This window comes from Myotis myotis, unplaced genomic scaffold (genome assembly GCF_014108235.1).
Source record: "Myotis myotis isolate mMyoMyo1 unplaced genomic scaffold, mMyoMyo1.p scaffold_m19_p_1, whole genome shotgun sequence".
NCBI classification, from domain to species: Eukaryota; Metazoa; Chordata; class Mammalia; order Chiroptera; family Vespertilionidae; genus Myotis; species Myotis myotis.
The window spans coordinates 202,435,985-202,496,636 of record NW_023416313.1 but is presented as its reverse complement, the minus strand read 5'-3'; the positions used below and the strand labels follow the sequence as shown (position 1 = coordinate 202,496,636).

The following is a 60,652-nucleotide window of genomic DNA, read 5'->3' as shown; positions in this document are numbered from 1 at the left end:
AAGTAATAAAATGAAAAGTGAATATCTGTTAAAGATGAAAATACAAGCATTCAAATGCAAATAAATATTTCAATAATTTAACGTTTTTAAAAATCTACCCATTTATCAATAATTATAAGCTCACTTTGGTCTAAAGTATGAAAATAACAGTTCCTGCGTTTGAAATACATATACAGTGGGGCTTTGACTTACGAGTTTAATTTGTTCTGTGACGGAGCTCATTAACTCAAATTACTCTGTCAACTCAAAGCAAAAAATCGGCTGAGAGACAGCTAGTATGTCGGAAAAACTCGTTAGGACACTCGTAAGTCAAGGCCCCACTGTATCTGAATTCCGTTTTCTTGTCATCTAGACTGTTTCTTTGCCTATTTAGGATTCCTTCTCATATCCTTTATATCCAGTAGTACTCACAAATCAATTTCACCATTTATTGCTAAGCAAAAGCTATCTCTCAACTCTATACTATTAATAGAATGCTAAAATATGACCAGGAAAAATTTTGACATAAAACCTTTCAGCAGTTTCTGCATAGATGTGAAAACATTTATAGAACTCATTAGAAAGAACCGGGTAAATAAGCCTCATATACACATTAGTATACCTACCTGGCTTACACTTACTTGCATTAAAAAAAACTTATACTCCATATGAAAGAAGAAAAAAATAAGTTTAGTATGCTTTGACTTTCAGAGTTTCCTCACTTGAGGGTGTGCCTGATGAGTACCTGAAACAGCACTCTCCACTACGTAATCATTAGCCTCTACTATTACATAGTTTATCAGAAAGCACTATGACAAGATTCAAATTAACAACATAAAGTTCTCTGAGGAGGAAATGTTCTGGGACTGGCTAGGAATAAAGCCTATTAGAATTGTTCTCAGCCAACATTTTTGCAAGAGATTACTTTACATTCATGAACATACAGAATAGGTATGTTGATTTGCCTCAAAAATGTTTTCCTTTTTAAAAATCTACTTAAAAAGCCCTTGCTGGTTTGGCTCACTGTATAGAGCGTCAACCTGCATACTGAAGGGTCCCAGGTTCAATTCCAGCCAAGGGCACAGGTCCGGGTTGTGGGCTCCATCCCCAGTAGCATACAGGAGGCAGTTAATCAATGATTCTCTCATCACTGACGTTTCTCTCTTTTCCTCTCCCTTCCTCTAAAATTAATAACAATATCTTAAAATGTACTTAAAAAGAAAATAAAGCTGCATTTATGTAGTGTTAGGATAAAATACTGGTACTGAGTAGATACCTTAAACTGCTAATGAAAGTGTAGTCCTTGGATGATTTAGCATTCACATCATCGACTTCAGGCCCCACCCTACTACTAAGTCAGAGTCTGCACTTTAACAAGATTCCTCCAAGAGATAGTTTGATCTTATAAAAAGTCAGCCCTGGCTAGTGTGGCTCATTTGGTTGAATAATGTCCTGTACACCAAAAGGTTGCAAGTTCGATTCTGGTCAGGACACAAGCCCAGGTTGCAGGTTTGGTCCCTGGTCAGGGTGTGTACCAGAGGCAACCAATTGATGTGTCTCCCTCTCTCCTCCCTTCCTCTCTCTAAAAGAAAAACAATAAAAGTACATTTTAAAAAAACTTAAAATAACGTTTCCTCCTATAAATAGACATACATGTTTTAAATTATTTTATCTATATGGTCAAATGAGGAAAAAGCATGTTGGTTTTTTAACTGCCTTTTTAAAAAATACTTTTTATTGATTTTAGAGAGGGAGAGGGAGAGATAGAAACATCAACGATGAGAGAGAATCATTGATCAGCTGCCTCCTGCACGCCCCCTACTGGGGATCTAACCCACAACCCAGGCATGTGCCCTTGGCTGGAATCGTACCTGGGACCACTCAGTCCCCAGGCTGACACTCTTATCCACTGAGCCAAACCGGCCAGGGCTTAACTGCCATTTTTATACCTGGAATGGGCAATATGAATCAAGCAAGGTTTCCAAACTGAAATTCAATTATGGGCAAATGGTAAAGACCCAGAAAGCTCAAGCAATTTAGTAGAAATTTTATGTGTATTCTCCCAAACACTTGAATACCCCAGCAGTTTATACATGTCCAATTCTTTACATGTAAATCTGAAAAACTTAAAGTTCAAGCTCGGTGGCAAAACCTGACTCAACTGACAGTAAGCTATTAATGTAATGATCTTTAACCTAGTGACTGTGATCATTCCTGCTCTGCTGCAGAAATGTTAATGTATGAACTTGGATTCTGAGGCAAATCTCTCTGGAGTTGTTATGCAGTACATGGTATGTGTCCCCAAGGGTTTCAGATATGGGCCTTTTAAGATAAATATAGTGAAAGAGCAAGAGCAAAAGAAATTAATACCAATGTTGACTAAATAAAACAGCCAATATGATGCCTTAGAAGTGGTAATATGGCAAGAGAAAATAGGCATAATGAAGCTCAAACAAGATGTTAGGCTTAGGGTCAATCTGAGAAAAAGCTAGTAAATGAATTTGTAAATTTCATGTTTCTGAAATTTTCCTTGAGAAACCAGAATTTAAAGTATTATAACACTAAAAGGGGATATCTCCATAGATATTTAGATTAATCCAAAATAAGGTAAATGGTCTCTTTGACCTTTAGTTACTAGTAATACTCAAAGAAATCAATTCAGCCCATAATTTCAAGTTTCTAATATGCACCGCACAATTACATGTCACTTACTTAATAAGACTGAAAGAATGAGTCCCCGAGATCAAATATATACATTTTTAATATCTGAAATATTTACATAAGGGAACCATGTCATGGTTCAATGTTAAGAACAGTGTTTTCAAATGTCCTCTTAAGATGTAAAAAAAAAATCTAGTAACTCAAGCTCAGTTAGGCTTTATCTTCCTATTCCCAATCTTCATCTTTAAATAAATACTTAGACATGAAATAGCTGCACCTACTTTGTATTTAGAACTGTTTAAAACTTGTTGTATTTTCGATTAATTTTGCTCCCTGGTGAAGTTCTGATGTACAATAAAGAAAGCCCCATGTGTGTCTCCAACACCATCAATGTATTTTTAAACTTTGATGAGCAGAGGTAAACAAGGTGTGTGCTTACACACAGACAAGCTATAAAGCCTTTACAAAACAAAAAATTAGTGGTAACTGCCTTAAATGATGTACTTTATCCTTAAAAATAAGATGTAAACTTTTACAAAATGCCATGCTGAAATTCTATTGTATTTTGTCAAACTTTCCTAGTCTGTAAAATTGCCTAATTTTATCTTTTGTTTTTAAAAAGTATTTTTCATTTATGCTTTTTATTTTTTTTAAGCAAAGGGGCACACCAAAATTAAACTAAGGACCAATCAGTGCAATCTAAGGATCTGCCTCATTTCTGAACAATGAGATTGGGGGGAGAGAGGGGAACCACTGATTCACACTTCCATAAAAGAAGGGCTGAAGCAGCCAGCTATCAACAGGAAAACCCCATTCTGTTCAACAGACTGTTTCTTGCCGTAAGAGAGTAACATGCTCTGGGAGACTATTAACCTAATTATCCCAGACATTTGGATTGGCACAATACCATGTTTCCTTTACAATTATATTTTTCAATTAGAAAATGTTCAAGGGAGCCCTCCAAAGCAAATTAGGGAAAATACTTTTATATATACATTCACACAAACACATTCATACAGAGATACAGTAGGAATGGATGGTCTCCTAATTTTCACACTCTAATTTTAAATTTCATGCCTTCATGAAAGCCTGCCAATTCTGATCAAGGGGGTATGGGTAATAGATGTGGGCTGGTATTCTTTCTATTAAAATTGTTCATGTTGGTTCCTGTACAGTACAGTTCAATATTAAGTGCAATTCTGCAAAAGAATCGGGGAGTCATTTTAATATTTACAAGGAACAAATCAGCAGAACAAGATTATATCAGATAGGCTGTGTACAGTAGCTGTGGCTTATAAAACATACCAGTAATTTGTACCTGGTGAGTATAAAGAGAACCAAGGTAGGATTCGGATGTCTTTACAACCAAGGGAGTACACAGGGCATCAACAAATTGGAGGACAAAAAAAAAAAAAATTCACATTTTCTACATTTAAAAAAAATTACAGATCTCACAAATGTCTTTGAAGACAAAAAAATTTTTCAAAGTCCTTTGAAGGATGGGAAAGACGATAGCTGAAATGGAACTCTCAATGTACAGAGTTTTACTTCACAAGACCAATTTTCTTGGCTTCTGTTTCATATATCAATAATCTCCACATTTTGACTATAAAAACTTCTGCTTCTTCATCAAGTACCTAGGAGAAAAAAATAAAGAGCAACATATGTAAGATAAGCAATCAGCAACTCCCAACAATAGCGACTGCTATAAAAAGGGCTTTTACCCACTGACAAGCATTTACTTTCAATAAAATGACAAAGGAAATCTGTCTAGTGTGAGAAATGTAAATTACAAAAATGCATTCAGCAAACTTCCATGGCTTACTAAATACTGACACCACAGTATTTTCTTGGTGCAACTTTTATTCTAACTTTTATCTTTACAAATAGTATATTTAGGCATGTTTTGAAAAACTATATCCTAAGGGAAGCAAATGTTTTTTTTATAACAAATACAGTAATTTAGGCAGAACTAGTTGTACAACTACTTAATAACTTTAATACAGAGTATCACATTTACCACCCCCCCAAAACAACCTTAGCATCTTAATATTTATGGAGCCCTTATGTATGTGACATTGAATTAAATATTAAATGAGAATATATGTAAGGTATTTAATACAGTGTCTGAGATACAATAAACAGGAAGTGAAAATTGTCATCATTACAAAGGAACACAAGACTAGTGAATAAATTAAAGGTCATATCCCCTTGACAAATAAACAAATCAAATTATCTTCTTATCTACATGAGTTAGGTGCACCATGTCCTCCTCAGTACCCCTGCCCTCATCCCACACATGTAGTCAGTCAGTCAGTCAGTCAGTCCTCCACACCAGAGCTGTAGTGAGGTAAAATGGAATATCATGCTTCCTGCTACAGGAGGCAGCTGTGACTAAGCTTCAGGGTGTCACTGCCATGGTTTGTAGAATAATGTTACTAGTTTAGATTAGGAATTAAGCAAAACGGACCTCTAGTCAGACTACTTGGATTCCAATCCCACTTCTACCTTTTACTAAAGAACCTCTGTTCTCTCATCTGTGAAACGAAGAAAACAGTAGCTACATCACACTGATTCATAATTTAAAATTCTATTATGTACAAAGTGCTTTGAAGAATGCCTAATATCTAAAGTGATCAGTAACTGCTTAAGAGTAGCCAGAAATTTTGATGTTTGAAAAATTTCCCTAAATTTACTAATGATGACAAACTTTTATTCAAACTTTTATGAGCCAGACTTGACCAGCAGTTCAAGAAAACTATGCTACAACCCTAATTATTATGGAAATCGTACCTTGGAAATACAGGAATCATACTTTGGAAATACAGATAGAGGCACAAAATGCAACCAAAGTTCATTAATTTATGTAAAACGAAGAAAGGCAGTTTGAAAAAGTCCTATTTTTAATAAGAAAAAAATACTACTTGAGCTAAAAATTGAATCTCATTTATACAAGAAATAGAAGGAACCATGAGGTTTCAAAAAACTGGTTGGCAACACTAGTTGATTGGTTTCCTTCCTCCCACTGTGATCAACAATGAACCAGAAAATAATCAAACCATATAAATGATTAACTATCAAAGAGTCTAACTCGACCTAGTCAGTTTGGTTCAGTGGATAGTGTCGGCCTGTGGACTTGAGGGTCCTGGGTTCAATTCAGATCAAGGGCATGTACCATGCTTGCAGCTCAATCCCCGGCCCCACTTGGGCATGTGTGGGAGACAACTAATCCAAGTGTCTCTCTCACATCAATGTGTGTCTCTCTTGTCTCTCCCCCTCCCTTTCTACTACCTCTAAAAATAAATGGAAAAATATCCTCAGCTGAGAATTACCACACACACCCCCACCAAAAAAAGAGTCTAACATCATACTTCAAATATTAAAATGAATTAACACTGACACATGGCATTTTCACTGACAAGTGGTTACAACTCTACCAAGAACAAAAACTAGAACACTGCCCGACTGGTGTGGCTCAGTGGTTGAGTATCAACCTATAAACCAGGAGGTCACAGCTCAATTCCTGGTCAGGGCACATGCCCAGATTGCTGACTCAATCCCCAGTGTGGGGAACACAGGAGGCAACTAATCAACGACTCTTACTCATCATTGAGGTTTCTAAACTCTCTCTTCCTCTCTGAAATCAATAAAAATATATTTAAAACAAACAAACAAAAACCCAACAAACCAATAAAAATATATTTAAAAAAAAACATCCCTCGCCCTAACAGGTTTGGCTCAGTATATAGAGCATCGGCCTGTGGACTGAGGGGTCCCGGGTTCAATTCCGGTCAAGGGCATGTACCTTGGTTGCAGGCACATCCCCAGTAAGGGGTGTGCAGGAGGCAGCTGATCGATGTTTCTCTCTCACTGATATTTCTAACTCTCTATCCCTCTCTCTTCCACTCTTTAAAAAATCAATAAAATATATTAAAAAAGAAAAATCCCTCTGCCCTGGCCAGGTGACTGAGTAGGTTGGAGCATCATCCTGTATACCTAAACATTACGGGTTCGATTCCTGGACAGGGCACACTTAGGTTGTGGGTTTAATACTGAGTTAAGGCGTACATGGAAGGCATATGTGGAAGTCATCCAATCGTCGTTTCTCTCTCACATAAATGTTTCTCACCCCCTTAAAAAAAAAATCAATAAAAACGTGTCCTCGTGCCCTAACCAGTTTGGCTCAGTGGATAGAGCGTCAGCCTGCGGTCTGAAAGGTCCCAGGTTTGATTCCGGTCAAGGGCATGTACCTTGGTTGCAGGCACATCCCCAGTAGAGGGTGTGCAAGAGGCAGCTGATGGATGTTTCTCTCTCATCGATGTTTCTAAGTCTCTATGCCTCTCCCTTCTTCTGTGTAAAAAAAATCAATAAAATGTATTTTTTTTAAAAAAGTGTCCTCAGGTAAGGATTTAAGGGGGGGAAAAATTACATCACTCTGCCCCAGAAAATCTGTCCCATTGCCATATTAGGCACCCTGCCATCATCTGAACTGATTCACTACTTGTATTCATATATATATACATATATATATATATATTTTTTAATTGATTTCAGAAAAAGAAAGGGAGAGGGATAGAAACACCAATGATGAAAATATTGGGGATCAAGCCAGCAACCACAGCATATGACCCAACCAAGAATTGAACCGTGACCTCCTGGTTCATGGGTCAATGCTCAACCACTGGACAGGCCACTACTTGTATTCTTAAACATTCTTAAACATTCTACTCTCTGTAACTTTCCAGTTGTTTTATTTCAATACACTTCCCACCAGTCCAGATTCAAACTACCAGCTCTATTCCAATAGTTTTTCCTTTTCCTCCTAGCTTGGGGTTCATAAACCATTCAATCACTCTCTATTACCTTTACCATCAATATAGTTCCTCCTCCTTTTTCTCACAAAACCACAATATTAGATAAATGCAATCACTGACTCTACTGTAATATCCAAATTAAATGCAATTGGGAATTTGGTATTTACTTCCAACATTACCTGTCCAAATGACAACACATCCATACAATCTTCAAGTCTCAATTTAGATGGTTAATTCCTGTGATGCTTTCCCTACCTATTCTCAACACCATCAGATGCTCTATCTCAGGGGTGGGCAAACTTTTTGACTCGAGGGCCACAATGGGTTCTTAAACTGGACCGGAGGGCCGGAACAAAAGCATGGATGGAGTGTTTGTGTGAACTAATATAAATTCAAAGTAAACATCATTACATAAAAGGGTACGGTCGTTTTTTTTTTAGTTTTATTCATTTCAAACGGGCCATAGTTTGCCCACGGCTGCTCTATCTCCTCTGCCCCTTTTTACATATCCCCATCATAGCAAGTATATTACATTATTGGTATACCTGTCTTCCTGATAGTTCAAAGGCAAATATCCCACCTTATTATGCTTCTAACACATTGCTCTACCAAGTAAGCACTCAATAAATGTACTCTAAAGGTATTAATAGGTGCAGAACTTACATGTATACCCACAAACATGAAAAGTGGAAGAGGGGAGAGACTGGTAAAAAAAGAAAACCAACCCAACTTTCATGTTGTCTAATCATATATTGTTGTGGGTGCCTTAATCTTTTAATAAATTCAAATTTTAACTTAGGCTTATAAAGAAATTCTGGACCAACAAAGTTAAAAAAAATCAATCAAATACAGAAGTTAATTTGTTCACATAGATTTTTTAAAAATATATTTATTGATTTCAGAGAGGAAGGGAAAGGAAGAGAAAGAAACATCAATGATGAGAAAGAATCATTGATCGGCTGCCTCCTGCACTTCCCCTATTGGGGATCAAGCCCACAACCCAGGCATGTGCCCATGACCAGAATCGAACCCAGGACTCTTCAGTCCACAGGCCCATGCTCTATCCACTGAGCCAAACCGGCTAGGGCTGTTCACATAGATATTAATTAAAATATTAATAACAGCCTTAGCCATGTAGCTCAGTTGGTTAGCGTATCATCTCAATACACCAAAGGCTATAGGTTCGATCAGGGCACATACAAGAATCAATCAATGAATGCATATATAAGTGGAACAAGTCAATGTCTCTCTCTCTCTCTCTCTCTCTCTCTCTCTCTCTCTCTCTCTCTCTCAAATGAATAAATTAAAAAATGTATTAAGAAGCCCAGCCGGTGTGGCTTGGTGGTTGAGTGTTGGCCCATGAACCAAGAGATCACAGTTTGATTCCAGGTTAGGGCACATGCCTGGGCTTCAGGCTACATCCCCAGTAGGTGGCATACAGGAGGCAGCCCATCAATGTTTCTCTCTCAGGGATGTTTCTACCTCTGTCTCCACTTCTCTCTCTAAAATCAATGAAAGTGTATTTTAAAACATAAATACATAAAAAAATAAATGTATTAATAACACTGAATTTCTAACTTACCATGGCAACATCATCTAAAATGCTCTGAGGTGAACTATGAGCCATAACCTAAAAGAAATAAAAAATTATAATTTTGAAAAATAAATGAAAACCTATCACCAACCAAAAAAGCAAGAGAGTCAAGTAATTTTAAGATACTTTCAAACTAGTATGGGAATTTCTTGTGGATGAAGAATCTTTCTATAAATTTCTTAATTCCCCAAATCCCACTCTCTGGAATGGAAATTTGACACCATAACTTGGGCCCTTAATCTCTATAGTATCTGTCTTCTAATTCAAATCCAGTCTTACAAGTTTTAATGCTACAATAATTATAACTGTAAAGGGCAACCTAAATCTGCTACACCTAATGTTAAAATAGGGAGAAAAATAGCATTTTCTTAAATGTAATTAGTTATTAGTTATTCCTTTATAGAAATATGGTACTTCTACTGTGATGTCTTAGGGGATATTTGTAACTTACATTTTTCTAAGGTTATTGGGGGGTTTCAAGAAGATTGGGGGAGTTTAAAGAGGATATCCACCACATAGTAATCAATCAATAAATTCTAGAGGCCCAGTGCATGAAATTCATGGACAGGTGGGGATCCTAGGCCTTGCCAGGGATCAGGATCCATCGGGGCCAGGCCAACCGATTGGGGTCTGCCAGCCAGGGATAAAAACAGGGGGGGAGAGACTGTGGGAGTTTGGACATTGGCTCCAGGAGGGAGCCAGTCCTCGGCCTCCCTGGGAAAGGGGCCGCCCACGAGGCAACGGTCACCGGGCTGGGCACAGAAAGAACATACACTGGATGCCGCCATCCCGGTTCCCCGCCTCCCCTCTCCTCCTTCCCTCACTGCAATGGCCTGGTGGGGGAGGGGGGGGCCACGATGTGAGAGGTTAGCAGCTGGCCCCAAAGAGGGAGCCAACTCTTGGCCCCCCTGGGAAAGGGGCCATGTCCACCACCACCCACACCCAGTTCCCTGTCCCAGCCCAGGGTTCAAAGGCCTCAGCGGGGTCAGGAGGCAACAGTCACCGGGCCAGGCGCAAAAGGAACAAATGCCAGACACCAATCCCCGCCATCAGCACCCCCCCTCCTCCTCTTTCCCTCGCCACCATGCTGCCACCAGGGCCTGCCAGCCGAGATTGGCTGTGGGCACCTCCTGCATTAAGAGTCTGCCCCCTGGTGGTCAGTGCGCAACACAGTGACCAGCCGTTCGTCATAATGGTCACTTACACTTTTATATATATAGATTATGCTCTGACGAAAACTATTTTGCTCCTCCTCCAAAAGATGGATGACTGACAAAGAAACTGATAAGACAAGCTATAAACTATCTCCACAACACCTCAACTGTACTTCAATACCATTCTAACCATTAAGACAAGAAAGGGGTGGGGCAAGGCATTCTCAGGGGGCAGGGAGAGAGCAAAATTGGCAGCAGCCAGCAATTCCATCCTCTTTGACCCTTTGAAATGAAAGCATGCAGCCTAGGGGTCTGAAATAGGGTGGAGGGATTCATTTAATGAGCCATGAATCTCTTAACTGAAACTAAACTATCATGGACTTAACCCTATAAGATATTATATTTTCGAAAATGTCCAACATTTTAAAGTATGAAACAAATGTTGTGGACGAAGAGAGGAAAAAGACTAACCTTAGAACAAACAAAATCAACTAATGTAGCTTCTTCTTCACCTATGTATTCTATAATTTTCTTATTAATCCAAGGTCTAATTCGTCGTTCCATCAATATCTGAAAAATAAAGTACAGTTACTAAAGTAAAGAAAAATTTTATTACACTTAAAAAGAAGTCTACAAACTTGTGCTTTTTTCATAACATTACAATATAATCTTTCACACTAGGAGAGATATATGTCAAGATATATTTACTTCTAATTTATGAAGACTTCAAGTACCACCACTAATTTCCCCAATAATCTACTAAATTCTCAGCAATGTCAAGATTCCAGCTACAATTATCATCATTACTTGTCATTAATGGCATCAACTGAATTTGTATGCTATATTCAAACCACTTACGATAAAATGGTGAAATACAATTTACTACTCACAGAGTCCACAATAGACCAATCCAGGGGATAAGCAAAAAGCTCAGGTTTGGCTGTAGGGATTTTCTCAATGAGACTCTTAATGTGTTTGCGCTTTTCTTCAGTGTTTACGGTGCCTTTGGCAGCATTTTTATCATCTTCACCATAATCCAAGGGAACCAGTTTCCTTTTTCGGGGTACATCATCACTGTCTTCATCCTCAAATTTGTTAAAGACACTATCTACAGGGAGTTTCTTTCTCTTCACAGAATTAGGTTGACCAGGACTATTGGAAGCACCTATAGTAAAAACACTCTATTAGCATATGACTTTATTTTGAAATGTTACATTTTATAACCCACCATCCCCTCAAAAACAGTGCAAAATATAATTTCACAAGTCTCAGAGAAAGATCCCAACTGTAAAAAATAACTCACTACTCACAAGTGCTAGAAAATTTAACTTTTCATTTCTTCTCAGAACTCGAGGCAGCTGCAGATATAGGAGCACTAGTAGAACTATGAAAACAATAGTGAGCTAGAAAGGCATTTTTGAATTTTTTCTATCTACCTACCAAGCAGCACATACTTATTTTTCCTTAAGGCAAAATTCAGGAGTTTGCAGAGGGAAAAATAAAGACAAAGGAAATAAATGCTAACATACCCAGTTTAAGACTCAGTCCTATTTTTGGCCTATGCTCCTCAGGTTGTTGTTGATCTGGCGAATTTTCATGAGGAATAATAATACCACAGGGAGACTCATCCCCAGGAGTGTTGGGGGTTGCATTGCCACTGGCAGAGGAAACAGATGGGGCAGAACTGATGGGCCTCAGAGTTGGTTTAAGACAGGGCTTCTGCTCTGGCTCTTCTTCCTCTTCAACGGGTTCCTCTCGTTTTTCTTCTTTTTCTTGCTTTTCTTCTTCCTCTTCCTCTGATTCTGGTTCTTGCTTTATTTGTGGTTGTCTGCGCCTCTCAGCCTCTTGTTCCATCTAAAAGAAAAAAATAATCTATCTCAGACCACAACTATACTCAATTCAACTGGCTTTTTGTTTTGTATCTATACTGAAAAAAGCATAATATGCTAATTTGACTGGATGTCCTTCCAGACAAAGCCACAGTGGGGAGGGATGAAGCAGAGGTGGCAGAGACACCCCCCCAACCCCCCCAGCCCCGGCCATGGCAGCAGTGGGGGGCCAGGGCCAAGGCCCTTGCATGAATTTCGTGCATCAGGCCTCTAGTTATCTTTATAAAAATCTCTTTTATTTTCATTAGGAATAGTGAAAAACATTGCTCACTTCTATAATCAGAAAGCTAAGTAAATCTGTAAAGTAGATGAGATACTTCGAAAATTTAAAAAAAGATTTTACAAATATTATCATTCTTCAGTGGTGATATATAAAACTTCAGATTAACAAAGGTAAATACATAATGAATAGCTGGCTAATTCAAAATAAAAAGTATGTTTTTATAATTTCATTAAGGACATTATAACCAGAGTCCTGGCTGGGTGACTCAATTGGCTGGAGTGTCATCCCATACACCAAAAAGATTGCCAGTTCAATTCCTGGTCAGGGGCACATAACTAGGTTGCGGGTTGAATCCCCATTCAGGGTGGACGCAGGAGGCACCCAATTGATGTTTCTTTCTCTCTCTCTCTCTCTCTAAAAAAACAAAAACAAAAACAAAAAAAATCAATAAAAATGTGTCCTTGGGTAAAGATTAAAAAAAGAAAGATAAACTATAGCCAGAAGTTTTAGGTTTTTTTTTTTTTATAAATGTATTTTATTGATTTTTTACAGAGGAAGGGAGAGGGAGGAGAGATAGAAACATCAATGATGGGGGGAAAAGAAAGGGGAGGGGAGGGGAGGGGAGGGGAGGGGAGGGGAGGGGAGGGGAGGGGAGGGGAGGGGAGGGGAAGGGAGGGGAGGGGAGGGGAGGGGAGGGGAGGGGAGGAACATCAATGATGAGAGAGAACCACTGACTGGCTGCCTCCTGCACAACCTCTATTGGGGATTGAGCCCACAACCCAGGCATGGGCCCTGACCGGGAATCCAACCATGACCTCCTGGCACTCAATCTAGAGCCACATCAGCCGGGTCACAATTATTTCTTCTTTCTAGTTAATGACTAAGGGTAGTAGCCACTTATGAATTCACAAACAAAAGAAACAGAGCAATGGAAAGAATTTAGGACTCTTAAGGCCTATAACAATATGAACATTCCCTCTGAAATTATGAAAGATAATAAAAAATAATCATGAGAGCCCTGGCCGGCTTGGCTTGGTGGATAGAGCCTCAGCCTGGGGACTGAAGGGTCCCGGGTTTGATTCCGGCCAGGGGCACATGCCTGGGTTGCGGGCTCGATCCCCAGTGGGGAGCGTGCAGGAGGCAGCCTATCGGTGATTCTCTCTCATCATTGATGTTTCTATCTCTCTCTCCTCCCTTCCTCTCTGAAATCAATAAAGAAATACATAAAAAATAAAAATAAAAAATAATCATGAGAGCATTACAAACTTTTGGATGAACAGATCAATATTTTAAGCATGAAACAAAAATAGAAAATAAAAATGTATCTAAGAAAACATTAAAATTCAAATTCATTGGTGGACACAGAATTAAAAAATAAAATCATCACAACCTAAATGTTACAAGATTAACAATATGCCACAATAGTGAAAGTATAAAAAAAGGCATAAGGGCTATAAATTGGTAAAATTCTGGGTGGAAGATTACACCTGATTTAAAAGCACCAGAAAACAGCATGTAAATGATAATCCCACTTATAACACTTATGTCTGAGTGGAGTATATGTGACCTGTGTGGTAACATTTAAAAAGTACTCATTTATAATGATTATAAATGGCTAATAGAAATCAGGTGGTCTTTAATCTCATTATTGTGTTCTATGTTGTCTAAGCTTTCTATTTACTCATATAAGCACTTTATCAACAGAAAAAAAGAACACTATTTCATTTTGAAAAATAAAAGGGACATGTAAGACATAGTTTCCGTTAATAAATAACATGCAACAGATTTTAAAAACTTTGTATGACACACTCTATTCCTAATAAGCATGGGGTATGCCATGTCTTATGACAGTCTTTTCCTTTTAAATGACAAACTGTTAATAAAAAAAAAAATTTTTATTTTGGAAACAAAATATTTAGGGTGATAGTGACAGAAGAAACTTAAACCACAAAAGCACACTGTAAAAAGAGGTTTCTAGCTAAGTGTCATTAAAAGACACTCATTTAACATAATATTTCATAGAAATAAATGAATAAAACATCTTAAAGATTTTTAGAATGAATATTTGTGCAATAATAGAAAGAAAAAGTAGTAATAACCTCCCCAAAATAACAAGACTCATGGTGCCTAAAAGTACATTCCCTTATAAACTAAACCACATCATAGTCGGCTTAAGATGACATGCTACCAATTGTCACCCCAACAAATTTAATAAAATAAAAATTTTTTTAAAAAGGCCCAGCCAGCATAGCTTAGTGGTTGAGCATCAACCTATGAATGAGGAGATCATGGTTCAATTCCCAGACAGAGCACATGCCTGGGTTGCAGGCTCAATCCCCAGTGTGGGGAATGCAAGAGGCAGCCAATCAATGATTCTCTCTCATCACTGATATATCTGCCTCCCTCTCCTTCCTCTCTGAAATCAATAAAAACATATTTTTTTTAAAAAGATGACTTCATGATCTTAAAATATTGTTATGTGATAGTAACTCACCCTCTGAAGCTCTGCATCTGGATCCGGATGCCCTTCTGCCAGAAGTCGCTGCCTGATTTCCTCTAGCTCTTCCTTCTCTCTTTTCCTATCCCGTTCATCTGCTTCCATTTCCTTTTCCCTGTCACGCAATCTTTTCTGAAGAGCACTTCCTCTGCAAAAGAAATCATAACAGGTCTTATTTAATACTCAGACCATCAATTATTGCACATGATGTCTCCAAAAGCACTTTCTTTCAATACTAAAACTGCATTCTAAAAGACTAAAGACACTTAATGTTCTGTATCTGCAGACATTGTGATCTCTACGTGTTACTATTTAATAAGTGAGCACTGTCTTGTCACTTATAACCATGCCTCATTGTTGTCAATCTAAATAAGTATCTAAATCAAGCAGAAAAGTAGCTTTCAGAGAACAAGAAAGTTCTCATTTTGTGCCTATTCCACAGGGAAACCCCAACATATAACCTATGTTTGCTTGGATGCTAAGCTGTGAAAAATTAACACAAGAAGTAATAATAACAGATCTGTATCTTCAATTAAATGATTTCCCTGCGGAAAAAAGTACTAGTCGTAGTGCAGAATCAATAGAAAGCAGAGGTTCTCTCCATATAGCACTTTATTATAACTCAGAATGTTGAAATTATACACTGCTATTTTATGATTCAAAAATTTCACTTTTATGCATTTTCCAAAAAATCAAATTCTTGAAATTCTATTTAATTTGCTAATTCTGATGTTTTAGCGCCTGAATATTAAGCTTACCTACATATTAAATGCCTTTACTACATGCCTGGATCATGTGAGGCACATGAGAGATTTTTCAAAAATAAAAATATTGACCCCTATCTTCAGGGAAATTATAGTCTGGAGTACACGGAGCCAAACAAAACCAATTTTACCACCATGCCATAAGTACTAGAATGAAAGTAGTTCAGACACGCTGTGGAAAACAAAGAGAAGAGGGAAGGCAAAGGATTCACCAACTCTCACTTCACAATAATATATTAATTGGTTGGGAGAGGAGGATGGAAGGGTAGTTCAGATTACTGTGTGGCATTATTTAAATCCTTGAAGAAAATAATTTCTAGACCACTCCAGACAGTCATAAAGATCAATTATAACTTGCTATAAAAATTGAACCTCTTGCCGAGACCGGTTTGGCTCAGTGGATAGAGCGTCGGCCTGCGGACTGAAAGGTCCCGGGTTCGATTCCGGTCGGGGGCATGTACCTGGGTTGCGAGCATATCCCCAGTGGGGGATGTGCAGGAGGCAGCTGGTCGATGTTTCTCTCTATCGATGTTTCTAACTCTCTATCTCTCTCCCTTCCTCTCTGTAAAAAATCAATAAAATATATTAAAAAAAAAAAAATGAACCTCTTTAAAATACATGAAGAAAAATTTGTAATACTATATTATCCTCCTCCCCGCCCCCCGCCAAAGACACATAGAAATGTCAATCCTTTGCCAACAGTGCTTTCTCCCACTGCCCAAACACCCCCTCCAGAATAGCGTATCAGCTATGGGTGTGCTTACAAGAGGGAATATAAAGATTTTGTTCTTTATTCCGCTGAGTGAACTTGCACTCCCTGGTAGACAAGGGGAAAATATACCTAATGAAATGCTAAAGTATGAGTTCATAAAACAAGGCTTCTTTACCTGTAATATTTGGGATCATCTCTATCATCATCATAATCTTCTAAGAATTCTTTTAGTCGTTTAGCTTCTTTTGCCTAGAAAGGATAGAGTGTGCAAAATTAACATAAAAGTCATTTAAGTTACACCCTCCCCCTTTCTTGGGAACAGATTTTCTTATCCATACCATTTGAACTTTGTAATTCTCATATACTTCATATGTTAAATGTAAATAACAGTATATATCTTTTGTCTTTTACTCATAAGACAAGTCAGAATTAGGACTTATCTATAAAATAAAAACCACAGATAGTATGCTATAATAAATTTGTTCCCTGAATATAATCTTCAAAGTACAGTAATTAACTTCTAATTAATGAAACCTAAGCATATCAGTAAACAAAACTGAAAGTTATCTTACTGAATTTGTTAACTGAACAAAAATATTTTACACATTTTCATTTGTAAATGATACTATAAGTAGTTTTTGTGAAATGCAGGATTAAAAATTTAAATCATGTTCATGCATCAATTCAAAGGTAATGCCTATCTCACTTTGAGTACACAAACGTCTTATTCCTACTTTTGGAATTTCAAATATACAACAAATATTATATTTAATAGCAGTTAAACCTAACAATTACATATGTATACATATATAATCTACATTATTTTATCAACTACAAAGCAGCATAACGGTAGGTTTCTGACTGCAGTAAAATTTTAACCACTTCATCCAGTTCAAATGTTACCTCTCTATAAAGACTTCCCCAATCTAATCATTTATCCATGACCAGCTCCTCCCCCAGTCTCTCTCTGTACTCCAAAAATACTGTGAGCACACCTTTACCATCTTAAACACTCTCACACATGCTATAGTAAGTACCTTATCTCCCTGACAATATTACCCACTTATTTAAAAATTAGAAGCATTGTTTATTCTTGTATGCCCAGTACTTTAGCACAAGGCTGGGATATAATGTACACTCAAAATTTGTCAAATGAATAAAAGTACATTATCAAGTAGCAATGACAATACAAATATCTAAATAAAACACAGGAGGGCCCACAAGGTAAATACTAAAACAAGCATAAGTTATCACTCCATAAGAGCGCAGAAACTTCCACTTTTTACATCCGATATTTCTGTTACTGGAACATTTTTATAATAAGCAAATAACTGCTAAGTTTCCAAATAAAAAATTAATAGGAAATGTTTTTCTAGAAAGATAGGTTTCAGATTTGCTTATAGGAAGCAAAAGTCACTTTAAACCTATTCCACAATTATTTCTTCAAATAATTATGTCTTTTACTATATTATTCTCTTCCTACTTTCTAACCTAGGGATAAAAAAGAAATTCTAGAACGGGAGCTACAATCCAGGGAAATACGAAGTATTTTAAATAATTCTATGACATTAGTGGATGTACTATTTAGAACACCCATACTATCTAGCTAGTTGCTGCATGCACCCTTTTGGTTACTTACAAAAATTCCCTCTATGTCTCATGTTCAAAACTATTTGAAGAAGATTCCTAACTTCAGTGAAGTTTTTGGAAGAATAATCTCCAAACTGGAGATAAAGAAACTTTCATGAAATTCTGGCAAAGACAGAACACATGGAACATACTACTGAAGCAAATACTATGATAAAATATATTTTTGACATTTTACTTAGTAACAACCTAAACCAATTGTTCACTGTTACAGTTCATCAAACAAAGCAAATGTGAAAAAAAAGACGTATTTTTTATGATTACGTATTATATAGTCAAAAGAATAAATAGTAACCGAAGGAAAACCTATAATCCATAAATGTTATATAAAGACAATTTTGACTTATAAAACCAGAAGTCTTCTCAGGACACTCTCATCCATCCCAATGTACCAACCAATACAGAATATCAAAGCTTCTTCTTCAAATTCAAAAATGTTGCAGATTCTTAATCAGAGAACGTTCTATAAATTCTCATTTTATGTATTACTCTATGACAGATTTACTTTGAAAGAATGCCAAAAGATAATTTGCTATAGATAACAAAAATGTGAAAAATAGAAGGGAAAAAAGATTTTGGTGTACTGAAAGTGTCTCAAGGTTATTTGAAATATATAAAAATAATAATATGCTGGGAACTTGTACAATTTAATTATAAAGTTATTTCTAGTTAACAGAAAAGATTTGACCTCATTTATACCTGAAAATCACTTATTTTTAACCTAGATTATTACCATTTCTCTTCTCCTTTCCTCTTCTCTTTCAGCCTCTTTCTCATACTCCCGGGTTTTCTTCCGTTCTCTGATTTCCCAATTCTTAAGGCGCTAAAAACGAAATTGTCAGAGCTTTAAAAATATACACAGGGCTCTAAAATTTTTGCATAAGCTACTAAGTACCCAACTTTACCAATATAAGCATTTCCTCAATTTACCTCTTGATAAGCAGCTTCTTTCTCCCGGAGTTTTCTTTCAAGTTTTCTTCGTTCATACGCATCTTCTTCATCCTCTTCTCGATCCCTCTTCTTGTCCTTTTCTCTTTCTCGCTCCCGTTCCCTTTCACGCTCTCTTTCTCGTTCACGCTCTCTTTCTCGTTCACGTTCTCTCTCTCTCTCTCTTTCCCGCTCCCGCTCCCTTTCACGATCTCTGCTCTTTTCTCTGCATAAAAAAAAAGATTTTTAAAATTGTCATTCTTTTTGTTTTCCTTTAAAAACCAAGGTAGAGAACAACATAGATTATGAAATAGACAAGCCAGAATTGAGCATTTCATTTCTTCAAAACTGTACACTCCTCTATATTCATCAGAGGTACAGAATATAATTCTAGCCCCAAATTCTGAATTCAGTGTTAATGGATATTGGTATCTCAGAAAATAAACCAAGAAACCCTGGAAATAACAAATACAAAGGGCTTCCCTAGCTGATTTGGCTCAGTGGATAGACTGTCAGTCTGCAGGCTGAGGGTTCTGGGTTCAATTCTGGTCAAGAGCACATGCCCGGGTTGTAGCCTCAATCTCTAATAGGTGGCATGCCGGAGGCAGGAGATCAATGATTCTCTCTTATCATTGATGTTTCTCTCTCCTTCTCCCTTCCTCTCTGAAATCAATAAAAATATATTTTTTAAAAAAGAAAAGAAAAATACAAAAGGCTAATGAACATATTAAAAAATAGTTTATTTCACTAGTGGTCAAGGAATGAAGGTGATAAAGGGTGCGGAGAAAAGAGCATTTTGTCATGTTACACGGATAAATTACAACTATAGGAGCAATGAAAAGTTCTCAAATATTTAATTTGAAACAATAAAACCAAATTGCAGTATATGATACAATGCCATGAATCTAAATACAAATATATAGTATATATGAAACAATATACTGTTTTGTAGTATAAGTATAAAGACCCTATTTTATATATGTAAAATTCTCAATAATAGTCAAAAGGATACTGGTTATTCCAGGGGAGATGGAAAAGAAGAATTTTAATGCCCACTAAAGATTAAGAGCACTAAACTTCCAGTTCCAGTAACTGATTAACTGACTTAAAGGGAACCTCCCTTCAGCTACAATCAGATGGAAAATCTGCAAGTCAAAAATGTGTATTTGAAAACTAGCTTGAAAAAAAAAAAAAGGTGTGCTTTTCTCTCTTCTCTCCTTCTACTCTCCCTTTTCCTCTTCCTTCCTTTGCTCATTTTTGCTCCCTCATTCCTAAAGAATTTGAGATCAATCAACTGAAATCAATATAATTAAGAAAAATTTCTAAATAAAACAGAAAGATGAGATTACTAGGACTTATAAGAGAGTAAATCTAGAGTTTGGGAGGTGAGTTATGGGCATGCAGTGGGCTAGAGGACCAAATCGACACCATTGGCTAAAACTAGAACTGACTTCCCAGTATAATGGACCTCAATGAAACGGTGACTAGAAGAAAAAGGCCACCGGCCCAAAAAGACAACAGAATTCTGTCTGCCCAGGGCATTGGATAGACAGTTGATATGTTCTGGGTCTGTAAAAACTGGCTTAAGACAGAAAGTAATCCTAAAATTAAAATTGTTATTTTCACCAATGTTTTACATATGTTATACAGCAAGCCAGGCATGCTCTGTGGCTAAAGAAGTCCTCATCACATAAATGTTAAGTCGTCCTACAGAGTGCTAACCTGCAGTTCAATTAAAGCTATCACGAAAACAATAACTTCTATAAAGCCTTACCTTGATCGACTCCGATCCTTATTCCGATCTGAACTCCTTTCCCGATCGCGGTCACGATCTCTCTCTCGATCACGATCCCGATCTCTCTCCTTTGTCCGGTCACGATCCCTATCCCGTTCTCGTTCCCGCTCCCGTTCCTTCTCCTTTTCTCGTTCACGTTCTCTTTCCCTTTCTCGTTCTCGTTCTCGCCTTTCTCGTTCCCTTTCACGCTCCCTCTCTCTTTCTCTCCGTTCTTTCTCAATTTCCTGTCTTTCTTTTTCTTTTTTGCCTTTCTCTTCTTCCAGTTTCTAGAAACCAATAAAAGTACTTTTAGAGTTAATCTGTAGTTCCAGTATTCAGATTTTTCCCAGTACAATGCCCAATATTAACAACAACAATAAAAAAAAAACCACTGGTACTTTGCTATTAAATATTTGTGGTTTTAGTTGACAAATTAAATTGAAGCAATCACAGGACTAGATAGATTTCGTGCAAAACCATATACTCTACACAGACCAGGAATCTCCAATCTTGGATGCTGGGAGATTGTGTCAAGTGTGGCTAGCCACTCAATGATTATATAACTAAAATGATCATGAAGAATGTGTTGGTTCATAGAGTTCTAAAAAGACAATCAGTTAGCAAAAATGTGATTCTTCCCATTATAAATTTCTGTAAATCAGTGGGATTATGGATACTAATTTCAAACCACGACTTCCCACTACCTAAAGGTTGTGATTTAGGGTTTTAAAAAGGAGGTGGAGAAGAAGAGTCAGGTCACTGTAACGCAACTAAATAGTATGTCTTCTAGTATGCCCACCCTCCAAAAGGCAAGGTAAATTCAACCAAGATCTGCCTCACTATCTGTGGAAACATTTACTCCCACCATTACAAGATGGACAGCCCACCAAATTCAAGTTTGAAAAATCACTCACTTCAAGCAAAAATTTTAACTTAACTGTAAAAGCAACATATTTGTGCCCATTATGCCTATAAGACAATAAAAATATATCAACAGTGATAAATCCATCCTGGGAAGGAATGATTGTGTATTAACTTACAGATGCTGTGTTAGGACATGGATCGCCAACACTGGATTAACCTTGCCTACAAGCTATGTTTCTGGGAGGAAGAGCAAGTACATGGTTCACAAATAAACCAAATTAACAAAGTCAGACCAAGTTTGTACCCTCACAAGATTACCAGTGCACCACACGGTTTCTATACAAACTCAGAAGAAGAAGAAATACCCCAAACAGGAAAAACAAAACAAAAACAACACATTTATCTCTTTGGTTCCATGTTTAGAGTCACTGAAATGAAATTTAAACTGTAACAATAAAATGTTCATTTTTTCTTTTCTCAGTCATGTAAAGCATTTAAAACAACTTTAAAAAGCGATCTTACCTTTTATACTCTTTTTCTCTTGCTCATGGATCAGAGAACTGATAGGATTATGAAAGAAAAGCTAATGCATGAAAAATCAATATATTCAGATGCTGTGCCAGTCTGTACCAAAGTAGAATGCAGGCAAGCTAATACTGAATACATTGAGATTACAAAGGAAAGAGAAAAAGAAATGGTAGAAAGAGGACAGAAACTAAAGGCTATTTAAAGGGGCAATTCTAATTTTTCAAACAGTTCTAATGAATTACAAAAATTTAAATTGTAAAATGAGGCTAGACTACATAACACTTACCTCAGTGTCATACACTTATAAAGAAATTTGTTTATTTCTGAGATAAATACTTACAGACTTTAGCTGTTCCAATAATTTCTTTTGTAGAATTCCTCAAATTTTTTACTCTTGTTTATTCACTGCACTACTTATTTCTTAGGTGTATAGTTTCACTTATATAAGTAATAATTTGTTTCAGAACTCATTCAAAGTTTTTGTTCTAAGTAAATGAAAAAGTGAGTGAATCTGGTCCATACTAAATGCATTTCTAAAAGATTATATATGTGGTAAATAGATACAAACACATATATGTATTTTAAGACAAAGACTGAAAAAAGAGGAAATGGAGACTAAAATGGTATGAGTAATGAAATAATGAAAAAGAATAGAAAGAAATCATAAATCTTACCTTATTCTCTCTTCAGACTCGTCCGTGCTGTAAATGGACGCCCCCTGCCACGTTGATACCCTGACAGTCTGTGGTTATTTAGTAAACTCATACCAAAACATGCAAAGGTTCACTGAGCTCATTTTTTGTTACTCAATTTTTAAACATTTCCTTTAACCATCCACCCAATAACAAGAACAGTTTTTCATTTTGACCTTTTTATTAAAGCACATTTTGGAAATTCAAAACATTCCCCCGCCCACCCTACAGTGAAATAAGTCTAAGGAAGTCAAATGCCTGACAGCTTCTCAAACTCTGAAGCAAATATCTTGAAATAATTTTTTAAAAACACGATTCTGTCATACTTTACCAATGACATGACCGGGTTTAACAAATAACAAAAAGGGGGTAAACCACACACACAACTGTATACTGTTTTCAAGGGTACTCAGACTCTGAGTTTGAAAATAAACATAACCAAAAGTATTCCTCTAAAATGATTTCCCACAGGCTATCCCTTTAACTAAAAATTAAGCTGAGGGAACTGCATTTGTACTTTTATTCATATTTAATTCCTGAAAAAGCACTGTGTATGTGAACTAGGGTTGGGCATGGATAATAAGTGTTCAGCAGCATTAATTCAATGGCATTAATTGTCAACTTGGAATTTTAAAAGCAGTAAGAAAAAATAAGATTAAATAAAAGAAAAAATAAATTCAACTTTTCACTGAGTTAAAAGTCACTCAGTCTTATGTGGAAGAACCAGTAATACCTTACTATCTTTAACATCAAAATATATTTCATGCAGTGTTTGCATTTTACTGTCCAAAAGCATCAACTTCAACATCAGCGAACATTCACAGATGCACTGTCATTGAGAGAAGCTTTCAATAGGCAAAACTCGTGAGATTTACTACACACAAATACCCATTTCCAAGCCAGTTACCCCTTTGCATATTTTTCTGAGGGGGCATCCATAAATATAATAAAAAACAGAAGCTCATACTTACATCCTATTCCTTGTTACTTTCCAAGCTGAGTGTTTCATCTTGCATTAGTCACCATATGATCTCTATCATAATGGTGGGGGTCAATGAATAGATTAGCTTTATGGGCATTTACAGTTCTTCCATGCATCTAAAATTTGGTAAGTCTGGTAATCACTGACCTACTTTTTAAAATCTCCCCCTCTCAAATTATATCTACACAAATATAAATATTAATTTTTAACCTCAGCTCTAAAGAAAAGGTTTTCCTAAGATTAAGTTAAATAAATGCCCCCAGAAATACACTACAGTGTATGTTATCCTGTCCCCTTGAATCTAGTTTAAATCTGACCTTGATGTTTATGTTGAAACCTAAAAATAAAATTAGCTTTTATTCATATTAAAGTGAGATGACTGCAGAGTAGTCAGTAACTAAAAAAAAAAAAAAAATTTAAATATAATATGTCAAGGTCCACTTTAATATGATATTGGTCTTGTTTGTTTCTATCTAAATATCAATTAAACCTATAAAAAGCATTTAAATTTATATCCTAATGTAAGGTTGATTTTTTTTGTCTGTTCGCTTTGGATTCTGTAAAAAGTCTAGATTGATATCAAGTGAAAAAAACAAGAATACTACCTTGTGTGTATCTCTGAATTTGCTGATCTCTCGGGATATCAGGTCTCTTTTGTCTTCTTCCATTTCTATAGCATTTATATCTTCCTAAAAGACAGGGGACAGGAGGGAATGCATAAAGATCAATCTAATAAAAAGCAAAGGTTAGATATTCTGTACAAGTCTTACAAAAGATAAAATAAATAAAAAGAACTTATATAGTAACAAATGTAATGATTTAAGTTAGTGAAAATTCTGGTAGGCAAGAATTACAAATCTGACAATCAGCAGTGAACATATTTATTGTCAAAGCCTTCAATGTAAACAAACCTTAGTGATGAGTGGATACGGGATCAGAGGTGCCACTGGAAATCTGCGGAAAATCTGCAAAACAATCCACAAAGATTTTTTTTTAAAAAACACAAGAGTTCACATTAACCTGCAAAACAATGCTATTTTATACTATAAGCAATGCTTCTGGGACATTTTCTTGATTTCAAATTACTTGATAATAAAAATATTTCACTCACTCTCAGTCTATAACCTCTCCCATCACCTACTCTCCCTCCAACTTCCCTAAGCAACAGAATAAGGAGGGTCTCATACTAGTGGGCTTTTTTCTTGACCCAGATATAGGAAACAATCATACCAATAAAATGTATCCATAATTCCTGCCGTAGAGCAGGATTTCTTTGATCCACTGTTCCCAATCCATATCCAACATATATGTCTAGTTACTTTCTCCTTTCCCATTAACCTCAATTACCCTGTACCTGACTAACTCTACCAATTATCATTCCCAACTATCGGCATTTCACCAGACAGGTATTTATGACCATGTGAGGAAGAATGAGACAAGTAATAAAAATGTATTTGGCCACAAACAAAATTGAAGCTGGCCTAATAAGGAAATGAAATCCTAAATGATATGAACCTTGATATTAAATTATATGTTCCATGTTACTTTTTCACGTATATGCAATCCATGCATATAAAATAATTCTGATATTTTTAAAGAACACTCCCCATAATTTCTCTTAGTTTATTCGAAAGAAATTAGTATAAGAAAGCCAAACATTTTCTTTCAACCTGGACTCCCTAACGTTCAGTTAGCTTGGTCAGACAGAGTGGTTATAATATTAATACACTGCAGAAGAGTGTGTTATCTTGTGCTGTTCTTTCACAGTCTTCCAGCTAGAATTTGAACAGCATTACTGTCCATGGAGGGGAATGAGACGTGGTTATAAGGAGACACAGCTAAAAATTAAAGAATGGGTAAAAATCTTCAGTGAAGGATACCGGTATCCTGCTTGGAGCAGAGACTGAACGATAATTAGGTAAAACAAGGCCAGTCCTTCATAGCCAAAAACATTTTACTATAACCCTTAATATAAATACCTACAATTTATCACTGAAGGTGGTTTTTGTCTTACTGAATTTGAATCCACAGCTAAGTACAAGCTTCAATGCCAGTATATTTTAAACACAGTAAACAGAAATGTTTTGGTAAAAATATTAGGAGTTAATTGGTAGAACAGGTCAAATTAGGCTTAACAGTACAATTATTGTAAATGCTAGTCATTCTTCTATTTTCCCCTCAAAAGTTAAAATGTACTGAAAGCACATGAGTGACACCATAAAAAGTAAATTGTAGAAATGACTGTTGTCAGAATTTAATAACACATACGTCCTCCTTCTTTTCCTTCTTCTTCTTCCTGGGGTGAGAGTCAGATTCTTGTGAAGGGGCATTGAGCTCACTGGAGTATTCACGTATTAAAATTTCAATGGCCCCTTTGATCATCTGATCTCTTCTCTTAGTTTCTTCATCTAAGGCTTCTTCGTCATCATTAGTGACAGTTTCTGGCCTAGCAGTCTTAAAACAGAAAACAAGGCAAATTCAGGAGGGGGGTTGGGGAGAATTAACCGAGAAAAATGAAAAACATTCTAAGAGCACACAAAACAAACATGTTTTCTTCAAAAAAATCTATGTAGTTTGCCTGGGCGGTGTGGCTCAGTGATTGAGCAACGACCCATAAACCAGGATGTTGCCAGTATGATTCCTGGTCAGGGCACATGCCCAGGTTGTACGTTTGATCCCCAGTAGGGGGCATGCAGGAGGCAGCCAATGGATAATTCTTTCTCATCATTGATGTTTCCCTCTCTCCCTCTCTGCAATCAATACAAATATTTTTTAATTAAAAAATCACACATCTCTGAGGTTCTCTTAAATGCAGACCTGATTTTGCTCTTAGCTTTATAAAATAAACTTTCATCATTTCTTTCCCTTTCTACCCTTGGTAGCTAATATTTTGACCCCTACCCAGCTATAGGAAGATTAAATCATAGGACTAACATACTGCACAAAACATCTGCCAAGCTTTCTCCCAATTTTTCAGACTGTCTTGCTTAATACTTGCACAAACTAAGAATATTTCCTAACTCAACAGTTGAAAATGTAATTATGTGAAAAAAGCAAAACATAATTTTATGTACACTATGCTAGCCACTATTTAAAATCAAAAAGCACATACAGGTGAAAGGAACAAAAAGCACTAAGACAGTTTTGTACAATTAAATGCAAGCATCACACAGGTCAGAGGTGAAACAATGGCTTCTTTTCCCCCCACCCCTGCTCTCTAAAATGTCTATAATGTGGGAATGCCACTTATAAAAATCATATACTGCCCAGCTGGTGTGGCTCAGCAGTTGAGCATCGACCTAGGAACCAAGAGGTCAATTCCCAGCCAGAGCACATGCCCAGGTTGCAGGCTCGATCCCCAGTGTGGGGTGTGCCAGAGGTAGCCCATCGATGATGTTCTTCTCTCATCGATGTTTCTCTCTCCACAGTCCTTTCCTTTCCTCTCTCTAAAAATTAATTTAAAAATATTTTTAAGAAAAAATCACATACATACTAAGAAAAAAATCAACTGTAAATACTGCACAAGTCTTTATTCCCATGACTTGCAAACGTAACATTTAAAAAAAACAACACAAAACTCATGTTGTAATGCTTCTCACAGATAAGCAACTATTTGTAAAACTTTATTATTTTTTAAAAGAAGTCTAGATTGTTACGTGTTGATGTGAAAACAATTACTGGCTTCACAAGAATAGGTCCAGAGACAAATGGGGGAGGAGGGGTGGTGTTAGAGAGCAACCCAAAGACTTGTATGAATGCATATTAGCTTATCTAATCAACACAGGCACTGAGGCGGTGGGGGCTTGCCTAGGGTGGGAATGGTTGGGGCGGGGGGGGGTCAATTGGGGAAAAAGAAGACAAATGTAAAACTTTAGACAATTAAAAAAAAATTATTGGCTTCTACTGTGGTACTATTATTATTATCGTTTCTAGGTTTTATTTCAAATCTCCCAGTTAAGGAATTAATCCAGTTCAAAACACAAAATTTAGAGACTGACCTCAAAACATTGGATAATTTTCCATTTCTCTCAATTCCTCTCTTCTTAAAGCTTAAAATGGTAAAGAAGTGTGAAAAAACGCAACAAAATAAGCTCTTTTCAGAAAAATGTAAGAGCTTCAGTAATAAAGCTACTGGCTGTAAAGCTGGGAAACAGCCCTGCTAGGCCTCTCTGGCTCCGACTTCTAGAATCCGAAAGAACAACTTGTTTGGGCAAACGCAGAGCTCTTTCTTTGGAGGAAATGTGGGTTTGGCCAGACTGACAGGCAAAGATGTGAAGATGTTCCTACCTACAGCATCGATCAATTAAAGTGTAACGTAAGTGTCTCCTTCCAGAGATTATCTGTACTTTCAACACTTGTCAGAATTCATTCTTGAACATGAACAACCACTAACTGTGACATTCAAGCAGATAGTTCTACCTCTATTGCTGAATAGCCAAAAAGCAACAGGACATGGATGAACATGGCTACTTCAAATGAACTAATTTTTACTAAAAGTGAAAGAATTGCTTATACAAATTCTGAAAAATCTAAATGAAAGCTTTCAATCAAGCCATTAGACAAGACACATAAATCCTGTTAAAATTATGGTCAGAAAAATCTCTTTCTAGATGAGCTTGTGGTGTTTTGTGATTTCTTTTAGTCAAAGAGAACTACCCAACTAACTGTGTTTTTCCCCTTTCTGCCTGGGAGCCAGAAAAAAAACCTGAATAAAGTAACACACAAGTTTCTCAAAGTCTTATTCTCCTATCATCCACCTTAAGCCACTATTTTCTAAATTTCTCCAAGAAATCAATAAAGGAGTAAAAACAAGTAACCTCTCATATTTTATCTTGGAAAATCATGACAAATCTGCAATCTACTCCACAGTATAGTTATACCTGCCTAAGTTACTTTAAAAAAATTTTTTCTGCCGAAACCGGTTTGGCTCAGTGGATAGAGCATCGGCCTGCGGACTGAAAGGTCCCAGGTTCGATTCCGGTCAAGGGCATGTACCTGGGTTGCGGGCATATCCCCAGGAGGAGATGTGCAGGAGGCAGCTGATCGATGTTTCTCTCTCATCGATGTTTCTAACTCTCTATCCCTCTCCCTTCCTCTCTGTAGAAAATCAATAAAATATATTTAAAAAAAAAATTTTCTGACAATTGCTTAACATTTTTTAAATCCCCATTGTTGAGGAAAACTTACATTCTAGAAAAATAATGTACTTTGTCATATGACTTCAAACACCTGGGCACCATGCCAAGTATACATAGGAGTCATGCCTATTAATTTTTTAAAATTTCAATTTATCTGAAAAAATTGTTTTTATTGGAGGTGGCTTTATTTCCATTCTTGAAGAAAGATATACCCAAATTAAAATTGTGTTTGCTCTGGCTAATGGTGATTTACAAGTTAAATGAGTCACAAAAAATCGTGCATTTCCTTATTCACTAAATGCTTATTCCGTTTTTGCTATGGGCAAGACATTATACTAGGTTCTGGGGAGGTACAAGATAAAGGGACACACTCTGTGAAGTTACTGCCCTTTCTATCTTGTAATCAGAGAATGGAGGAGGATAGAAGAATGAAACTGGGTATAAGAGGCAGTGAGAGGCAAAGAAATACAAACAATATGTACTACAAAGCAGACTGACTTTAACAGCAGAACAAAACTGCTTGATATAGGAAGAGAAAATTTAATTCTGCCTGAGAGGAATCAAGGGTTAGATATGATGAAGCAAGTAACATTTTAATTACACTATGTGAATGGGCAACAAGGACTTGAGATGTCAGCAAAGCACAACTTAAGTTCGTATGGATACATGACTGAATGGAAGGGGATGAATGGGAGACACTAGAAAGGTAAACTGCAGCAAACAGTAAGAAACTCAAAACCATTAAGGATGGATGAGCAGGGAGTAGGCATACTTATAATTACGTTTTGGAAATATAGCCAGTACTGTAAACAGTCAGATGAGAGGAAACTAAATGCAGAGAAATAAGTTAAATTATTAAAAGTCCAAGGAAGCATGGGAAAAAAGCTAATTACAAAACAATACTTTAAAATTCAATCATGTATTTATGAAGGAAAAATACACATTTTCCAATCAAAACTATATTCATACACCCAGAAAACTGTCTGGAAAAACATGGAACCAAAATGTCTACATGCCCAGAAGGCATGGCTCAGTGATTGAGTGTAGACCTATGAACCAGGAGGTCACGGTTTGATTTCCCATCAGGACACATGCCCGGGTTGCGAGCTTGATCCCCCGGTATGGGGCATGCAGGAGGCAGCCAATTGATGATTCTCTCTCATCAATGATGTTTCCACCTCTCCCCTTTCCTTCTTCTCTGAAATCAATACAAGTATATTTTTAAAAAACAAACCAAAAAACAAAATCTCTACAGTGGTTACCAAAGGTGATGGGATTATATGGGTGATAATTTCTTTTTTATAGTTTGCTTTAATTGATGAATCTTTTTTACAAAGAATATACAAGAAAGCTATTTCTATTTTAAATAATAAAAGTTTGAAGAGAACAAAAGGCTGTTTTGTTTTTGTAAACAGAAAAATAATAAATCTATATTGGATCTGGTCTGCTTGAGGTGCCAAAAGGAAGTAGGAAGAAAGGAATAACAAAGAAACACAAACTCAGATTTTAGCTATTTTTTGCTCTGTTGAGATAGTAATGTATACATTACAATATATAAAAGTTCCTTTTCTTTAGGTTAGCTTTATATAGCCACCCACCTGAGGAAAATAAGACTTATTTTCAGTATTTTAGAACCTGTATACTTCTAAAAGAGAGGGCAACTAATAAAAATTGTGTAGGTTGAAATATATTTTGTACTTACTTACAAAGCTGCCTTAATGAATTAGCTCTGTTTGGAATAGTCTGTACCAATGTTTTCTCTGGCAAGTTAACCTTGTCCAGCCTCCCTTACTACTTTCATCCCAACCTGGAACAAGCAAACCAACAGTCATCCACCCTCAATGGGTAGATAAAAGACTTAAAATAACTATAAACTATAAAATACCCTCCTGCATGTTAGTAGTCACAGGCATGATGGGATTGTAAAGCCCCATATTAGATTCACTTATAATAAGTATTTACACTGAAAGAGCACATTTGGTCTAGAGAAGATAACACTATGGAAAACATACCCCATTAGAAGCTTTCTTCTTTGCTTTCCATTCATCCAGTTGTGCCTTTGTCTTTGCATCAACTTTAACAAGCAGTTTCTTCTCTCCAATCTGCAGGTCATGCAATAACCTGAGTGCACGGAGGGTAGATTCAGGCTCCTTATACTCACAGAATCCAAAGGCTAGCAATAGATGTAAAGAATTAGTAAAATATCACTATAATACTGATAGATGAAGAGTATTTATGAAAAGTTAAAATCATTAAGAGATCAAATATTATAATACAAGGATTATTCATGCTGTCACTCCACCCTTTCCTTCAATTTCCTTTGAAAAGGGTTTCACTTTTACACCCTTAACCAAAAGAACAAAAACAAAAACAGGGGAAAAAGAAAAATTCTAACCAGGCAAACTACTACTTATTAGAAGTGCTGATAATATAGTTAACAAATTCAGCACATTTCATAACTGTTCATTATGTCATGAACTCATTCCATCCAGACTTCCTAACAGCTATAAATGAGAACAAGTTGTTCTCATTTATTCAACGTAAATACAACATTTTTCTGAGAAGTTAAACTATAAAAGTAACAATCTCTTATGCTGGTTATTCATCTAATTTTTTTTTGTATCTTTCATTTTAATAACTAGTCTATTATTATCATGACTTTATATCAGAGATATTAAAACAAAATTAAATTTAAAAAGAGTAACCCAGCCCTAGCTCATTTGGCTCAGTGGATAGAGCGTCTGCCTGTGGACTGAAGGGTCCCACGTGCAATTCTAGCCAAGAGCACATGCCCGGATTGTGGGCTCAATCCCCAGTGGAGGGCATGCAGGAGGCAGCAGGTCGATGATTCTCTCTCATCATTGATGTTTCTATCTTTCTCTCCCTCTCCTTTCCTCTCTGAAATCAATAAAAATATATTAAAAAATAATAAAAATTTTAAAAAATAAAGAGTAACCTAAAAATTGGAAGTAAAATTAAACAAGTAAATCCAAACATTTACATAAGTTAATGACGTAACCATACAGAAAGAAACTATTCTGAGTGAACCTAAAACAGTAAATTTAACCATACATTTTTAGTGTGACATACCCTAAGGACGTCTAAAATTACTGTAAGTGAAAAGTGAGGTGAAACAAGCCAGTAATTATTTAATGATCTCAATAAATAAAGAAAAAAGAACCTACCTTGAAGTTTTCCAGATGCACCTTGTACTCTCTTCCAGCTTAAAACCAAGCCACATTTCTTAAAAAGGAAAAAAAAAATGTTACCACTTAACAAAATTAACTTATAATGCAAATAAGAGCACAACTCTATTATTAGACTAAGAAAAAAATAGAAGCAAAAAAATATATTAGCAACTAAGTTTCTTAAAATTCTCAGTTCCTACAAATCTATTATATGAAATATATAACAAATTATTTCAAAGAAAAATATAAATTCTTACTGATTCTTATTTGCAGAAAATTGTTTTAATAAATTAGAAATTTTAAAGCATTATTTATCCTACAAATATATATCAATGCCCAAGTTATAATAGTCAAAACTATAGTAAATTCAATTAAATTCATAAAGATTTTGTTTTAAAATACGTGTATATATTAAAAAGTTTTAGTGACATGCGAAAGTGCTTGATATGGGATGCAAAACATGGGACATGAAATTGCAGATATACAGTAAGATTTTAATTATGAAAAAAACAAAATGAATTTTCACAAAATGATCAGAAATATTCCAAAATGTTAAGGGGCAGGTTGTGTGACTTTATTACAACTTTTTTCCCTTTTCAATTTTAAAACATTATTTCTAATTATTAAAAAACAAGTAGGTTTAAAAAAATTACTTCTAGAAAATACCTGGTTTGCCTGTCAAAGCTAATGTAAATGTTTCACATCTCCCTTCAGAGAAACCACTAAAATATTTTTTCTGTTTTTATAATCAAATAATATAAAAGGTAAAAACACTTGAAGTCTAACACTGCATGAGAAACAGCAGCAAAATTCAACAAAATTTTAAACAAAATGATGGATGGTAACTCATCCTATAGAGCAGCGGTTCTCAACCTGTGGGTCGCGACCCCTTTGGGGGTTGAACAACCCTTTCACAGGGGTCGCCTAAGACCATCGGAAAACACATATATAATTACATATTGTTTTTGTGATTAATCACTATGCTTTAATTATGTTCAATTTGTAACAATGAAATTGGGGGTCACCACAACATGAGGAACTGTATTAAAGGGTCGCGGCATTAGGAAGGTTGAGAACCACTGCTATAGAGCAAAGAAAGCTATCACTCCAAGTGTCTACAGAGGCAGATACTGGTGAAAAAGAAAGGCTATACAAAGCCAAGTAGATCTAGAGGTCATCAAAAAGGGGGAGAGGGTGGCCCTGGCTGTGTAACTCAGTTGGGTAGAGCACCATCCAAATATGCTAAGGTTGCACGTTCCATCTCCAGTCAGGGCACATACAAGAAACCATCAGTGAATGTATAAATAAGTAGAACAAGAAATCGATGTTTCTGCCTCTCTCTCTCAATAAAAAAATAAAAATGAGGTAGAGTGGAAAATGGGGTTGAAGCATGAAGCTGAATAAAAACAGGTGCTTGCCTAACAATATAACTACAGCATAATTAAAGTCAAAGTTCTTCTCAAGTAACTACCTTAGTCCCCACCCCCAGAAAGCAGGAAGAGTTTAGTCTGAAGAAGGTGAACACACAAGCTTGTGATATGAAGCACCAGATATGAATGAAAGTTTGGATAAGGTATCGAGTGGGTAACAAGGAAAAAAGGTAAAAGTATGAGAAATGCTTGGAAAAAGAAAAAAAAAGAAATGTTTGAGCCTGGCCTGTGTGACTCAGTGGTTGGTCATCAACCTATGACAGAGGTCACGGTTTGATTCCTGGGCAGGGCACATGCCTGGGTTGTGGGCTGGATCCCAGTGGGGGATGTGCAGGAAGCAGCTGATCAATGATTCTCATCATTGATATTTCTATCTCTCTCTCCCTTCCTTTCTGAAATCAATAAAAATATATTTAAAAAAGGAATGCTTAAAATTAGCCCTTCAACCCCAACCCATATACTCATGAGGCATGAACCAAATTTTCTAGAGAAAATAACCAGCCTCAAAGAAAAAAACCTCCACGTATGAATATTTAATACAGCTGGGTGTTGGTTAGATTGCTTAAAATAATGTCTAACATTTTACAAACCCAGTACAAAAAAGCCTTTTAATCCCTAACTCTTTTTTTTAAAATATATTTTATTGATTTTTTACAGAGAGGAAGGGAGAGAGAGAGTTAGAAACATCGATCAGCTGCCTCCTGCACACCTCCTACTGGGGATGTGCCCGCAACCAAGGTACATGCCCTTGACCGGAATCAAACCTGGGACCTTTCAGTCTGCAGGCTGACGCTCTATCCACTGAGCCAAACCGGTTACGGCTTAATCCCTAACTCTTAAACATGACAAACAATCTAGGATCACCAGACATTTAAGGGAACACCTAAAAGTGGAAGAGAAATAAAAGGCAGAAAAGAGATCAATTTAGGAATCCAAAGAAAGCTTAAAAACAAAGCACTCTGTTGCACATATAAATCAAGAACAAGTTTTTTAAAGGGATATTTCAAACTGAAAAAATATACACATCTCCATACAAAAATTTGTACACAAATATTCTTAGTACCAGTATTCATAGTAACCAAAAAGTGGAAACAAACTAATTGTAAATTAACTGATGAATGAGTGAACAAAATATGGTAGAGCCATTAAATGGAACACTATCAGGCCATAAAAGGGAATGAAATACCAATCTATCTACATAAAAGGCTAATCCTCAGGTATGTTGGAGAGCCATTCCTACAGTGCAACGATTTTTGCCTTTTGCCGTAAGTCGGAGCCCACCTACATAAGCACCTATGTCACTCACATGGAGCACATACACAGCAGTAATGAAGTGAAATAGTAAAAAAATTTTAAAGATAACAATCCCTGACCTTTACTTGTGGTAAAAACAGTAAATAATAAGAAACATAAAGCACATATGTACATACGTCGAAATGACAGAACGTTGTTTTTTTTTACAAATAAATGGGAGATGGCGATGCAATGTAACCACGAAACGAGGAACATCAAGTCCAATGTAAACGAGGACTGTCTGTATGCTAAGTGTCCTTCCCACCTTCCGACAGGTCGCTATGACACATACTAACCACCAAGGGGCAGACTCTCCATGCAGGAGCTGCCGTGATGTGCACAGAGAAATGGCACAGTGGACCTGGCACCCACAAAGCAACACTCAGCTTTCCCGCCACCATCTTGGAGCATGAGCCCACCAAATTGCAGCCTACGCTGCCAAGACCCCATAGTGCAAAATGCAGCCCACAGCCCAGCCCAGCCCAGAAACGGTGGCTGTGGGTGCTGGGCAATAACGTCACGTAGCAACGCCCGGCTTCTTCTCCCTAGCGACTAGCCTCCTTGCGGTTTCTTCAGCCCAGGAATACAACTTGCTTCATAGCCAGGTGGAAAAATTTTACACTTTAACCAAATGTCTGTGAAGCGTTTTCCCGTGCCTCATTTCATTTGATCCTCATCACAGAAGCCCTGGAGTAGGTAGACAGGAGACTCGGTGGAATCCTATTTTCTTTTCATTAGCCGGAAAACTGAGATTTAGAAAGCTTAGAAACTTGACCCGACTGAAAAGAAGAAAGGAATGGTGGACCTTGAAAATGACTTCAGGTTTTCTCACTGCGCAGAATATAGTCAAACACTGCTGCAGTTAAATATTTTACCCTTTGTTCTCCCTGTGTGATCTACAATAATAATCTGCTTCGTGTTGATATTTACTACTATGTTGGTGACAATTACCTGAAAGAGAAGTTGGGGTGCTTCGCTGGGCTGGAAAAAGTTTAGCTAAATCAGAAAGCAGGTCTAACTAAGCAAGTTTATTCTTTATATATAAAAGGCTAAGTTGACTTGCCCAAGCACAATAAAGCTCTTACTGGCATGCATGTGTTTCGATCTGCTATTGTCGATCGTCAATTTGGTTCACACTCTATTATAGAAAAAGAGTGAATAGTGATATTAAACTATTTCTTCTAATTAATTTCCTTTCAATGTGCACGAATTCATGCACCAGGCCACAAGTACAAACTATAATATATATGTACCTTGAAAACATTATGCTAACTGAAGTTAAAAAGGTCACATATTTATAATTGTTATATAAAATGCCCAGAATAGGCAAAACCTTAGAGACATAAAGTAGAATAGTGGTTGCCAAGGGCTACAGAGAGAAAAGAATGGGGAGTGACTGTTAATGGTTACAGGGTTTTCTACTTAGAGTGGTGAAAATGCTCTGGAATTAGTAGTGGTATTTGTGCCACTTTCTGAATATACTAAAAATACTGAATTATGGTACATAAATTATATCACAATGAAGATTTTTTGAAAATGTCTTTGCAATGTTCCACTTTTGGAAAAATTAGCATCATCTTGTTAAAGTGAAGATAAGCATGCCCTACCACAGAAATTCCACTTCTAAAAGAAAACATGATGCCGTAACCGGTTTGGCTCAGTGTATAGAGCGTCGGCCTGCGGACTGAAGGGTCCCAGGTTCGATTCCGGTCAAGGGCATGTGCCTTGGTTGCGGGCACATCCCCGGTGGGGAATGTGCAGGAGGCAGCTGATCGATGTTTCTCTCTCATGGATGTTTCTAGCTCTCTATCCCGCTTCCTTCCTCTCTGTAAAAAAAATCAATAAAATGTATTTAAAAAAAAAAAAAAGAAAGAATGATATAAATGTATTGAGATTCACCTCTGAAGAGGTGATATTACTAGTTATAATATCACAAAACACAAAAAACGGGACCAATCCATGTGACCATCAGTAGAAAATTGACAATTTATGGTGTATTTCTACAATGCAATAACATACAGAAGTTGAAAGTAAATAGAACTACACGTTAGGTGAAAAAAGCAAATTGTGAAGGAATACAGAAATAAAACTAGTGCCCTGGCTGAGAAGCTTGATTGGTTAGAGTGTCGTCCCAAGATGCCAAGGTTTCAAGTTCAATCCCTGCTCAGGGCACATATAAGAATCAAACAATGAATGCATAAATAAGTGGAACAACAAATCGATGTTTCTCTCTCTCTCTCTCTCTCTCTCTCAAATCAATAAATTAAAATATATGTGTGTGTGTGTGTGTGTATACATATATAACCGCAAGCAATCAATCACACAAATTCAAGGGTGAGGGGTGGGTAAGAGATCAACCGAAGGATTTGTATGCATGCATATAAGCATAACCAATGGACCCAAGACAATGGGGGGGGGGGGGCCGCAAAGGAAGGTCAACGGGGGGGGGGGGGGGGGGAGGAAAAAAAGAGACATATGTACTACTATTTGTAATACTTTAAACAATAATAATAAAAAAAACTCTTCAAAAACATCAATGAGCCGAAACCGGTTTGGCTCAGTGGATAGAGCGTCGGCCTGCAGACTGAAGGGTCCCAGGTTCGATTCCGGTCAAGGGCATGTACCTGGGTTGCGGGCACATCCCCAGTAGGAGATGTGCAGGAGGCAGCTGATCGATGATTCTCTCTCATCGATGTTTCTAACTCTCTATCTCTCTCCCTTCCTCTCTGTAAAAAATCAATAAAATATATTAAAAACATCAATGAGCCCTAGCTGGTTTGGCTCAGTGGATAGCGGGTCAGCCTGTGGACTGAAGGGTCCCAGGTTCGATTCCAGTCAAGAGCATGTGCCTGGGTTGCGGGCTCAATCTCCAGCAGGGGGCCTGCAAGAGGCAGCCAATCAATAATTCTCTCTCATTACTGATGTTTCTATCTCTCCCTCCCTCTCTGAAATCTATATATATAGTCAATGTCATAAGACAAAGAAAACAAGCAAACCAAAATAAAAAAAAGGTGGGGAGAAGGGAACTATAACTTATAAATAAAATTTATTAAAGAAGCTGTCTAACAAGGTGTGACAATTAAATGTGATATACAATCCTTGACTGGACCATAGGTCAAAAACAAAAACATGCTATTTTAGAAATTATAGAGAAAATTAAATTTTAAAAATAGAGCATGCATGTAAGCATAGCCAATGAACATAAGACACTGGGGGGTAGGGAGGCCGGGGGGAAGGTCAAGGGGGGAAAAAAAAGGGAGACATATGTACCATTCTTTGTGATATTTTAAGCAATTCCGGTCAAGGGCATGTACCTTGGTTGTGGGCACATTCCCAGTAGGGGGTGTGCAGGAGGCAGCTGATCAATGTTTCTAACTTTCTATCCCTCTCCCTTCCTCTCTGTAAGAAATCAATAAAATATAATAAAAAAAAGAAGACTTGCCGAAACCGGTTTGGCTCAGTGGATAGAGCGTCGGCCTGCGGACTGAAAGGTCCCAGGTTTGATTCCGGTCAAGGGCATGTACCTGGGTTGCGGGCACATCCCCAGTAGGGGGTGTGCAGGAGGCGGCTGATTGATGTTTCTCTCTCATCGATGTTTCTAACTCTCTATCTCTCTCCCTTCCTCTCTGTAAAAAATCAATAAAATATTAAAAAAAAAAAAAAAAAAAGAAGACTTGACACTTTAAAAAAAAAAAATGCGTTAAGCTGGTCCAAAAAAAAAAAAAAAAGAAATTAAGAAAAAGATCTAGTCCTTGTCAGTTTGGCTAGGGTCCCAGGTTCGATTCCAGTTAAAGGCACATACCTTGGTTGCAGGAGGCAACCAATGGTTCGATGTGTTTCTCTCACATTGGTGTTTCTCTGTCTTTCCCTCTCTCTTCCAACTCTCCCAAAAAATTAATTGAAAAAAATCCTCAGATGAGGATTAACAAACAAATAAATATAACTTATAAATAAAATTTATTTAAAAAAGAAAAAGATCTATGTATATTAGTTAACAATACTGTATCGTCCTTAAATTTCTTAAATGCAATAATGATTTTGTGATCATATAGGAGAATGTCTTTGGTCTCAGGAAACACAAGAAGTATTCAGAGATGAAATGTCTTATCACAACTTACTCTCAAATTACTCAAAAAAGGTATGTAGCGTGTGTGTATATAAAGAGAGTAAATGTAGCAATATGTTACAAGGGTAATCACTGTACTGTTTGTTCAACAGTATTGCTGGATTAAAAATTTTCAAAATAAAACAAAGACAAATTCAGAGTCCTCTTTCTGCTTTTTGTTTAAAATTTATAACAAAAATAAACCTTTTAAATGAAAAATAAACAGTTTAACTTACAGCAAGGAGCTGTCTTATGAGCATGTCTGAGGCTTTCTCAGAAATGTTGCCAACAAAAACAGTAGTAGTAGGACCACAATTTTCATCATTTTCCTTTGCCTTTAAGCCTGGATGATCCTTTCTGGCTCCCAAATGCTTTCCAACCATGGACACAGTGGGTACTAAGACCTAGAATTAAAAAAGGCAATAAAATTTGATCTGGCAATTAAACTTCCTATCATGTTTAATGTAACATTAGGCTAAAATCACCAATGTTAAATTAGTAAATACAGGGTGGGGCAAAAGTAGGTTTACAGTTGTTCGTATGGAAAATACAATAAATAAATAATAAAGCAAGAATAAACTGTTTCATGCACTTACAACTGTAAACCTACTTTTGCACCATCCTCTATGTAGCACATTAAAAGGTCTACATACTTAATCTAAAGCTCTTAGCATTTCTCATTAATACAAACATTCATGACAAGGAAAGTCCCACTTTTAGATTACCTTTCTTTAAAAACTTGGAAAAGCAAAAATAACTTGGATAAAAACTTTATGTTTAAGACATCATATATCATTTAAAATTATCAACTACATCCACAAGTTTATTCACAACTGTACTCTGTTTAGCATAAAAGTTCAATTATCCCTGCTAAACCTCTTATAAAATATTCAAATACTCCCATAGCACTCCCCCACACTTTAAATTTACCCTTTATCACTTACTTGAATTTCTAGCTTATTGTCCCTTTATTAACTTTAAAGTTCCCAAAGGAAGAAATAGTCTTACTCTTCATTTTATCTGGAAGTGAATTTAGCAAAACACCCACAATAAGCACTGAATAAATACTGGTGAACTGGGGGAGCTGCTCCAAACTCCAAATGCTATCTTTTCTTAGGCTGAAATGTAAGAAAGTAAGAGTACCTATCATGTGGAAGCTTTCCAAAATGACCAAACATTGGTGCCTAATGCAAGAAAAGCTGGACTCCCCCCCTAGTATGCAGAACCTATCTTCTTAGTGGTCTGCCTCACAGCAGATTCCTATTTGTCCACCTACTTCACATCTCCCTTTTAATGTGAATAACACCACTCCCCTCACTTTTCAAAACCATAAATAGAAAAACAGTTGAAAGTAACATCTAGCCTCTCTCATAGTGGAATTCCAAATGAAGCCTGATATTCTACCAATGAACTCAGAGAAATATCTGGTTAAATAATAGCTAAGAGGGTTATTATTTATTCATGTGTTATAATATATTAACATTCTTAATTAAGATGTTTTGATGAATGTGGAGAATTAAGGTTCAAGACCTAAGAATAAATAATGAAACACTTCCCTAGAGGAAAGGTTTCATTAAAACTACAAAGCTTGAAGGTATCATAGTAGAAGACACACAAAAAAATAGCTCGGAAAAGGCTAAATATTAGGTAGGTAGGAGGAAAAGAATAGAACTATATTCAACAAAAATTTCATTTCAAAACTTTTATTTCTGCTAGGATAATTCTTACACTCTTTTAAGAGATCATATATATCATATCATTCTCCTATCTCCAGAAACCAAAACATGAGGAATAATGAAAAAGACAATGTCCTAAATCTGAACTAATATGTAAATCAGTCTAGAGAATGAGAGAGAAACCATAAAACTATCTGGGGAGCAGTTTTAGGAACATATGCACAGCTGAATGAAAACGTTACTTAATCAAGTAAGTAGTATGATAGAAATGGATGCCCACATCCTTCCTACTATTCTTTTAAATGCTTAAAATAATTTATCTAAGTTTATCAAGCTTTTTAGTTTTAAAAGCACTAACATATCTAATTTCCTCAAAATTAATTATACTTACAGCCGTGGATGGGTAATTCAGCTGGTTAAAGCGTTGTCCCAATACGTTAAGGTTGCAGGGTTTGATAACCAGTCAGGGCACATACAAGAATCAACCAATGAATGCATAAATAAGTGGGAAACAAATCAATGTCTCTCTCTCTCTCTAAAATCAATCAATAAGTAAAAAATTTACTTAACAATTATACTTACAGTTGGAGCAGGAGCCATAATGCTCATTGGTACAGGAATCATTGGGGTTCCTAAGGAAAAAGCATTGCAAGTTGTAAGCACACAATTATATATGACTGTATTCTGTATCAACTACATGCCATATATACAAGTACTAGAGGCCCAGTGCACGAAATCTGTGCACGGGGAAAGGGAGGTCCTTCAGTCTGGCCTGCACCCTCTTGCAATCCGTTCACTCCTAACCGCTTGCCTGCCTGCCTCATTGCCCCTCACCCCTTTGCCTGCCTGCCTTATTGCCCCTATCCACTCTGCCTAGCTGCCTGATCACCCCTAACTGCCTCTGCCTCAGCCCCCACCACGGCTGCTTCATCCGGAAGGACATCTGGAATGACATCTGGAAGGTCGTTCGGCTGTCTGGTCTAATTAGCATATTAAGCTTTTGTTCTTATACTCACTTATAGTTAATTTAAGTAGAAATGTAGAACTAATGAGATACTGAACATCTTAGTTTCAAAAGCAATGTGGTATCAGGTCAATCTATACAAGTTTACCTACAACAAAAAACTACTCTTAAAGTAACAAGGCTACCAGAACATGCTTTTGACTTAAGGAGTATAAAATTCTGAATAGTTACTGATTCATGTTCATCTTATTCAGTACACCCGCAAAACCTGCACTATCACAAATACAGATTCATTTATGTATTAACAATATTAATTAATCCTTTAAAAGTAAAAAACAGCCCTAGCCAGTTTTGCTCAGCAGTTAGAGCATCAGCCCTTGGACTGAAGGGTCACGGGTTCAATTCCAGCCAAGGGTAAGTACCCTGGTTTCAGGCTCCATGCCTTTCCCTCAGTCAGGGAAGGTGTGGGAGGCAACCAAGTGATGTGTGTCTCTTTCACATCGATGTTTCTGTCTATCCACCTCCCTCCTGCTCTCTCTAAAAAAAAAAAAATCAATGGGAAAAATATCCTCAAGGGATGATTAACAAGAAAAAAGTAAAACACAAATCCTTTCACATTTTTTTTCCTTTAAGTATCAAATGATAAATTCTCTGAAAACCTAGGAAGAATCTTGTTATACCTGGTTCTTTAATAAAAACAAAAAGTGGCCTGGCCGGCGTGACACAGTGCTTGAGCATTGACCTTTGAACCAGGAGGTCACAGTCTGATTCCCGTTCAGGACACATGCCCAGGTTGCAGGCTTGATCCCCAGTGTGGGGCGTGCAGGAGGCAGCCAATCAATGAGTCTCTCTCATCATTGATGTTTCTACTTTTCTCCCTCTCCCTTCTTGTCTGAAATCAATACAAATATATTAAAAAAAAAAAAAAATTGGCCCTGGCTGGGTGGCTCTGTTGGTTGGAGCATTGTCCCTTACACCCAAAGGTTGGAATTCCAATTCCCAGTCAGGGCAGATACATAGGGGAGGCAAACAATTGGTGTTTTTCTCTCTCTTACACTCTCTCTAAAAATCAACTAAAAGTAATGGAGGGGCAAAATAGTATCTATCCTATATAATAAAAGCCTAATATGCTAAGTGTCCGGTCATCCATTCAAAAAAATCAAAGAATATGCTAATGATATGCTAAGGCTGTTCAACTGCTCGCTATGATGTGCACTGACCAGCAGGGGGCAGATGCTCTGACCAGTAGGTCAGCTTGCTGCTGGGGTATGGACCATTGGGACTGAGTGAGAAGAGCCGGACACACCCTGGAGCCTTCCCGCGGTCCCTCCCAAACTGGCCAACCTACCTTGTCCCTCCCTGACGCCAATCGTGCACCAGTGGGGTCCCTCGGCCTGGCCTACGCCCTCTCACAATCCAGGACCCCTCAAGGGATGTTGGAGAGCTAGTTTTGGCCTGATCCTGCAGGCCAGGCCTCTAGTATATATAAAAGGCTAATATGCAAAGTGTCCCCTCGGGAGTTCTCTCACTCGCTATGACATGCGCTGACCACCAAGGGGCGGCGCAGAACATGGCAGGTGACCAGCGACAGCAGCAGGGCACTGAGAGAGCAAGGGAAAGAGGCAGCTGGGGGAATCGCTCGGTGGCGGTGTGAGGGTGGCAAGGGAAGGGAGAGGCAGGGAACGTGATCAGCCCTGATCAGCCCTGATCACTGGCCAGGCCTAGGGACTCTACCCGTGCATGACTTTCGTGCACCGGGCCTCTAGTATATAGAATAATACTCTATATCTGTGTTAAAAGAAAAAGTACTAACGGAGCCCTGGCCAGATATCTCTGTTGGTTGGTTAGAGCATCGTCCTAAAATGCCAAGGTTGCATGTTCCATTCCTGGGTAGGGCACATACATGAATCAACCAATGAATGCATAAATAAGTGGAACAACAAGTCAATGTTTCTCTCTCCCTCTCTTATATATAAAAAAAAATCAATTAAAAAACCCCACTGGTGAATAAAATAATATAGTTACGTGGCTTATAATATGCATTAGAAAATATCTGGATGGACAAAGAAAAAACTAAAAATAATTCTGTGGGAATGTAATAAAATTTTTTCACTGTGTATTTTTTCTTTTTTTTTTTTAAATATGGAACGCTTCACGAATTTGCGTGTCATCCTTGCGCAGGGGCCATGCTAATCTTCTCTGTATCGTTCCAATTTTAGTATATGTGCTGCCGAAGCAAGCACTATTTTTTCATTTTTGAACCTCATGAGCTATCTATTTTTTTACGTAACTTTTTTAAAAAATGTCCCAAATGAGTTTATACTCAGTCAGATATGAAAACTTCTGCCATAGGAAAATGAGACATCACATTTCCAGAATGATATTAACAGACAGCTTTACTACTAACAGTCACACACATATCTTCCTAAAAGTAAATACTACAAAAGTATAGGCTAAAACAACTACAGTACTCACAAAATTACCTGGAGGTACAGGTGGAGGAAAGCCAGGAAACTGTGGTGGTGGAATCCCTGGTGGGAGTGCTGGGATTCCCATGGGAGGGCGATTCAAATGAGGGGGGAAAGACATTCTTACTGCAGATGTCTAAAAAAGAAATCATGACAAATCATTTTATTTGAAAACTTTACAATTCAATATGCCTGGTTTGTTGGCCTTCATTTTTAGAGTATCTGCAAAATTCTAAAGTTTTCTTACCCAAAGAAGTTGGCAAAGACCCTCTTTTCTCTGTCTGTCCATTGAGAATTTTTAAAATTTAGATCTTTTCTAAAATAAGTTCCCAAAATGTACACGATCTAAGTTCAGGATAGACTCCTACAATCATATGGGAATACATATAAAGGAAGAAAAAAATTTTGAGGTTCAGTTAATATCCAAAATTAAATACGAAATATCAATGAATCTTTTTAAACCAAACTCAGAATCCAGGAAGGTTTCTAACAGTTATTTTTTTAAAAGTGTTCTGATACATTCATTTTTAATACATATCAGCACCTTTCTGAAAACTAATTTACAAAGTTACACAGTATTTATTGATTCAGTGTTGGCCAGTTCCTCAAGTACAAATGACTGTCTCACTGAACTATAAACCTGGGGGTAGGAGACATCTTAACATCAGGTCACATAGTAATCACTCAAATACAGAGAACCGCCCTGGTCTTTGTGGCTCAGTTGGTTAAAGCACTGTCCCGATATGCCAAGGCTGTAGGTTCAATCCCCAGTCAGGGCATATACAAGAAGCAACCAATGAATGCATCAATAAGTGAAACAAATCAATGTTTCTCTCTCCCCTCCCCATTCCTCTAAGAATCAATTAATTTAAAAATAGAAAAAATTTAAAAACAGCCCTAGCCGATTTGCTCAGTGGATAGAGCGTCAGCCTATGAACTGAAGGGTCCCGGGTTCAATTCCAATCAAGGGCACATGCCTGGGTTATGGGCTCGATCCCCAGTAGGGGGTGTGCAGGAGGCAGCCAACCAATGATTCTCTCCCATCATTGATGTTTCTCTCTTTTTCCTTCTTCCTTCCTCTCTGAAATCAATAAAAATATATTTTAATAAATAAATAGTAAGTAGGTATCAGTATAAATTAAAAAGGGGAAATGCCAACTAATTTTACTATGTCTTATATTTTTAAATAATCCTTTATATTTTTGCCCAAAAATAAAAACAAATACTCTATAAGAAAAAATATATCTCCTTTTAAAACAGAGACAGCTACTGTCCTACTTACAGAAGCTCTTGTATTATAATACTCTATCTCAGCACTTTTCTTAGGAGGACAGTTGGTATTAATACCTGTTGAATAAATGAATGAATGAGTAAACAAATTAACTCTGAGGTTTTCATTAAACAAATCTATTAAGAAGCTCCCATGTGCCAGGTACTATGCTAGCCTTACAATAATTATAAATGGAATAAATATCCTTAGGTGAGAATTAACAAAACAAAAAAAAAGAATTAAAAAAATTTCATCAGACTACACGTTTAATTTTAGTATATGCCAATATATCCATTCCATGCACTTCTAATTTTTCTATGAAATATTTCCCTTTTACTTCACACTGTTCAAAACTTGCTTATTCATAGGTTGAACTTCAAAGGTTGAGGCAATCTTATTAAGACAATAGCCCTTCCATGACATTCAGAACACAAACATTTCTGGTAACGTCTAGATAAATATTATTCACTTTCAAACATCCTAAAATGGGAGTCTCAACCACTTATTTCAACATAAATTTTTATATATTTTGATATGTGAAAATGATTGAGGAAAAACTTTTAAAACCATAAGCAAAGCTAATCAGATTTTACCTAAAATTGAGCAATTGTAATACTCTTATAATAAATTACATAGATATTCAAAGTTGATACTTTGTAGAATGAAGTTGGAAAGAGAGTTAGGGAGTACTTTATTTTATTTTTATTGATTTCAGAGAGGAAGGGAGAGGGGGAGAGAGAGAAACATCGATGAGAGAATCACTGATCAGCTGCCTCCTGCACACCCTACACTGGGGATCAAGCCTGCAACCCGGGCATATGCCTTGACTGGGAATCGAACAGGTGACCTCTAGGTTCCTGGGTCGATGCTCAACCGCTGAGCTACATCCTGGGCGTGCTTTATTTTAAATACAGCGAGTGGTCAGAAGATGACAATTGGACAAAGACTTGAATGGGCGGAAGTAGGAAGCCCTATTTAACATTTAGGGACAATAGCCCCAGCCCCAGTTGCTCAGTTGTTTGGAGCAACTCCCGGAACACCAAAAAGGTTTCAGTTTGATTCCCAGTGGTCAGGGTACATACTGGAGGCAATCAATGTTACTCTCTAAAGTCAATAAATATATTCTCAGGTGAGGATTAAAAAAAAAAAAAATTTTTTTAATCTGGGGCAATAATCTTCCAAACAAAGAAAATACAAAAAGCCAGCGGTGGGAGGAATAGCAAGGCCAACAGCTGGAGTGCAGTGTGCAAGGAAAGTCAGACAAATGTAAAATGTTACTGGGGGAGGGGCTTCAGAGAGTACAGGGCTTTGTAGGCCACCGTAAAGAATTTGGTTTTTCCTCTAAATAAGGATTTCTTATTTGGCTTATTTTACCAGTGTTCCTGGTCACTATGTTAAGACTGAAAAACAAGGGTCAAAGCAAAACACGACTTCAATAATCCAGAGAAGAGGGGGCCCTGGAACAAGTGGTACAGTGAAAGTGGCAACAAGTTGCTAGATTCTAGATTTATTATGAAGCTCGCCAACTGCTAAGGGGAATGTGTGTGGGATTTAAGAAAAGGAGAGATGGAGAGGTTATTTTTATTAGCACTGAAAAAAATTTAAATAGTATTTTAAAAATACCTGAATAGGAGTTCTTCACTTTTAGAAGAGTCAAAGCATTTTAACCAGATAAGTAAAAAATTAACAAAAACATACAGTGTTATGCACTTATCAAAATTCACTGAAATTAAAATGGGTGCATTTTATTACATGTAAATTTTATCTCAATAAATTTGATATTACCCCCACCCCCAAAAACCAAACTTCTAAATAAGATTTATCTCTACCACTCTACATATGCATGCACTTCTGCTTTTCTTTTCCACTTTACTCTTTCAAACCAGTCTTTTTTCCCTGCACTCCTGAGAATACCATCGCTGCTTATATGCATTCCTCCATTGCAGATTTATCCTGATAGGAACAAAATATTTTACCAGGGATAGACTTACAGGCGCTAACCCCATCACGACACTGCCAAATTTCTGAAATCGTGAAAGGCAAACGAACCAATAGACTCTCCTCAGCAAGTAATCCTATACAACTACATTCACTCAATAAATATATATGTGCCCGGTTCTTTTCCAAGTATTATTTTTATTAGTTCTGAAAGAGCAAATTTAAGTTATATAGTTAAACACCAAGTAGTGGTTCTACACTGACTATAAAAGATTAGTGCCGCATGCACTGTTTCCTGCTCTGCTTATAACCTGGCAAGATACAATGGACTGACATACCTCCCCAGCCTAAGCAAAGCAAGACCCTCAGAACATCATTTCTCAAATTGAATTTCCACAGACTTGCTGGAGTCTTCAGAAACTATTTCTAGGAAAAAAGTGTTCCCTGTCCAAAAAAGAATGGGAAAGGCTTAACCACAAGTTTCTTTTATAAGAAAGCTTTTCATAACGTTATCGAAGTGTTTTGAGTCTCCCAAAAGGGAGCTGATAATTAATTTTCTGAGATTTCCACTTTGCCATTTTACCATTTTCAATGATAAAGGTAGTGATAGTCTGGAGTGGAGTGGGAACGGAAGTGACTTGTAAACAGCAAAGAGGAATCCGTTGGGGTAATGGTTACACAATTCAGTGCATTTGCTAAAAATCATTGAATTGTAAGTTTACAATGACTGAATTTTATGCAATTACACTTAAATAAAGCTGCTTTTAAAAAAAGCAATACCAATTCAGGACAATTTCAAGCAAAATCCAATTAAGACCTGTGGATTAGATAATACTGTAGCAATATTAATTTCCTGACTTTGACCATTGTACTGTTGTTAAATAAGAGAATGTCCCTGCTTTTAGGAAATACACATTTTGTGGTTAAGGAACACCACGCATGCAACTTACAAGTAAACATTTCAGAAGAAAACTGGAGAAAAAGGGGAAAGGATAAAGCAAATTGGCCAGGTGATTTAGGTAATATGGGTGAAAGGTATTTGAGAATTCTTTGTACTATTCTAACTTATTTAAAGGTTGAAATTATGTCAAAATAAAGTTTATAAAAAGCATTATCACTATTCTGGTTAGTGGGAATATCATATTTTCTTATTTTCAATTTTCAAAAAAAAAGCTAGGTAAAAGCTATTCAAAAACTTTGTGAGGAATCGAAATTATTATAAATGGTAGCAGCAGTGTCAAAAGACTATCGAGAAATTTAAAAACAGAATGTTTTTGTAAAACCTTAAAAGATTCAAAGACTGCTTTTGCTTCCAATGTTATAAAATACTTAATATAAGTTTCCCTTAAATTATGTATAATTAAAAATTTTTTTTTAAATTATGTATAATTAAGTATAAAGCTCATTTATCTGGGGACAAAAATGTTGACTTTAAGTCTGAAGTAGTTACCCAACATTAAAATGGACTTATTGGACTTATTTTTAAAATATATTAAGAGCCTTAACACTGGAATAAAAATATAGCAAACACAAAATAAACGTATTCAAACTATAATTGGTATATGGTGCCTATATGCAACAGTGGGACAATAATTTTCTTCCTAACTATGTGTTCTCTACCAAAAAAAATTTTTTGAATTACACTCTGGGGACCAAAAATGGAAATTCGGTAACTCCAAGAAGATGAATTATTTAATAAAAACGTTTTTATTTACTTTCATTTACAAAAGCCTTCAACATACATTATCTCACTTAATCTCCCAAATTACCTTGTAGATATAGTCTCCTTTTACAGATGAAGACGCTAACTTGTCCAAAGGAACACAATGAGTGGGTAGGGACCCCCTCAAGGTCCCTAATATCCTGCAATTACCAATCCAGGGGCTGTTTTCACTGTGTCATAATGCCCCTTTCTAGTAACATACCAATGAGAAACTTTGCATTAAGGATTAACTTCTACTTTATAAGACTATTCACAGAAAAATAGTCTATTCACAGTACACTGGAAGAAATGTTAGAATCAGGGTTAGGCTCTTGTACTTCACTGAAAATTCTTAAATAACAATACGTACCGGTTAAAATGGACTAAACACTACGTCATTTGGGTATTGCACTAAGGATTTTACATACATTGAATGAATTTCCAATCTCAATCATCCATGAAGTGAATACTATCCTAATCCTTATTTTACAGATGAGGACAACAAAGGCTTTTAAAAGAAAGGTTAAAATTTGTAATAGTGTAGCATCTACGTATTAAATCACGAGCAACTGATAACCAACTGAACGGCCTTTCTAGGCTTCTGAACGTTGGCGGGAACAAATCTTAAAAATTGAAGTACCCAAGACAAACGTGGAAGTTGTGTAGACACTGCTGTCAACTACCTAAGGCACAGCACTTCACACTACAGCAGTCCGGTGCAAGAGAGGTCCAATCTCTTCCCTCCTTTCGGTCCGCTCCACTCTGCCCGGGAGCAACATGGCTTTTCCAGGGCCATACAAATCCACATTACATAACTGCAAAATAATCTTCATCCTCCCAGATCTAGTTCGAAAAACGTATTTAAGAAGTAGTACTGAAGACCAAAGAAGGGTGAGAAAGAAGTCACACATTTTAATGTGCAAGCGTGGTCATCGCCTAGACAGAATGAATGGAGGTACAGCTCACGGCAACCTCCACTGGAGGAAAGGGGGCAGGACCACAACACTCATCTCAATCTTAGACAAGCAAACGAGGAGGGCGCTTTAAAAAAAGAAAGAAAGCGGGCATTGACTACATTCGGGGGCACGGAGGTAGGTGGGCAGGTCACACGGGGGCGGGCTCTCGGTGACCCGAGGGGGAGGGAGAGAGATCCGTTGGTAGCCGGCACCTCTCTGAAAAGGGTGGATGCTGGCTGGCTTCTCGGCCGAGCCTAGGCCAAGGGAGTCCTAGGCCCGGAAATTGTACCGTAAGGCTCCGAAGGGGGCCTCCGCGAAGGGCTCCCCAGGGGCGGACCAATCGTTTTGTGGCAAACGTGGATCCCAGGAGGTGCCGACGGGACTCCCGGTGGCCATCCGTGAAAGGAAAAGGAAAAGTGGGCGACAATGCGAGGAGAAAGGCTCTGGCGGTAAGCGGGTCCGGCCTCCATGGGCTCCTGCTCGGCCCACTGGTTTCCGAGGCCTTAGAGAAGTGAGGAAACCCAGGCCTCGCGCCCCTCCCCTCCCCCACCCGGCCCCCCTCTTTCCCCTCGTCCCACCCCGGGCCCTTTCGGAGCCTCCCGGCTTTTCCTTCCTTCCTCCCCCCCCCCCCCCCCCCCGAGCCGAGGTACCCGGTTTCCACACGCGTTCAGAGGCGTGAACTCACCCGCCGCCAAGACAAGGGGACTGTCTCCGAGGCCCTCTGGGCTCCTGGTTACGGGAGACTCCACCGGTTCGAGGTTTCTGCGCGCCGCTCACCGGGAGACTGGTTCAGAGGCGACCACTCGCAAAGGCCGCAGCGCAAACACTGCCGCGCTGCGCGGGGAGCTTCTGGAGGTCTTCCTTTTGCCCGGCGTGCACTGCGGCCGAAACCGTGGAGAGAAGCACCATAGAGAAGAACGCGTATAGAGAGCCCTCACTGTCGGCGCTCAGTCACCACGCCCCGGCGAACGACCATAGAGAAGGGGCGCCTAGAAAGGCTCGAGCTGTAAATTACGACCCACCCTGCCATGTTTGATTGGAGCCGATTGAGTCTTGTGACTGCGGGACGCCATCTTGAGGTCAAGGTTCCCGCTGGACCCTGCGCGAGCGACGTTAGAGGATTTCTCACTTATTATAGTTTGTGTCGAGGATTAGATCCTTGTTTGAGGTTCGATGGGCCGACCAGTGGGCCCTCGCACAGCACCTTAAGCCCCAGGGGCTGCTCTTTCCCTAGAAAACGATGGCTTTTTATTCCAACACCATTTCTCGCCTCTATGCCCTCTTCCACCCCCACCCCACCCGGCCGAACTCGACGACTCTGGGTACCGGGAGAACTGGCCCCGGTAGGGTTCTTTTGTTTATTTGTTTTAAGTGCACACACACCTCACATAAATGCTTATGCTCACTGGGAGGGCCGGTGAGGTAACGAGATGTTGGAAATACCTCAACCGACCTGTGAAAACATTTCCCGTGGCTTTCATGCTCCAACGTAAAACAAACAAAAAACTCCGCTAACTAGATTAAGGAGAATAAGCGGATCACGCGTGATTAGATTATTCCCTGGCTGGGCTTAACGGTCAATAGCTATTGACAGGCCTTTGTTTCCCAACCGCTTGCTTCTCAGAAGGCTCATAATTTATTCAATGTGAAGTTGCTGTCTCCATAAAGGACTGTGCTGGGCTGAGTGCTAGGCGCTTGGTAAACGGGAGTAAGAAGTTTTATTTCTGTCCTGGAGGCCCTGCTAACGAGGCGGAGCCGGTGACAAGTTTTGATCACTGTATGTAAAATGGAAACGTATCTAAACAGTTCCTACTTGCGTTGTTTCCTGTTTAATTTGACTTTAGAGAACGAATCACCATCTGCTGTCTTATGTATTTTTTCTTATTCTGTGGTCTGCCCGCCCTACCCCACTAGAATGTAAACTTCAAGGCGCAGAAACGCTGTTCGTTGCTGTATTCTCAGGGCCTAGAACAAAGCCTGCATGCAGCAGGTGCTCAATAAATAATTGTCTAATAGAAGGAATTAGTACAGCCCTGGCCAGTGTGGCTCAGTGGGTTGAGAGTCACCCCATGCACCCAGGGGTCCTGGGTTCAACTCCAGGTCCAGGCACAAGCCCAGGTTTCGGGCTTAGTCCCCAGTAGGTGGGCAGGAGGCAGCCGGTCAATGTTACCCTCTCACGTCGATGTTTCTCTCTCCCTTTCCCTTCTGTCTCTCTAAAATCAATGATAAAAACATATTTTTTAAAAATGATACATGATGAGCCCTAACCGGTTTGGCTCAGTGGATAGAGCGTCGGCCTGCGGACTGAAGGGTCCCAGGTTCGATTCCGGCCAAGGGCATGTACCTGGGTTGCGGGCACATCCCCAGTAGAGGGTGTGCAGGAGGCGGCTGATCGATGTTTCGCTCTCATCGATGTTTCTAGCTCTCTATCCCTCTCTCTTCCTCTCTGTAAAAACTCAATAAAATATATTAAAATAAATAAATCGACCTTTCACTACTCCAGATATTTGTAGTGTGAATAGGAAGTCCCAAACCCTAGCCAGGCCCCTTAGGACACAGGGAGAGACTTTATAACCCAGTTAAAGCCCTAACATTGTACCAAGCACTGTTTTATTTCATATTATTTTATACTAGAGGCCCGGTGCATGGCATTCATACATGGGGGGAGGGGGGTTCCCCTCAGTCCAGTCTGCACCCTCTCCAATCCAGGACCCCTCAGGGGATGTCTGTCTGCCAGTTTAGGCCCAATCTCCCTAAACGGGCAGTCGGACATCCCTCTCACAATCTGGGACCACTGGCTCCTAATCGCTCACCTGCCTGCCGGCCTGATCACCCCTCACTGCCTCTGCGTGCCAGCCTGATCGCCCCTAACTGCCCCCCCTACCAGCCTGGTTGCCCTAACTGCCCCCTGCTGCCAGCCAGGTCGCCCCCAAATGTCCCCTCCCTGCTGGCCTGGTTGCCCCCAACTGCCCCCCCGCCAGCCTGGTCACCCCTCACAGCCCCCCAGCCAGCCTGGTCACCCCTCACAGCCCCCCCGCCAGCCTGGTCACCCCACGCAGCTGCTGTTCAGTCATTTGGACGTGCCTCACTATCCCCCCTGCTGACCTTGTCGCCCCATGCAGCCTGCTTGTTCAGTTGTTTGATCGTCCCTCACTAAGCCCCCTCCTGGCCTGGTTGTAGGCAGCCATCTTGTGAGGGTGTGAAGGTTAATTTGCATATTATCTCTTTATTATATAGGATATTTTATTGAGGCTATTTTATTGATTTTTACAGAGAGGAAGGGAGAGGGATAGAGAATTAGAAACATCGATAACAAACATTGATGAGCTGCCTCCTGCATAAGCCCTACTGGGGATCGAGCCTGCAACCAAGGTGATGCCCTTGACCAGAATCAAACCCAGGACCCTTCAGTCCATGGGCCAACGCTCTAGCCACTGGGCCAAACCAGTTAGGGCCCAAAGCACTATTTTAAGCATCTTACAAATATCAGCAACTTTAATTCTCACAGTAACCCACACGAAGTAGAAACTATTGTTAAACAGATAATGAAACTTAGCCCTGGCCTGTGTGTCCAATGGTTAGAGTGTTGCCCTGTGTGCAGAAGGGTGAAGGGCTCAATTCCTGGTCAAGGGCACATACTTGGATTACAAGTTCAATCCTCAGCCCCAGTCCGGGCACATGCAGAAGGCAACCAATCAATGTGTCTCTCTCATGTTGGTGTCTCTCTCTTTCTTCCTTTCTCTCTTTCTCTCTCTCTTTCCACCTTCCCCCTTCCACTCGCTCTAAAAAAAAAAAATCAATGGAAAAAATGCTCTCAGGTGAGGATGAACAAACCCAGCCAGTGTGGCTAAATGGTTGAGCATGGATTTATGAACCAGAAGGTCACAATTCGATTTCCAGTCAGGGCACATGCCTGGGTTTGGGGCTCAATCCCCAGTTTGGGGCATGCAGGAAGCAGCCAATCAATGATTCTCATCATTCATGTTTCTCTCCCTCTCCCTTCCTCTCTAAAAAAATAAAAATAAAAATAAAAACTTTTCTTTAAAGAAAAAATTTTCTTTTTGATGATAACTAATTTACCTACTTTTTCTTTACTTGTGCTTTTGGTGTCATAGTTACGATCCTGTTAACCTAATCTAAGGTGTCTTACTCTGTTTCAGCTGCTATAAAATACTATAGATTGAGTACTTATACTAGTAAATAGCAGAAATCGATTGCTAATAGTTCTGGAGGCTAGATCCAAGATCAGGGTGCCAGCATATCAGGTGAGGACCCTCTCCCAGGTCTCCAACTTACTGTATCTGCATATGGTGGAAGGGCCTAGGGAGTTCTGTGGGTCCGAATTCATGAGGGTTCCACCCTCAGGACCCAATCACCTCTCAATGGCCCCACCTACTAACACCACCTTTAGGATTTAGAACTTATTTATTTATTTTTGTTAATCCTCACCCAAGGATATTTTTCCATTGATTTTTATTTATTTATTATTTTTTTAAAATATATTTTATTGATTTTTTACAGAGAGGAAGGGAGAGAGATAGAGAGTTAGAAACATCGATCAGCTGCCTCCTGCACATCTCCTACTGGGGATATGCCCGCAACCCAGGTACATGCCCTTGACCGGAATCGAACCTGGGACCTTTCAGTCCGCAGGCGGACGCTCTATCCACTGAGCCAAACTGGTTTCGGCCCATTGATTTTTAGAGAGAGAGGAAGGGAGGGGGAGAGAGAAAGAAACACTGATGTGAGAGAGACACATCAATTGGTTGCTATTTTTTTAAAATACCTTGTTATTGATTTGAGAGAGAGATCAATGTGAAAGAGTAACATCTATCGGTTACTCTAACTGAACTTGCAAACTCACCCAAACCAGGGACCTAACCCAAAACCTGGGTATGTGCTCTGACTGGGAATCAAACTGGCGACCTTTTGGTGCGAGGGACAATACTCAACCAACTGAGCCATACTGGCCAGGGCTGGTCATTAGGATTTATACCAGGGGTGGGCAAACTTTTTGACTCGAGGGCCACAATGGGTTCTTAAACTGGACCGGAGGGCCGGAACAAAAGCATGGGTGGAGTGTTTGTGTGAACTAATATAAATTCAAAGTAAACATCATTACATAAAAGGGTACGGTCTTTTTTTTTTTTTTAGTTTTATTCATTTCAAACGGGCCGGATCCGGCCCACGGGCCGTAGTTTGCCCACAGCTGATTTATACCTATATTTTTTCTAAAAATTTTATAGTTTTGACTCTTACATTTAGGTCTTGAATTAATTTTGATATATGTTGTGATAGGTGTACAAATTCACTACTTTGTATACGAATAATCCAGTTATCCCAGCACCAGTTGTGGAAAATACTATTCTTTTCCCTATTGAATAATATTGAAACCCTTGTCAAAAGTCAATTGACAAAAAAAAAAAAAAAAAAATCAATTGACCATAGCCCTAGCCAGTCTTGCTCAGTGGATAGAGCATGGGCCCCAGGACTGACGGGTCTTGGGTGCGATTCCTGTCAGGGCACTTGTGAGAGGCAACCAATCCATGTGTTTCACTTACATCTATTTCTCTCTCTGTGTGTTTCTCCCCCTCCCTTCCACTCTCTAAAAATCAATGAAAAATATGTCCTTGGGTGAGGAATTAAAAAAAACACGAATTGACCATAAATGGAGGGGTTTAATTATGAACTCTCACTTGTATTTGATTGATCTATATGTCTATCCTTATAGTACAACACTGTTTTGTTATTGTTTTTTGCTAAACCTCACCTGAGTTTATTTTTCCCATTGATTTTTTTTTTTTTTTTTTTTTTTTTTTTTTAGAGATAGTGGAAGGGATGGAGGGAAGGTTGGGGGGAGAGAGAGAGAGAAACATCATGGGAGCCCAGCCAGTGTGGTGTGTGGTTCAGTGGTTGAACATTGACCCATGCACCAAGATGTCGCCAATTGGATTCCCAGTTAGGGCATAGGCCTGTGTTTCAGACTCAATTTCTAGTGGGGGCCAGGCGGGAGGCAGCCCATTGAAGTTTCTCTCTCTCTCTCTTTCTCTCTCTCTTTCTCTCTCTCTCTCTCCCCCTTCTTATCTCTCTAAAAATCAATAAAAATATCCCTAGCCAGTTTGACTCAGTGGAAAGGGTCAAGGGCACATACCTTGGTTGCAGCTTTGATCCCTGGCCCTGGTTGGGGCATGTGCAAAAGCAACCAATCAATGTGTCTCTCTCATATCAATGTTTCTCTGTCTCTCTCTCTCCCTTCCACTCTTTCTAAAAATCAATGGAAAAATATTCTCAGGTGAGGCTTAACAAAAAAGTAAAAATAACTAAATAAATAAAACATGTTTTAAAAAGTTATGTGAGAGAGACACATTGATTGGTTGCCTCCTGAATATGCCCCCTACTTGGACAGGGATTGAACCTGCCAAGTGACCTTGACTGCAATTGAACTGAAGACCCTTTGGTTCAAGGGCTGACACTAATCACTGAGCACCCAGCCAGGCTAGCACAATACTGTTTTGATCACCGTAGCTTTGTAATAAATTTTGAAATCAGGAAGTATGAGAGTCTTCCAACTTTGTTGTTTACAAGATTGTTTTAACATTGTTATTCAGGGTTCCTAGCAATTCCACATGAATTTTAAGATCAACTGTCCATTCATAAAAAAATTTAAGAAATGCCCTAGCTGGTTTGGCTCAGTGGATAGACCATTCACCTGCAGACTAAAGGGTCCCAGGTTCTATTCTGGTAAATGCAATGCCTGGGTTGTGGGCTTGATCCCAAGTAGGGGAAGTGCAGGAGGCAACGGATCTCTTTCTCCCTCTTCCTTCCTCTCTGAAATCAATAAAAAATATATTTAAAAAAAAATGTGGAAATTCTTATAGAAAATTCAATAAATATGTAGGTTAATTTGAGGAATATTACAATCATAACAATAGTCTTTCAATCCCAAAACACAGGATGTCTTTCTATTTCTTTCTTTCTTCTTTAATTTTGTTCAATAATGTTTTAAGAAATATTTTATTAAAGTGTAATTGATACACAATATTAGTTTGAGGTGTACAATATAGTGATTCTACACTTATATATCTTACAATGTGATCACCATGATAGGTCTAGTAACCCTATGTCACCATACTAAATGTTTACAATATTTTTGACTCTTCCTTTTTTGTAATATGGCACATCATATGGCAAACAGGTCGTCCTCTTGAACATAACGAAACATGTTGGTAAAATATTGACGAGTCAACAAGAAGATAAGGAATTATCAGACCAAAATCTAGGTGAAGGCAGGATCCAAAGAGTAAGTAGAGCGGTGATGTCACTTTGCCCTGGGCATTTACCTTACTTGGCAATTGAAGCTTGGTTTTTCTAGGCCCTGTGGAGCAAGTGGGACAGATGGGTGCTTCAAAGTGCCACAGTTTCAGTGTCAGGGTGAACTGCAAGTAAACACTGTCGTCCAACAGACTGGGGGGAAAAAAAGTCCTCTTGGAAGGGGGAGATTTCAGGGAGCTGTAGAGGGGACACAGGACCATCAGACTGCCCTCTTAGGGATGTGTAACCCAAATATACATCTCAATGGTTAAAAACAAAAGTCCCAAACAATGAATATAGTTTAAAGTGGTCCCTCCTGGCAGAATTGAAAGCAAATCCTCTCTGGTGGAATTAACCTGTATCCTAGGCCTCAAAAACTTCCCAGAAATAATTTTCCAAGGAAAACCCAGCTCAGAGTAAAAAAAATAAGCACACAAAAAATGAGAATGAGTAAAAACAACTAACAGAAACAGATCTGATCATTCCAACCATCTGTTAGCCCAGCCGGGTGTGGCTCAGCAGTTGAGCGTTGATCTAGGAACCAAAAGGTCATGATTCTATTCCAGGTCAGGGCGCGTGCCCAGGTTGTGGGCTCAATCCCCAGTGTGGGGCTGCAGGAGGTAGCCAATCAATGATTCTCATCATTATTTTTTTTTTTACATTATTCAAAACATATTTATTCATCATTATTTTAAAACATTTTTATTGATTTCAGAGAAGAAGGGAGAGGGAGAGAGAGAGAAACATCAATAGAAAGAGAATCATTGATTACTGCCTCCTGCACACCCCACACTGGAGATTGTGCCCACAATCCAGTCATGTGCCCTGACCAGAATTGAACCTTGGCCTCCTAGTTCATAGGTTGATGTTCAACCACTGAGCCATGCTGGCTGGGCTTTTCTCTTATCATTGATGTTTCCCTCTTCCTCGCTCCCTCTTTCCCTTTCTCCAAAATCTGAAGTCAATAAAAAATAAATACATTAAAAAAAAAAGAATTAACCAATGAATGTATAAATAAGTGAAACAACAAAATGATGTTTCTCTCATTCCACCCTCTCCCTTCCTCTCTATCTAAAATCAATAAATTAAGAAAAGTTTTTTCATTATTATTGACACATTGCACTTACATAGAAAAAATTTTCAAGAGTATAAACATATTCAAAGAAAGTCTTCTTCCTCACCTTAGTATACTCCTTGGAGGCAACCATTTCCCACAGTTTAAGGGGTTCTTATAACTTTAGAAAATATAATTTCAAAATGGGTAGTTTTGGCTTTAAAAAGGATTAAATACCATTTTGTTCCCAGGGTATGTTAATATATTTATTTTATAATTACTAAGTAAATTATTAGGGCTACAAAAAGTTATAGTGGTGGTCTTAGGAGCAAAACTCTCTAGGGAAATTTTATAGCAGGCTAGCCAGTCTCAAGAGCATAGCTAAAGACTTGCTTTCTTAACCTTCTTTCTAAAATTTCTTCTTTTGCCCTAACTGGTTTGGCTCAGTGGATAGAACTTCGGTCTGCGAACTGGAAAGGTCCTGGGTTCAATTCTAGTCAAGGGTACAGGCCAGGTTTGCAGGCTGGATCCCCAGTAGAGGGTGTGCAAGAGGCAGCAGATCAATGATTCTCTGTCATTACTGATATTTCTATTTCTCTCTCCCTCTCCCTTTCTCTCTGGAATCAATAAAAGTATATGAAAAAACTATTAAGAATGCTAAAATAAATAAACAAATAAATAAGAGTTTGTGACTAAATCAGGAGATAGGGTCTTTTTTAAAAAATATATATTTTATTGATTTTTTTACAGAGAGGAAGGGAGAGGGATAGAGTTAGAAACTCGATGAGAGAGAAACATCGATCAGCTGCCTCCTGCACACTCCCCACCGAGGATGTGCCCGCAACCAAGGTATATGCCCCTGACCAGAATCGAACCTGGGACCCTTGAGTCTGCAGACTGACGCTCTATCCACTGAGCCAAACCGGTCAGGGATATCTTTTTTTTTTTTTAATGATCTCACTTATGTTTTATTTTTTTCCAGTAAAGTCTTAGATTATTTATTTATTTAATATATATTTTAAATATATATGTATATTTTATTGATTCAAAGAGGAAGAAGGAGGGAGGGAGGGAGGGAGGGAGAGAGAGAGAGAGAGAGAGAGAGAGAGAGAGAGAAACATCAATGATGAGAGAGAATCATTGATCAGTTGCCTCCTGCACGCCTCCCACTGGGGATTGAGCCTGCAACTCAGGCATGTGTCCTTGACCGGAATCGAACCTGGTACCCTTCAGTCTGCATGCTGACACTCTATCAACTGAGCCAAACAGGCTAGGCTTATTTTTTATTTTAAATTTTTCAGTTACAGTTGACATACAATATTATATTAGTTTCTGCTGTACAACCCAGAGATCAGACACTACATAACTTACTAAGTGATCATCCCGATAAATCTAGTACCCATATGACACCATACATAGTTGTTAGAAGGTTATTGACTACTAGAGGCCCGATGCACAAAAATTGTGCTCGGGTAGGGTCCCTAGGCCTGGCCAGCAATCAGGGCTGATCGGGGCCTTCCAGTTGCCGGCCAGGGCCTTCCTTCCAGCTGCTGGCTGAGGAGATGGGTTCTTGTCCCAGCTTTGTCAATAATTTGCTGAGTGACCTGTCAAGTAACTCAACCTTAGTATTCTCTCCTGGGTTAACAATTATCAAGACAGAATGATATAACATTAGAATTGGCAGAGACTTCAGAGTTTATACAGTACAATTTCTTCATTTCATGGGGTGATTGAGCGACTTACCCATGAGCTTTCTAGAACAAGCTTTCAGTCTTGGCATCTTAGATCAGTGCTCTTTTGACTACATCAGGCTTTTTTTTTTTTTTTTTTTTTTTCAGTGTTGTTTCAAGATTCAAACAGACAGAAAAAACAAAAACAACCCCCAAAGTGAAAACACTAAACAAATATATGGCCTTTCACATAAAGCCAGATAACACTATTAATTATTACCCTGCACTGAAGCCTGCAAGCTTATCTGACAATATACTCTGTTTAACTTAAGGATGACTTAAAATGCAGGAACTATGTAAGGAAAGGTCAGAAAAAATAAGGGGAAATTAATGGTTGTCTTGGCGAATACTGGTAAACGGAAAATAAAACTCACAGGAGTACTTTTATTCTCTTACCAATTCTTTTTTCCCCCTAGTTTGTACATGGTGAAATTGAGGAAGTGGGGGCTGTTTTTACACATTTCTGAAGGAATGGTGGGAAATAAGGGTTATTTGAGATGAAATTACCTTGCGTATACTACACATTACATCAATTCTCTAACTTAACGCCATCCTTTCTGGGGCCAATGCCCAAAACAAGGCTCTGAAAAGAGCAGAAACCACAGTCAATGCAAAAACTCCAACTCCCGAAATGCTTCATGCTTGTTTCCACCACTTCCTGGCACGAGCAATCTCTTCAGTACTGGGAGTTGTAGTCATTCAGGGCCCGCACTTCCGGCGCGTAGGGG

General features: G+C 38.2%; 1 protein-coding gene and 1 non-coding gene across 13 annotated transcripts; both read right to left on the bottom strand.

Annotated features, from left to right (window-relative positions):
- Positions 1 to 2,722: 2,722 nt before the first annotated feature.
- On the bottom strand, positions 2,723 to 50,720 carry RBM25 (RNA binding motif protein 25). 12 transcript variants are annotated; one of them, XM_036312042.1, is made up of 22 exons: positions 50,515 to 50,720; positions 45,246 to 45,310; positions 44,211 to 44,327; positions 43,979 to 44,099; positions 41,114 to 41,163; positions 40,923 to 40,943; positions 39,092 to 39,259; positions 32,025 to 32,082; positions 30,852 to 31,012; positions 25,970 to 26,155; positions 24,613 to 24,666; positions 24,307 to 24,390; positions 20,636 to 20,922; positions 18,865 to 19,087; positions 18,668 to 18,757; positions 16,463 to 16,536; positions 14,809 to 14,959; positions 11,732 to 12,056; positions 11,093 to 11,367; positions 10,674 to 10,772; positions 9,037 to 9,084; positions 2,723 to 4,277 (listed from the first exon to the last, which is right to left on the bottom strand). In XM_036312042.1, the coding sequence occupies exons 3-22, from the start codon at positions 44,250 to 44,252 to the stop codon at positions 4,185 to 4,187; spliced, it is 2,610 nt and encodes an 869-aa protein (XP_036167935.1). In that variant the 5' UTR covers positions 44,253 to 44,327; positions 45,246 to 45,310; positions 50,515 to 50,720; the 3' UTR covers positions 2,723 to 4,184. The 12 variants fall into 12 exon arrangements, with proteins under 12 accessions (XP_036167935.1, XP_036167926.1, XP_036167906.1 ...); XM_036312033.1 differs by lacking the exon at positions 45,246 to 45,310; XM_036312013.1 differs by lacking the exons at positions 45,246 to 45,310; positions 50,515 to 50,720 and adding an exon at positions 48,941 to 50,331.
- LOC118661145 lies at positions 43,632 to 43,738 on the bottom strand. Its single transcript, XR_004969161.1, has one exon. It is a non-coding gene; the product is annotated as a U6 spliceosomal RNA (small nuclear RNA).
- Positions 50,721 to 60,652: the final 9,932 nt, after the last annotated feature.

What these genes read in the sequence shown, in the direction of transcription:
- RBM25 (XM_036312042.1), bottom strand. Translation starts at nt 44,252, where the DNA reads ATGGACAGACAGAGAAAAGAGGGTCTTTGCCAACTTCTTTGG. An exon ending in TTGATTTTGTTTGTTCTAAG is followed by an intron (nt 9,085 to 10,673) that starts GTTAGTCTTTTT and finishes TATTTCTTTTAG; the next exon opens with GTTATGGCTCATAGTTCACC. An exon ending in TTTTAGATGATGTTGCCATG is followed by an intron (nt 4,278 to 9,036) that starts GTAAGTTAGAAA and finishes TTTTTCTCCTAG; the next exon opens with GTACTTGATGAAGAAGCAGA.